Source organism: Hetaerina americana, unplaced genomic scaffold, assembly GCF_022747635.1.
Source record: "Hetaerina americana unplaced genomic scaffold, ioHetAmer1.1.p SCAF_10, whole genome shotgun sequence".
Lineage (NCBI taxonomy): Eukaryota > Metazoa > Arthropoda > Insecta > Odonata > Calopterygidae > Hetaerina > Hetaerina americana.
The window spans coordinates 3,399,952-3,472,040 of NW_027286070.1; positions in this window are offsets into that span (position 1 = coordinate 3,399,952).

The following is a 72,089-nucleotide window of genomic DNA, read 5'->3' on the forward strand; positions in this document are numbered from 1 at the left end:
CGTGGGTCCCTCCACCATTCACTCTCCTCCCTCCGCCGTTAGGTAACACGGGGCAATGACTCTCGTCTTTTTTAAAAAAGAGGAAGATGGCCTCTGCCCGCGAGACGAAAAACAAACGCATTCGGCGCAGTCGAAAAGAGGGAATCCTCATCTTCCCCTGCTCATCTCACCCCACCCCACTCTTCCCCCAGTCCCACATTGAGGGAATCGGGACCCTTGAAGAATCGAGCATCGACCCTTCTCTCCGTCTGACCCCCGTGCGTTGTCTTCAGTTCCTCGACCTGCAATAAATGCCTGCAACGGCGAGGAGGCGAGGGTCATTGTCGGGCGAGGAGAGGGGGAAGGGCATCGGCGAGGTGAACAATGAGAAAGCACGTGGACGAAGACGGAAATACGCAATTTTCGAGAGGTCAGAGGATGAGTGAAAAGGGTCGGGAGCACACTCGGGGCGCATCGGATTCGTCCCCCGCCCTAGCGGAGATCTGACCTCGGTCAAAGACTCACTATCGAACTTATCGTACGATTGGTATCGAACGATATGGCCTCCTCACACTATCGTCGCAATCCGTTCGCTGGAGACAGTCTCTCAGGCTCCCACTTCCCCAACAAAGCCAGAAGACAGGAAAGAACAAAATTTAACAGGGCTCGCTCGATAATCCACCCCTAACGTGGCGATCGGATACTTCCGAACCGCGAGTGTATGGCGGGACTCTCGATGCATGTGCATCGGGAGAAAAGGCTTCCGTCGTTGCCAAATTTCTCGGCCACCCCGAGAACTTCGACCGGGATCGACCAGGAAGAGTGCTCAGTTCCAATGCGGGACGGCAACGCCGGACGCCGAATCATTCGATGCTTCCATTCGAACGAAAATCATCGCGACTTTCACGGGCGTGGGTGGGGGTGGCGAATCGTTCGGGGTTGGGGAACGGGGTCGGGTGGGGGTTGTCACTCACCCTTGCACTCCCGTCTCTTCCAGCAAGGTCCCTCCTTCGGGCAGGAGAGCGCGTGTCTGATGGAGGGCGTGGAAGGAGAGGCGAACGAGCGAGCGAGAACGATGGTCCCTGGCGGCAGAGGAGGAGGCCGCCGCGACGGCAAAAGTTCCGGCGGACACTGCTCACGCACGCTGGGCGCACACACGCACGAGCGACCCCTTTGGGGGGTTGGGGAAGGAGAGGGACCTCTGGGGGCGGGCAGTGTGAGGGTGGAGTGGGAAGGAAGGCAAGGGGAAGGGGAGTGTCGGCCGAGCCAAGAAAAGTTAGCATTTAGAGGTGCGGGAGAGGTCTGGAGGGCTCGAGGGTGGGAGGGGGGAGGCAGGGGGGTAAAGGGAAGAAGGAGGTAGGGGGGGAGGCCCTCGGCCAACGCAGCTTCTATTAATAGCAATTGGCAACGCAACGGCCCCAAATTTCGCTTTTCTACACCGCTGCTCCCTCCCTCCCTCCCTTTTCCCTCTCCCTCGCCGCTATTTTTTTACCGAAAAAAATAAATATATCTCTCCACCCACGCGGGGACACCCTCCCCCCACCCCACACCCCTCACCTACGCCCTTTTGCCCCCGCAGCGACACAAATCTATCCTCCCTCCCTCTCCCCTCCACCCCCCCCCCGGCATCACGAGGCAATTGATCCCCACGCTCACGGCGGCCGCTGAGCGCCAGGACCGTTCCCCTCAACCCCCTCCCCCTCCGAGTGCAAGATTGTCGTTGTATTCGGCAATATCCCCGGGGTGACTGCGTAATAAGTAGCAGTTAAATTCCCTGGTCCAAAGGAATTGATACATTTCCGAAACAAATTTCAATTCAATTTAATATCGCCAGTGCAATATCAATCCAATATAGCCCTACATCGGTCACCGATATAATCGCCCACCATCTGACATCGCACATCTCCCTGGGGTGGAAGTCAGACTACTTTCGCTTCAAACGAACTGCGTTCCCTGAGAGTTTTGGGCGAAAGCCTGCTGGATAGAGTAAAAGAGCTGTCTCTCACGGGGGATGAAGGGACAAAAGAGGGAAAAAGATTCAGAGCAATGGAAGAAGAAGCCATCGACGAATATTACAACTCCATCGCACGTAACCAAATTCTTTTTGAAAGAACAAGGTGTCCAGCCGAGAACAATAATCGTCGTTCGCATTCAATACCCGAATCAAAGGAAGCGGCAAATAGACCCCTACATTTTAATCTGAAAGACGGTTTACAGACTGGAAAGTGTAATTTGGAAGAGTTTTACGACCCCCTTAGAGGTAACCGAAAGTTAGTCGACTGTATTGCATTTTTCTAAATAGTCCAACAATTGAGTGACAGTCGTGGACACCTTGGCCTTTAAGTGTAAAAAAGAGGGGACGTCTAGAGTTGCCTTAGCTCTTTTAAAGACGCTATCAGTAATGGGAGCGCTAACTTGAGTATTTGCTCAAATATCGTACTGCATTCCCAGCTAATTTTGAGAATTTAAATTAAATAAATTTTAATTTCAATTTCCATGTTTCTATTTTTCTTAAGTATCGATTATTTGACATTGATATTTTAGTACCCTGCGAGCTACCGCTAGGGTGTGAATAAATACTAGAATAATTTTGACTCTAAGGCGACCACTTCCAAATATGATCCTTTATCGTTCGTGGAAAAAATGACATCTTAAATCTATCTGTTCTACACTTAACCTCTCAAATTGTATTGACATGATTTCGCCTTCCATAGTACGATGGGGGTAATAACAATACATTTTCAATATCATTGCTAAAGAGACATCCTTCCAATTTATGCAAAATATGTAATCTATGATTTAACCTTCACTCCGTGAGTAATTTCCAGTCTAGCCCTTTTAATATTTTGAATTCACTACGATGTTTATCATAACTAAGGTTGCTCCTCTACGATACACACCATCCAATTCGGCAATCAATCCAACTTCGTGAGGATCCCATATACTTGCAGCATATTCTAAATGAGGCATAACCAGTGACAGATAACATTTCTCTTTGACCTTTTCATCACATTTACCCAGTACTCTTCTAATAAATCCTAATTTTTCTGTTATTTTGTCCACACATTCCCCGTATATGTTTCACCCAGGAGAGGTCGTAAGTAAGGGTAACGTCTAGGTATTTAATTGAGCCTACACATTCCACTTAGGTGTTCTCAATGCAGTAGGTGTTCGAGAGGGAATTGCTCTTTTTCCAAAAATTCATCCGTACGCACTTTTTTAAGTTAAAATCTAATTGCCAAGTGGCGCATCAGCGTTGTAAGATATACTTTCTATGCTTACAAAGGCTTACACTTCAAATATTTGCAGATGATAATACATTAGCTAATAAACACCACACAATTACGAGTATTCATTAAAATCCCAATGATTATGTAATATACATTTGAGAAAATAAATGGTCCCGACATTTTAAATAAATTTGCAGGTACTTTTTAACAGAAGACATTCTTGAGAGTCAAATTAGTGAGCTTATATTTGATAAATCACTTTTGATTCCACTGTCGTATTCGATAATATATCAATTATTTGCCAACTCAGACATTCATTGTTGAGGAAACAAGGAATCCTGTTGTAGCGAGGCTGTGAAGATTATAATTGATACCCATATCGTTGCCCGTTGCTAGGTAAATGTTATGACTTCGATGAGGATGAATATGAAGAAAATTAACAAAAAAATATAACGCATAGTGTGCCTTACCTCATTATAGTAATTGGTGATCTGATAAAGGAAGGCTAAGGAAGGTCCTTATCAGTTTTTACGTCCTGGTTATAAAATGACCATTTCTTATTCTCCAATGTTTGGAGGGGAAAGTGTTGCGAATGTATTCCAGTGGTACGCGTGGCAAGAGGAAGACCGTCGGACGTGCGGATGGCCATCAATACAGTTCAGCCAGCATCTGTACAGGACCTCATAGAAGTGAATGTATTGCAATCTTAATTCGGAGTGAAACATGTGCTGCCATCTGTACGCGAAAATAAGAATTTTTTTTCGAAATATGTGTATTTTCGATTTGAAAAATTTACAAAAAATATGTCTCAATCGGAACTAGAATATTTTAGTGTGGGAATTTTTACCCCACACGAAAATTCTCCAACCGTCAACCCAAGACACTCCTCCCCTCAAATCAAACCGCCCTAATATTACCACCACGTTCTTCCCCGGAACCCACAAAATGAAGCATATAATCCGTGAAATCGTCCAAATTATTAATAACAGTAAGTCCACATCACTTTTCGTCCCATATTGTCCCTCCGTTTCGTTTAAACGCCCGCCGAGCTTGCGGGACATCTTCAAGTCGGCCAAACCACCTCCGAGCCCCCCGGTCTCTTCTACACCCCTGTCCGCACCATGCAACCGCCCACGCTGCAAATTCTGCTATCTTCTAAGGTCCGCCACCTCCCTTACCAATGCCCCACCCGATACCACCTGCACCTCCATAAATATTATATACCCCCTCTCCTGTAAATTCTGCCCTGCCTTCTATGTGGGTGAATACACCACCTCCCTTTCCCTCCGCATGAATAACCACCGCTATTCCACAAAATTTCCCATCTTCCTTAATTATCCCATCCCTACTCACACTGATTCCCATGACCAATCTTTCGATTACCACTTCTCGGTTTCGGTAATTGAAATCCTTCCCAAATCTGCAAGTAGCATAGAGGCGAAAACACGCGAGATGACGCCTATCTGGGTATTCCAGTCATTTAAACTTCCCGGACTAAATCAAGCCTACTTCATCCATCCTATAGCTGCCTACATATCCCCTCCAACCCCCTTGTCAGTTTCCTATTCGACCCTTATCTCTCCTCCCCTCAACCTTCCCCCACACACATCCTCTCCGCTCTTCCCCCGAGAACGGCATTCTGATGAAGGCCATGCCGTCGAAACGTATATGCGAGTGTCCTCTCTTTGTTTCAATTGTATATATATATATATATATATATATATATATATATATATATATATATATATATATATATATATATATAATATATTTATATCGTTTTTACGAGGTCTTCAAAAAATCATTTTTTGTGGTCTTGTTCATCTCTTATTTCGATGAAGTCTTTAAAAGTGAAGTCTAAAAAGTAACTGGGGGGCAGATCTGGCGAATACAGTGGCTGCGGTATCATTGGTGAGTTGTTTTTGGCCAAATATTCGCGCACAAGTAGCTATGTCTGAGCTGAGGTGTTGTCATTGTGCAAAAGCCAATCTTTGTTCTCCCACAAATCCGTGCGTTTGGGGCGGATTGCTTCGCGCAAATTGCGCATAACTTGCAGGTAATATTCCTTATTTACCGTTCTGTCGCAAGAACTCATGATGCACCACGCCCCTGCAATAGAAGAAAACTTTAAGCAAAACTTTCACATTCAACCAAACTTGGCGCGCTTTTTTCGGTCTCGGCTCGTGCTGCAGCTTCCATTGGGATGATTGAGCTTTAGTTTCCACGTCATAACAATAAACCCATGATTCGTAATCAGTTATGACACTCTGGAGCAAATTTGGGTCGTCGCGGACAGATTCATTAGCTATGTTAATGCGTTACTGTTTTTGGTCGAAATTAAACAATTTTGGCACGTATTTTGCGGCAGCCCGTGCCATGCCCAAATCATTGGTCAAAATCGAATGGTAATCTATATATTTAGGTCCTTAGCAACTTCTCTATCGGTGATTCGACGATTGGCCCATACTATTTTCTTCACCTCATCAATGTTTTCATCTGTTGTTGACGTGCTTAGGTGTCTTACTCCCACATATTTTCAGAATGCAGCCAAAGTGCTGGTGTTGGATGCAGGCAGGAATAGCACAAGGATCATGATGCTTCCAGTGGATATTGCCCATTGGATTGGATCTTCAATGTCCCTTCCTACTCAAACCATCACCCCTTTGCTTCACTCCTGGTGGCACATTTACAAATAATTTGAGGCCAAAGAGCCAAGCCCATGCAGGGCATCTACAACCTGGCTGGGAGCCAGAAAGCTCACCCTCCAGGATGCCCTTCCTCCTCTGGCAGGTGTTTGAACACCACTAGCATGAAGTCAACTTGTAGGTCAGCTGGTTAAGCTGCTCATTGACATTTGGCTCATACGATAGATGCATCCCTTGGTGACCCAGGGGCTTGTGTTCAGGGTTCTCTCCACATCCTTTTAGTCACATCTTTTAAGAAGCATGGATACCATGGAAGTATTCTCCAACCTCCTACAGACAGGAGTATCCTTCCACCAATTATAGCACACACTTTCAACCATTACATTTATTAATGGGTGTTGATATACTTTATATAGATTGTGGTTTCCACATCTACAGTGTAACACACAAGCAGTTGTGAAGGCCACTGAAGCAAGAAGAATAGTACCCACTGTTTCTGAGCCTAGGCTCATAGTGGATTGCAAAATTTTTGATTGATTGTTTAAAATTCCATATGCATTTTTACAACCCTCCTTCCCCATAAGTCCGTAACGAAAATTCCTATTTTCTTTAGGTTTCACAGAACCTCTCCAGTTGCAGGCGAGTTGGGTGGGCAAGTGTTGCCATGTTGCAAGATTATTAGCGCCAAGCTGAATTTAACATGACAAACTTGACATCAGAGGTGTCTTAGAGCCTGTATATACTGAGAAGAATTTCCTGTTCCCCCTTGCACCGAAAAATCAGTCACATAAACTCAGTGAAAATCCCAAGACACAGTCAAAACAAGTTTCATCAACAATTATGGCTTTTCCAGGCTTGCAACCACAAAATATTACTACCCATCGATTTAAAGTAGAGCTATAAACAGCATCATCACCATAAATAACCTTTAAACAATCATGAATCTCAGTAGGAGTCAATTTATAAGCTGTTAAAAATTCGATAACAGTATGCTGTTTGACTCGCGTTGACATAGCACTAGAACAAGGCTCCATACTTTGGCTTCTCGAAATACACTGGATGAATACAACACAAAAATAAATATATGATTTGAAACTTAAAAATTGTAATTTGATGTACTTTTTGCCCAATCTTGCAATTTGTTTTTGTTCCCACTCTACAAGCATGCGTGCATTACTTTTCAGCCTATCCTCGTATGTACATACATATGTGGGTCACAGTAGTACAGGGGTAGAGAGTTGAACTTTGGACCAGAGGGCCTGGATTTGATTCCCACGCAAGCCTATCTGGGAACCTGCTGCTCCACTAAAGCTATGTGATTTTTTGGGTACCACATCTTCCTTGAAAACCATAACTTGCGCAGGGAAAGCAACTGACCCCCTACCCTGATGTGTGAATTTCATATGCCATCCAGCTTAGTACCGGGTGAACTCTATCATAACCTACAAAACCGACCTTCAGGTTGATTACTTTGTTTAAGTCTTAAAAATACATGGGTGTGTGTGTGAATCGAGGTGGTCCAGGGGGTAGAGTGTTGGACTACTGACCGGAGGGTCCCGGGTTTGATTCCCAGGCAAGTCTCTGGGCACCTGCAGCTCCACCCAAGCTGTGTGATTTTTTTGGGTACCAGATCTTCCTGGGAAACCATAACCAGAACAGGGAAAGCAACTGACCCCCTACCCTGATGTGTGAATTTCATATGCCATCCAGCTTAGTACTGGGTGAACCCCACCATTACCTACTAAACCGACCTTCGGGTTGATTACTGTGCTTATGGTTTATATATATATATATATATATATATATATATATATATATATATATATATATATATATATATATATATATATATTTATTTATTTATTTATTTATTTATTTATTTATTTATATATATATTTATATATATATATATATATATATATATATATATATAGTTATATATATATTTATATATATATATATTTATTCGCTGTTTGACGGGATTTCATGTGTGTGTGTGTCTATATATATATATATATATATATATATATATATATATATATATATATATATATATATATATATATATATATAAAATTATTATTGGGTAATCTACTGGTTAAGGTAGGTTTTTGGATGGATGCAACCACCAAATAAATATTTTCTGACTCCTAACAAAACATAATCCAGCAACCTAGTCTCCATCAGGTCCCTCTTCATCTCTGAGAACTTCCTACCTCCCTTCATCCCGTCCAACATCCCTATCCTCTTCCTGACCTTTCCTCGTTTGCCTAACATTCACCCCCCTATTACAGTCTTCAACATACCACTGCCAATCAATGCGCCCTTCATCCATTTCTCCTGCCTCCATAGGATTTTTCCCAACAAGCCCCTGTCTTCGCCCACCATACCAAGTGCTTCCTCATTTGTTTTCCATTCGGTCCATTTTGCCTTCTCCATTCTTCTCCAAACCGACATCTCAAAAGCCTTCAATCCAAGTCCATCCTCCTGCTTAAATGACCACGTTTCCACGCCATACATAGCTACACTCCATATTAAAATTTTTACAAGTCTTTTCTTAATACCCTTACTCAACATCCCTGTCATCAACTCCCTCCTCCTTGTGAAAGCCTCTTTGCCTAGCGCAATGCTTCTCCTTACGTCCCTACTACTGTTGGTCCAAAACACTTCCAAGATATGTAAACTGTTCTACCTGCTCTAGTTTTTGCCTTTGTATTTTAATGCTTAGCTTAGCCTTTTCCTTTCTGTAAAATCACATAACCTTTGCTTTATTAATATTGATTCTCATCGCATATCTGTCGCATTGAATTTCCAATTCATTCAGCAATGTTTGCAACCCCTTGGCTGACTGACAGACTAAAGCTTGGTCATCAGCGAGCCTAACTGATTTTACGAATTCCCCGCCCACTTTCATTCCTACCTCCAGTTCTTCCCATGCCTCTTTAATCATTTCCTCTGCATACAGGTTGACCAGCAACGGTGATAATGGGCAACCCTGCCTTACAGCTCTTCCTAACAGTGCCCAACCGGACTGCCTGTTCCTCACCCGCACCGGAGCATTCTGAGACATGTACAGGTTGCGGATTAGCCTCCTGTCCCTCCAATCTATTCCTATTCATATTCCTATATTATATAACACTTTTTTGAAAGTCTCGCGGATGTGAATAATAATGTATACAATTTAGCACTTGTGGACACAGACAAAAACACTGAAACATACAAAAAAAAGAGACTCATAAGTTTTGAATTTTTGTGGTCGCAGCCACCTTCATCAAGGAAGAGAGGGATGGAACTTTATATATATATATATATATATATATATATATATATATATATATATATATATATATATATATATATATATATACTATATATACATATATATATCATGGGCTAAATGGTTTTCTCAGAGTCAGCATACAAATTCACTTTGCCAAGAATACCAGTGGAAATGATCACTCTCTCTGATCTTAATGAATTCCAACAACTAAGAGTCTGACTTTGTACTTTCAGGAGGCAACATAGAATTATTTTTCTAATAAGACACATTGTTATTGACAGATCAATGCTACTGTGGAGCGGTTGTCTAATTTTCTGACATGAACAAGAAAAAGGAACAATAAAAACGTATGCTTTGTGAACCATCAGTTTTCATGCAGGTTTACAAGGATTCAGAGTTCATCTTTCCTTACTTCTTAAAATTTTCTTATTAGTTAATTCACCAAAAAATTCTTCGATCCAGCGTCATTATATCTACCGATCAAAACGCAGCTAATGGTGGCATGTGAATGGAAGGGCAGATCCCATTGATTCCTATCCATGGAGTAGTAATTTGGGATTTATGGATAAACTGGTTACCAAGGCACTCCCCATGGGGTACTCACCAATAGAGGACCACACCACAAGCAGACTGCCATCCCATATGCACTTCAACCGTGGAACTGCACTCAAGATGGTTCCAATCAGTGGAGCTGGACTACCATTAGGCTCTTCTCTCAAGCTAAGACAGATGGGATTATTTTCTAGAAGCCATGATTGTAAGGGGAATTGAAGCAAGGTGTGTTCCCCATATCCAAAGAGCACAACCCTTTGGAGACCACAACCACATTCTGACATTCACTTTCCAACACCCATACCTTCCTCTTGCGATGGTATCCATCCAACTGATGAACTTGTGAACATGTCCATCAAACAACCTAAACCTTTCTCCATTGCTGTAACATGTATTAAGGGCGTATTACAACACTGTGCCCCTGAGGAAATACCCATTGAAGCACATATTTTTTTGCATGATCAACATATAACAATCCCCACATAAACATGCTAATCCCACACCCAATACCACAGCTTTGTCACTTCTAAATCCAGCCTTTGCACTGTGCTCACCTGGAGATCCGACTCTCCCCCGCAGAGGGAGAGAATGGGTATGCCACCCAAAGGTGAGGGGTTGGGATTTTTAAATAGAGGGATCCTATATCTAGTGTTCTTATAAATCCTGTCTTACTCTTTTTTTCTTCAATCTTTCTCTCTTTACTCTCTTAAAATCTCATAAACCTTGTTTCATTAATTCAAAACATAAGACAGTTCGAGGAGTTGGGAAAGTGAATGTATGAATTGAAGTCGGGAAAGGTCCAGTTTCAGGTCTGTGCAGTAGCAAGAAGGATGAAAAAAGTTCTAATATGTCCAAAAAAGAATGTTCATAAAAGCAAAAGAGCAGTGTTCCCTCTCAAGCAGTGTTAAAATTTCCACCAGAAGGTCCAAAACACCCCACTAAATATATCCTCCTTCTCTCCTCTCTTACAACCCAGCAGATGGACCTGAAAATGAAGAGACAGAGGGATCAAGAGGACACCATCAACATCTGAAGGATTAATTTCCATCTATTCTCACTTGTACACTATTATTTGACTCTAAGACACTTAGTTTTGCCATTACTCACTTCATATTTACCATTTTTTAAACTTAGCTTCACACTAAATCACTTGTCACACTTATCCACAGTAAAAATAGCTATGCTTCTTCCTCAGGGGGGTTGGGGGGCATGGCCATCCCAGAGGATACTCCCTTCTTCCTAGACACACTCGGCACTCTGTCATCCTCCTCTTTCTAGATTGGGGTTCATCGTGGTCCACATGCTGGTGCCTCCTCAGCATTCTCTACATCATCTCCTATACTGCAGTCAGGATCTTCTCCACAGCCTCCTCCTCCAGTCTCATCATTGTCCCCTGCAGTCAGGGCCCCTTTAAATCAAACAACCTTGTAGATTAGAACAAAATCATGATGCCCATATGGAAGAAAGATTTTATGCACCATCCAGCAGTATCAAACAAAGAATAAAAACTGCAATGTGCAACTGACTTCCCCATGAGGCCAAAGTAGTTTAAGTGTCAGTTTAAAAAGGACTGCAAAAGGACTTATTAGGACTGATTTTTAAATGAATTTTGTCGCTACATATATTGTGTTTTACTCTTATTTTGTCCTCCAAATATCTGTACCAGAAAGATTCATAAATGAGACTCATATAGGTGATTTTGTACCAATCTTGATGAGATCCATTTCACAAAATGCTGGCTAAACAAACAGTTAACATAATCATTAGTCAACCTGTAGGTAAGGTCACATTCAGCCCACTCAGGAGAATTGCTCATGGGTTGGACAACATGTCTAACTTTTTTCTAATATCTCCGGACAGTGGCATAATTTTAATTCCATTTGTTAGCAAGGTTGCTGGCTACATAGCCAAATATTTTACATGCAGGAGTCATCCAAGTATCAGGTTTCTTATTCCCTTGTGTAGCACCAATATTAGTTGAGTGTGTAGCACCAATATATGTTGAGTCACAGTTGACCCCTCCTAGTGAGTTTGTCTTAGAAACGACCACAAAGGTTTTCATTGCTGCTTTGCCTCAGGCACAAGGCAAAACACACCTACGCCTCGCAAATGTGAAATAATCCATGAGAGTTAATTCAGGTAGTCAGGCTGCACTGTTTGATAGCAGATTTGGAAAGGATGTACTTGTTACATTCTGTGCCTAGCATTGATTCCAATCAAAATATTATGAGTGATCCCAAGAAAAATTCAAGTAATGTTTTAAGTTCTAGTTACAACCCCAGAGTGCAACCTTGATTGCTGCAAGTAATACAGCTGATGTGTGATACAAGCATTTGGAACTTTCAAATGAACAATAATTAAGCAGAAGATTAAGATTCTAAGTGGATAATGATATGGAAAATCTTAATGAAAAAATGAAACATTTGTACGAAAGCAAAAATCATACATCAAGCCAGTGTGGAATACAGTCCTGAACAGAATAGGTTGAACTAGTAAATATTTACAAAAAAGCAGGTTGTATATTAACAATGGCAAAAATCTCTCAAAAAAATCAGGTTACATCATCGAAGGGTGTTAGGATCTAAAGAAATTGATGCACATACCTAAGGTACATGGTTCCAAGTGAGACCCTAAATTAGTATGGAGTATTTTTAATGAATAAATTGATCAAACCAAAAGTTATATTGTCCTGAATTTGGAAACAGCAATGACATACTACAGCTCTTACAAAAGCATACAGCACTGAAGTAGATGACTCTGAAACTGGATGGGCCTGCTTTTCTAAAACCAGTAACTGCAAGAGGAAGGTTTGTTGCCTCTGTCTACGGTAATCCTAAACAATGAACTTGCCTGTCAAGGCTCAAATGTGCTGCTTTCTGCCTGAGGTTGTCTGGCACAACCAGTGGCAAACCTGAGACGTATGCTATTGTGCCTGCCTGCCCTCTTCCCCTCCAACCCTCCTTTCTCCTGGCATGCCCCTCATCCCATCCACGTCATCATGTCCTCTGCACCTGAACGCATGCTTTTGTGATCACTGAACACTATTTAACTCTTTTGAGACAGCCATCAAATGAAAGAGGGTGATAGCTAACACCCTCTTCAAACAACAGCAACGAAGGAGCTACACATTGAAGATGCCAGAGGATATTGCAAGATACCAAATAGACTATACACTAGTAAGGAGGAGATAGAAGAACCAGGTGAAGCAGTGCAAGAGCTATCCTGGTACAGACATAAATAGTGATCACAACCTAGTAATCATGGAGAGCCAACTTTGCTACAAGAAAATTAAGATCATACAAGAGCCAAGGTGGAACTCAAAATTGCTGGTGGAAAAAGACAACAGAGAAAGATTCACCCCGGCTATTGACTGCAAATTAGGTGATGAAGGAGAAAGGAGCACCAAGGAGAGATGGGATGAACTGAAGAAGGCAATCGCAGCAGTTGTAGAAGAGCAACTGTTGAGAAAGAGAGCCAACATGAACACACCATGGATCACGACACAGATATGGGAAATAATTGAAGAAAGAAGAAAATTCAAGAGAGCCAGGAATGATGGTGAGGAAAGGCTCTACTGCACAGCAGTACTAGTGTGTAATCAGCAGGAAATAATGCCCAGCCAAGGAGTGGCCTAATTAGTGAGACAAGCAATAGGCCTGGAGGCACAAGAAAATGGGTTGCTGATGATCTTGGCTCCTCAATACTGGAGTTCCATTGCTGACTTCAATTCAATACACCCTAGCATTACCAGACCCAAGGCAGGGGTGGCAATGTTTGCGAGCTCTCTGGTGTCTGTGTGTGGAAGATGAGGAGGCAGGGCCTTAAACCTACGCCCAAAAGCATGCACTCATAATTGCAATAATGCACATCTAAGACCATTTTCAAGTTAATAATACATTTCCAAATATGGCCAGAATATGGTTCCAGATGAACCATTTCAAAGGTATGTAAGAGAAATAAAGAGAGAGATTTCATTTAAATCCATGACTGAAAGAGAATACAAACAACAGTAACTATCCTAAAGAAACTGCAGGAGATGCCGCAACAGTAACTTTTAACGGAGTCATCCGCTAATGTGCATTTCAATGCAACAATTTCAGAGTGTAAAAATCATTCGCCTTGACTGGGATTCGAACCCAGATCCCTCAATATCCGGTCGAGTGCTTTAGCCACTTAAGCTACCGAGGCGTCCTCTTAAACTCTGAAATTTTGGGGGTTTTAAAGGTTGTATGTACAGTATTTCATCACAACATCTTGTTCCTTTAAAAGCCCCAAAATTTCAGAGTTTAAGAGGACGCCTCGGTAGCTTAAGTGGCTAAAGCACTCGACCGGATATTGAGGGATCTGGGTTCGAATCCCAGTCAAGGCGAAGGATTTTTACACTCTGATATTGTTGCAGTAAATATCCTTATGTTTCATTCTATAAGATTAATAACTTGTTTCTAATTCCAGTATAAGAGAGAGTCAATAGATTTAACCAGTAGCAAATCCAGTGAATAGAATTCACTCCACAAATTTATGTTTTGTCGATGTATAGATTGTTTCCTTTAAATTTATATGCATAAATGGAGTTTTGGGTGAAAATTTGGATGGTAAAACGAAAGAGGATGATTTTTCAGAAAAGAAATCCTAGCCATAACCTGCGACATATTCTTTTACCGTGCATCACTGAAAATGAAAAACAAATGTTGTGGAGACAACTTTCCATTACATGAGCTTTTCAAAGGAAAAATAATGTGAAAACAACCACATGAATAAACCTGAATCATATTATTTGATGATTTAGTCACTCATTTCATGGACAGATTATCCTTCATGGGGGATTCAGTCATTACAAAAGAGAACAAAATGTATTCACTACAGAAAGGAATCACCAGAGTGTTTAAGTGGGAGGACACCTTAAGATAGACCTACCAGTGGCCGTGGTTCATTCCACTGCTGGCGGCACTGCTCTCTCCCAATGATGTTATTTGTGGCGGTGCCCACATGTCCATTGAATCCGGCATCAAGCTATAGGCTGGGAACACCATTTCTAGAAAGAATATCCCAAATGTATCAAATTGCATCCCATAAATACTACAACTCCATCTTTCACTTCAAAATTTTTCCGGGCACAGCAATGATGGTAATGCACACTGCAATGGCAAGAGAACAGTTTGAAACTAAATAGTTTCCACTGCTACTTGATTGAGAGTCCAAGTGAGTCAGTTGCCCATTCATCAAAGCCAATACAATTGTTTAAATGGAAATCTTTGTGCAAAGATGATCACTAGTAAACTTCATTCATTTACCTGTCTTCTATCGTGTGCAAAGTGCCAGTATAACACTTTCATGTTTCATTTGAATGATGCTTAGACATGAAACCTTTACTCATATAAAAAATCGAAACCTTCTTTTAACAATTTTTTAACAGTCAGATACATAATCTAAACAGACAGCAAAACATTTTACATGAGCAAAAATATGATACACTTCAATGTTTGCATGAACTATCTGGATTTGGAATAATTTAAGTCTTTATTTAAGTACAAATTTTTCAAATAAAAATTAATTATTAATGGCATATCAAATGCTCAGTGTATACATGACAATATTAAATGTTTCATACATAATTAAGATTGTTGCAGTCAGTACTGTAGAACTAATGTGGGGAACATTCCATCCATGACCCTCGCATAAATGTCGCCAAGGAAAAAGCCACTAGAAGACAGCCATAAGAGAATAAAATTACACTGTGGACGTTGCTTCGATGTTACGGACACACACACTTACACAGATCTGAGAATAAATTTGAGAACTTAATTACAGCATGGTAATTTTTAAAAGGAAGAATACAAGGCTTCATATCCCAACGATATGGGATCACGTGAATGATTCTCCCTCCAATTCGTTTGCTTGATTACCGTTCGACGGAACATAAACGGATTGTGACTACTTCGAAATAAAAGAATATAAAAACGTCGTCATTACAGCTTTTCACCATTTAATTGGCGACAACAATGGAAACTTCAGAGGCGTCTTGACAAGCACACAGACCGATCTGAGCGACTATATCAAATAATTCGGTATGGATAGCATTCTTTTCGAAATTAAGTCGGTCGGCAAGATAATAATCCAAACTGAAGCAATATAGCGGGGGTTGAATTGTGTGCGCCGATTGCAGCGCTGCCCTTCCCCAACGACTTTTCTCGGAACCCGATCTGCGACGTGTTCTTAGCCTCGCGCACCACCGCACGACCGGGCCTCGAACTAAACGGTTCCCAGGGGTGCCGACGACGCCACGGGGGGCAGCAGCGTCGTCGTCGGCGGGAAGATGAGAAGAGAGGGAGGAAAGAGGAGGGGGAAGAGGGTTCCCGTCCATCCCTCGCGTTCGTTCGGAAGGGTGGCGGGTGGCCGTGTTAGTGTGTCCGCGGGTGTTCGTCCGACGGTCGGCGTGTGTGTCGAGGAGACTTCGAACGAACGGCCGTCGCGCGCGGGTGTTATGAAAGCCGGGAAGTGATCGCCATCGGAATTGTGCCTTCGGAGAGAGTGGCGCCCAGTGAGTGCTATATCTAAATCAACCCCGTGTCGTGAGTCGTCGGTGAGTCGATGTGATTTTTATTTTTTGATAATTTTAACTCGATCGCGCGGTATCGCCCCCGGTATTCACGAAAGATGACAACCTTGCAGAAATCTGCAGCGTGAACTGCGGATAGGACACCGGTTCACACCGCGAATTCTGCGAGCACATAATTTTTCGTTGAGGTCCATACTTGTCGGAAAGTTGATTTGGCTGATAAACACAGTTTGGCACAAGCGCGCCGTGATAAGTACAGCGATCGTGGAACAACGATATTTGTTCAATTTATTTCAATTAATAAATTACGCACATTTAAGAAGCATGAAGCGATATGGTTGCGAATGCGAAGGATGAATATATTGGGAGAAGCAGCGGTGCGGATGGCAAAAAAAGCCGTGGATGTCTGAAAACGAGGAAATCTACTCCGAGGATACCTGACGGACGTTCTGCTGTGTTCTGATCAAAAGCAAAACACTCACCCCAAGAAAAACATAAGGTTTGGATCGAAACAGAAATGAAAGAGTTATATGCTCTCATTCCTCATTAAAAGTGCGTGCATTCTGAATAATACTAAGTGTGTATGTAGATGTCAGCCGTTTCCTTTCGAAACGGAGAGTACGAAACTTAATTTTTTTAATTCGAAATAATAATAAAGATTGTTATTATTTTGTACTCTACCGGTTAAGGTGGGTTTTGGATGGAGACAGAATGTACAACGACCCAGCGATAAGTTTTTATTTGCTTCTCCTAGCCAAGTACTACCCAATATCCTACTCTAGAACAAGCCCACGTCATCTCTGTACACTTCCTTCTTCCCTTCCTCCCGTCCAACATCCCTATCCTATTATTCCTGCCCATTCCTTGTTTGCCTAACATTCTCCCCTAAATCACAGTCTATAACATCCCATTGCCAATCAATATGCTTTGCATCCATTTTTCCTGCCACCTTATGATTTCTCCCAACAATCCCCTCCCATCCCCTCTTACCATGCATTTAACTCATACCCATTTGTTTTCCTTTCCATCCACTTCACCTTCTCCACACCCACATTTCAAAAACTTCCAATCTACGCCTATCATCCTGCTTCAATGACCATGCTTCCGTACATAACCAAGCTCCATGTCAAAGTTTTAACGAGCCGTTTCTTTAACATCCTTTATCAACGTCCCCGTCATCGATTCCCTCCTCTTTACGAAAGCTTCTTTGCAAAACGCAATTCTTCTTCGTTATGTCCCATACTACTAATGCTGCGACTTTTTATTAGTTTCGTTTACATTTAATCTCATCCCACACCTGTCGCTTTTATTTTCCAATGCGCCCAGCAATTCTTGCGTTCTTGCTGATGATCCTGAGATCCAGTTAAGCTGGGTAGGAAATCAAACTTATTGGTCTGTAGTACTTACATATGGCTGCCTCTTTCCTTTTTGGATTGAGAACTAACATTAATCTGACGATATCCTCCTGCCAAATTCCTCCCTCGTAAATTCTACGAATTAGTCCATGAAAAATCTTCCTCGCAGCTATTCTAAAACCTTTGAGTAGTTCTGCGGGAATATTGTCTACCCCCATGGCCTTATTTGATTTCATTTTCCGTAATTCCCTTTCTATCTCGCTATCAAGTATCCGTGCACCTTAGCTATCGATCATCATCTACGTCGTATTCTATTTCAATGTCCCTAAGTCTAATGTCTTTATCATGGAGTTATTCTATTGGTAATATCCTCCATCTCTCTTGAATCTTCCCCGATTCACTTAATATTTTTCCTGACTTATCTTAAATTGTTTGCACGGATTTTCCCTTCTGATTTTTTGATATATTCTTCACCTTCATCATGTGAAAAAAATTTCATTTACCCAATTAATAAATTAATACGGTTCAAAATATGCGTGACAACAGGCACGTAATTTTTCTCACACAGAATGTGAAGCGGCTCATGGCAGTTAGAATTAAACTTAAAAATGTGCGTAGAGATGAATTTTTGGAAAGAGAGCAACTCCCTCCCGAACGCCTACTGTATCGGGAACACCGAAATGGAATGTGTAGACACGATTAAATACTAATGCGTTCTCCTCACTCACGACCTCTCCTGGGTGAAACATTTACGGGGAATATGTGCACAGGTGAACAAAAAAATAGGATTTATTAGACGACTACTGGGTGAATGTGATGAAAAGGTCAAAGGGTAATGTCATATTTCATTGGTTAGACCTCATTTAGAACATGCTGCTAGTATATGGGATCCTCATGAAGTTGGATTAATTGCCGAATTGGATCGCGTGCAGCGTAGGAGCAGGAGCCAGATTTTTAAAACGTTGTCATGACCAACTGAGTAGCGTATCAAAAATATTACAGGAGCTATAAAGGGAATCACTCACGGAGCGAAGGTTAAATTGGATTAAGTCTCTTACATTAATTGGAAGGTCATGCCTTTAGCAATGATGTTGAAAATGTATTATTACCCCCATTACGGTAGGCGAGATCATTTCAGTAAAATTGGAGAGATTAAGTTCAGAACAGATAGATTTAAGATGAAAGATTTAAAAGGAATTTGCATTTGGTTGGTAGGTAACTGATTACTCTAATTGGTGATGACATGGGGAATATAAAATTAAGCGATGGTACCCTTGTCCAAATTAAAATCAGGTGTTGTTGTAAATGAGATTCATATCGAGGAAATACAGGCGGGCGAAAATAAAACACATAAATATGAGGTTTATGAGAACAACTTAATTATTTTTAAGTATAGTATTACAATTCATGTTATGAAATTCTTACATTGGGCAGGTATTTATTCGGAAAGCGTAGATTGTTATTTCGCATATTATACCACTTAATGATGTGGGAGGACTATTATTATTATTATTATTGTGTATTCTAACGTTTTGTGTAGGTTTTGGATAGACACTCACAGGACACCAATCGATACATCGTATCCTAGCATCTCCTATCTACACACACACAACCTGACATCCGACACGACATTAAGTTCCAACTTTCTACTCCATTTCCGCATACTTCCTCCGTAATGTTTTTGAAGGAAGTGTGCAGAATATACCCTTCATTCTGTCCAACATGCCTATCCTGTTCCTACCCCGTCCTTGCTTGCCTTATATCTTCACTTCTATTTCACAGTCTTCAATATCCCATCGCCGATCAAACTGCTCTGAATCCACTCTTTCTACCTTCTTTGTGTTTCTCCCAACAACCCTCTCTCCTCCTCCAACAAGCTTAGCACTTCTTCATATGATTTCTTTATCGTTTATTTCACCATTTCATCCTTTTCCATGCACCCAGTTTATCTTAATTAAGCCTTTAATCCATGCAAACTTCCATTACACTGTTTCCGCGCTCCATGCCAAATTTTTCTCTAGTCCTTTCTTAACATCCCCACTCAACGTCCTTGTCATAAACTCCTCATTGTGAAAGCTTCTACGCCGGACGCAATTCTTGTTCCTGTCTCTACTACTTGGACCATCTTGGACGGACGTTTTAAGGTGCGCATACTCTTTCTCCTATAATAGTTTTTCCCCTCCTATTTGAATATTTAATATAGCTTAACCCTTTCTGGAAAATCGAATAACCTTCTTGTTGTTTACATTGATTCTCATCCGACGGTTGCTGGGATCCTAGTCTTTCCCTCTACAGGAAATTCTGTTTCATATGTTCTGAAAGTTTTGTTCCCCCATGCTGTTTTATTTTACAAGCAAAGGCTGTCAGCATTACAGTAAATATACATAATAACTATTATCATTGGTGATACGTAGAGGTTAGAATGCTGGGTAAGCCCGGAACAGAAAGGAAGATATAGGCGTTTTGTCGGGAATGAAGGTTGCTAACGAATTATGAACAAGAAGGAAGAAGGCAGTGACGGCGGGTAAATAGGAGTTTATTTTGGTAGGAACGGCCCGGAATTCAGAGGCAGAAAATGTTTTGGGATTATCCAAAACTTCCTACGACGATGAAATTGAAATTATGTCGGGAAATGCGGAGGATAAAATTCAAAGGCTTGGCATCGTAAGCATCTTTGAAGAGCAACTAATGCCAGGGTGACTAAAATTTTACTTGGCACAAAATATTGCTATTATGGCATTCGTCCCGGCACATACATATAATTCGAGTCACTTCTATCCAACACAGCTGTGAACCTTTATAAAAATTGCCTTGTTCAAGCAACTATGCTTTGCAAACGCTTGATGATGATAGTTAATTCGGTTTCTTCTTGTTCGCCGTTGCAAATGATATTAAATGGATCTGACGAGAATTGAAAAATAAAATAAACCGTTGCGAACGTAGAATTGAATCGCTTAATATAGTTTTTATGACGCTGAAAAAAAGATTATGCCTTTGCCAGGTTGTTTTTTTTTGTGATTTTCATCGCTCTCAGATCTTGAGGGCACAATGCAACGATTTGAGTAAGAACCTCCCATGTGATGCTGCTGTAACAAAATGCTGTGTAATATAACTAATCAGTCAAAAAGATTTATATTCTTGAGTTAATGTTATAAATAACGTTAATGTCCAAATTCAAAGAACCGCGGGAGATGCCGCGATAATAACTTTTACCTGGGTCGTCCGCTAATATGAATTAAAATGCAGAACTATCAAAGAGTAAAAATCATTCTCCTTGATCCCGGTCAAGGCGAATGATTTTTACACTGTGGAATTCCTGCGGTGTTAGTGTCTGTTATAACCGTCCGATCGCCGATGAAAATGGACACTTGCACCTAATCCTATCATCTCTCCAATGTTTCTGGGTTTCACATTTTAAATCTGCGCTATTGTATTTGTTTCTTTCCCGTGATAATCATGTTTAACAGATTGCATATACATCTACATCTACATAATACCCTGCAAGCCGCCGCAAGGGCGTGTGGCGGGGGGTGTTAGGTCATCATACGATGAAAGGGATTCCACCATTTCTGTTATTTTATTGTTTATTACTCCTGTCTTATTTTATTGCGATGATTTTTATAAGAACCTATCCCTCTAGGATTGATATAACGTGTTCAATAACTCAACATATACACCCATAATTGCTCTTCTCTATAGGTAAACATTATAATAACGTATTCTTTCTCACGCTTTCTGTTAAATGTGAGTCAGCTGGAGAATTCTTCTCCAATCCATTATTTTCTGGATTAAAGTCGCGGTTTATTCACCAAAGAAATTCCCGGAAAATCGTTTAACATGAACAATGTCAACGTAAGCCAATGGCCACAAGAACCTGGTGCACCTACGTATACTATCGCGACAAAGGCGAAATTCTCTTTAAATGTACGGTGGTAATACATCATTTTTATCTTTGAACCAGGAAATATTATCAGTTCTCCGATACATTTTAAATCGCGCTACCCTAGCAAATTAGTCATATTACCTTGTTGATTGATCAAAATTTTCGCGGTCCATGATAAAAAGATTCTCGAGTTTCCGTGATTGCTGGAATTACACCAGCGATACTTCTCCTCCGCATAATGTCGCCGGGAGTGCGAATGTCGCCAGGGACGAGATGTCTACGCTCCAATGGAGTCCTCAAGCAGGGCAGGAGGTGCGTTGCTGCAATTCCAATCCTGGCGAGGGAAACCCGCGATAACTTTTAACATTACCTCATTGTGCCGGCACGTGCTTCGTTCGCTCGGGGCAGATTAAGAATAATTGTTTTAGCTCAGCAATCGGATGACTGTTTTAGAGCAACCTCGACTAAATTGGTGGCCATCGGACGTTTTTATTTTCAAAAAGATACCGAAAGAGATACCAGCACGGGCTTAATATAAGCCCGTGAACCTTGCAAGCCAGAAATTACGATAAATAGTACATTCTGGGGGTGCCATATAATTTAAATAATTAGTTTGCACATGCCTTGATATTAAAAGTGTTGAAAACCGCTTCCATTGACATCCTTACCAATCGCAGTCATTTGTAAACGTCTCGTGTTCCTCTTCTCCCGTTTGCACACGTCAATGACGACGCGTCACTCCGCGAACGGGTAGGTCGCCTTGACGCTCATTCCAATGGCTGATGCGATTATCTCCTCGAAGTTAAGGCTATGCGATATTTCGATATATCGATTACGACTGAACTGTATACAACTCTATATTCAGTATAGACTCTGTACGTATGTGACCTATCGCATTGCGATATTGTGCAATATGCGGCATATCGCTTAGCAATATCATATTGCTGGCATTATATATTATTTATATATTATATAATTTTGCGAAATAAAGCGATATTGTATGAGAAGCGTTGTCATGCAATGTCAAAGAATATGCGACATTATGCGAAATTCTGTAATTTCATGAATTTAAATCGCAAAGTGAATAAATATATCGACTTTTTTGCGATGCATAATTTACGTAGCATTGCGATATTCAAACACCGTACAGCCCAACTAGAAAATTTTGGCATGCGGGTCTTGAAGAATACTCGTAACCATACCCATCCTTCCGCGCGCGTCCACAGCTGCCGACTGCCGCGCCTCCCCACCCCACACCCCCCCATTCCGGATCGGAATGATTGGCTCGAGGGAGACGACCCACGCCCCTTGGAGACCGATAATTGACCTAATTGGTTCAATTTCAAGAAACTGCGGAAAGAATCGCAACACTAAATTGAGCGGAGCCACCGTCTGCCGGCGGCCAGGCTAACTCCTCGTGAACTGTTGCAGTTTGCAGGACAGGCATCTCGGTGCTCTAACTGACTTAATGCCCTCAGGCGGAAATTTTGGGTACCCGGTTCGAATATCAGTCTAGGAAAATCATTTCTACACTATGAAATACTGTGTCAAGGCTAATTTATTTTACAGTAACGTTTCATCGTTTATTTTATTTGAAAAACGCAAAATTAGACACGCTACAATTTGACGCCTGACAATCCTGTCAGAAGAATTCTGTACTGAACAGAATAAGTTAGGTTGGTATCAACGCAAAGATTAAGGCATTAGCAAGAGAAGACTTCAACTTTGGTGACAGACCCGCAGTTTGGCAACAGAAAAATGGCATCCGAGACGATCATGTGCGTGGCGGGGTGCTTTCATTGCTGCTAACACACGGACGACAGAATGTTCGTGGGTAGGTTTGTACGGAAAAACTCTGTATGACCTCTTCAGCATAACCTGCCACAAGAAAAGGCCATAGCGGCGGCTTCTGCTGGGAAATTTATGGTCATATAATATGGAGTCAATTAGGGAATGGTGTAACGCAACGTTTCCCAAAGTGTGGCCCTAGTAGCTATTGCACCGGCCCTTGGGGAAAAAAATGTCGTCCCCAGAAAATGTTAAAATGACGCCAACGTATTGCTTGTATATATACAGCTGTGCAAGTGAAATGGACTCTTGTGCATGTTTAATTCACCAGTTCCACCAATTATGCCTTGTTTTGCATGGGGCAAAATTAACGCGTCACATTCTCCCTTGGCTGAATCACGTTGCTTTCGAAGGGTTACTACGCATCGAGATAAAGTTCTGTGCCAGTAAAAAATAAGGCATAGTAGTTTTATAAGCATTTAGTAGTTTTTGGAATAATCGCTTTATATGTGCCAGGTATTTTGTACCAGGATGAAAACTAAGCGCCTTTTCCCTCGCTTAAATTCTGCTCAGAGAATCGCCAGAAACCGCAAGTGTGAGGAGGTCATTCATTTATTCACTCCGCTCGCTCTTAGTAGTCTGGTTTCCGGAGCAAAAAAAGAAGAAAAGTTAAGCTCCGACGCAACTTGGACGCAGTCGTCCGCCGACTACCCAACTTATCTCTCTTGGCGATTTCAACGCCCAAATCTTCTGATGGGGAAGTTCTAGGGGCCAATGTAACTGGAGGGGACGGATTTAATCCAAATGTGATGAAGGTTCTAAATTATTTTCTCTGAATAATAAGGGAATGAGTCCAGTCAATGCTTTCACTGGTGGACTATTCCGCCATTGACCTTACTATTTTTTCGAGCAACCTGGCCGCAATATTTAGCCAATCAGTGCTAAATGCCTCATATATGAGCGTTCACTTCCCCCCCATTTCACTCGTGAAGGAAGGAGGTTCCAACAATCACTCCATCCACCTGAAGACTGAAATGCTCGCAAAGCCGATTGGCATGATTTCAAATACCATTTCAATTTTAAACATCATACGACACCGTCAACGCTACTCTGGCGTATCTTTAAAAAAGTACCCACCGTAACAATCCGGCAGCCCTTCCAAGGATGAGAGCAAGATCTCACCGAATAATTAAGGAAGCAAAAAAGTGCCACAATGACATGCGTGAAAAGTGCAATTACCCCAGCACTGTAGTGTGTCCAAGATAAGGGAGAAAATGAAAAGAATAACGGATTATCGCGGATTTCGTTTTGTACCAATTCTCATGTAATATAATCTCCATCTGACATATGCGAGATATTTGGCGAACGCATTGCCCAACTTTATAGCAGAGCGAACAACGACCCAAGCTTTGTAGTTGGGAAACATCGTGCCGAAACGATACGCATCGATTTTGTTGAAGGAGCCAACACTGATACCTTCCTGCAATGAAAACCTCTCTTTGAGGGATTTACACGCATCCACCGGAGCTGCCAGGGACACCAGGGTAGGAGGGGACCGGGCCTCTGGCGCCTTCCTGAAGAATCTTCCGCATTCAATCTTGGTGAATGTGCTGCGAACGATTAACCAAATATGGCCCGAAGGTTATGGTCATGCCTATTATCCTGACGCTTGGCAAGACTCGCGCTCGTTCCTCTGCTCAAGCGGGGAAATAGTATAACTGACCCCCGTCACTATCGTACAATCTCCCTGACGAGTAAACTTACGCTACGCAAGACGATGAAAAGGTTGTTGTCCAACTACTTATTTAAATTATCGAAGACTTGTCTCATCCCTACATCTACATCATACCCCGCAAGCCACCTCAAGGGCGTGTGGCGGGGGCTTTAGGTCACCACCCGTAACAAGGAACAATACCTCATGCAAAATCAATACATACTACTACACCCCAGCGGCTTATAGTATACACTCATGCAAAAATCCCTTCCCTCGTCTCCCTAAGTTTTAATATTTTTCAAGCCTCGGCTTTTCGATTCGTTGCAGTGACGCCGAAAGCCGACGAAGCCACTCGGAATTCACGTTTTATGATTTTAAGAGATGTGTATTTATATTTAAAGATGGTTTTGATTTTCCGAAAATTATACTCCAGGTTCACGCAATGGAAAATCCTCAATCCGGACTGCCATCTTCAGTTGTCTCATTTAACAAAGCCATCCATAAGTGCAGCGGGTACCAGCAAAGGTTTCGCGAGTTGCTGAGACGGCACCGAAATGTTAGAGCAGTCTACACGGATGTTTTAAATCGGCTGGTGGAACGGCGCGTGATGTAATGTCCTTTCATCACAGGAATATTCGAGTAAATCTGCATTCACTCTATAGAATTTTCTCGCCTGAAGTCTTCCCGATTAAACTCGCCCTAAACAAAATCTACAGCAATAACGGATGCCGTCTCATCTGCATGGATACCATTAATGCATTACAGTACAATCTTAAATATTTTCTCTTAAACCTTAGATTCCAGAACATTCAGTCAACTCTCTTAAACTTAGAAAGTCGTAATTATAAAATACTATTATTAAAGATATTATTACTACGAATTCCAGGCTACGCTGGAATAGCATAAAATCAGAGGCCGAAAAAGCGGCAAAAGAAATAGAACTGACTAAGTGCCATTTGCAGTCGCATTCTGTTGCATCCCAAGATCTAAGAATAAGCTCAAGAGTATATTGATTGCTGAGCGGAGGCATTCACTGAACGACAATAAAATAAATTTGAGATGTAAAACCCGAAGTATCGCCTAGGACGATGTCTTCCATCAGGAGATACCGGGTAGAGGAGGTCATGGGCTTGAGGATATCATTCGCCTGAGTATAGGGCACTGCAACCTCACTCACGCAAATCTCGTCACGGAAGAGTAAGTCGAACCGAGCTGTGAGGTCTGCGATTCCCTTCAGATTGTTCGCCACCTTCTGACAATATTAATAAAAATACGGGACTGTACGCTAATCTCTAAACATTAGGGGATAACTAAACATAATCCATGCTGATAACCCAGAAGCTACCACAGCAGTGAAGTACCTTACATTTTGGCGTAGCGTGGCGGTGGGTTTGGCTAGACCCACCATCTTGGTATCAAAACGTCCTAAACCCTCAGTACGTATCCTGATGCGGTAGTGTGCAGACTGTGGTTCTTCTACTTGGCTCACTGCGAACTGTTAAAATGTGCCCCGCAATAAAAAATCCCGCGAATCGTGAGGTGCGATCTGTAATTAGGTTTTTAATGGAAAAAAACACAAGACAATTGAAATTCATGGGCAACTTTGTGAAACGTACGGAGACGGAATAATGAGTGAAGGTGGGGTGAGGCTGTGGTACATTCAGTTTTAAAATGGCCGCACCAATGTCCACGACGAGGCCCACAGTGTTCGGCCTAGCCTCGTGGCAAATGAACTGATAGTGGAAATCAACGAAATAATTCGTGAAAATCACCGATTTATACATAGTACATCCAGGGTATTTTTGTTTTTAAAGGAAGCCGCCCTTTTCTGACTCGTCTAATACTTTTGTCCGTAGATTTAGCTGTAATGTATAAACGCACATTATACATCATTACAGGTATTATCATATTCCTCATTTTTTCATTTTATCTTTTTTCTTAATACGGACCCGCTAATGGCCTTGGTCACCTAAAAAGTAAATTACTGCTTCAATGAGCATTCCCCTCTTTTACCCTCTAAATAGCGAAAGTTACCAAATTCTTTTACCCTAACCCTTGGAAACGACTTCTTAAAATGAGTGATGAATTGCATTTTTTTGTAACGGTATCCTCCATTTGTGATGGATATTAATTTCACTCAAGTTTCCAAGGTACCAACATATTATTATACAAAGATATTTTTAAATTTCAGGAATAGTTAAGTAACAATTCAAAAACTTCGTTTGTGGAAAGAGCGAATTGTGAATTAAAATTTTAAGAATTTTTATACTTTATCTGAATGAGTAGAGAATAATTCCGCTGAAAATAACTCACATCCGCTTTCTGTAACTATAAAAGAACATCTCTTTGTATTCATACCAAGTTCAAATGGATTTTATATTCAAATTGACTGGAGTAAAATGTGGATCATGAGTCCATGCAATGTTAGCACGGAACATGGAGAAATGAGGTACGAGTGTAGGGTATGTCCTGTAACTGTATGAAACGGAAAAGTAGATCCGTTAGTTGAACTTTCTTGCGGTACTGCATTGAAATACAATCTCGATAACCACTGCTGGATTAATTTATAGCCGAGTTTCTGAAATGAATATTTTATATTTTTATATGAGAAAGCAAGCGGATTCTTAATGACTTTAATTTCAACATTTAGGCGTAAATCTGCATTCCCTACTTTGGTTTTCTCGTAAAGAAAATGTAAAAAAAATCGATTCGCCATGAGCCAGTTTTGAGGATAAAAGTGATTTATTTTCATCCTGATATGCAATTACTGGAATGTATCTACAAACAAAAAGCATCTTTCACATTAATATTTTCTCTTTTCCTTTATCATTAAATTTTAATATTGATTTGCTAATATCTAATATTGTAAAAAGGCATAACGGGTGAATTATAATAAGCGTTAAACATTGAATTTTTACTTTTTAGTGTATTAAATTGTTTTATAAATAGCAATTGCAATGTATTTCATTCTTTAATTATTTTGAATTCAATAAAATATACATTTATATTATATATAATATATATTTTCAATGTCAATCCGAATATGCAAATTTGCGAATTCCATTCGCGAATGCTGTTTTGGGAAATTTCAAATTTCTGTACTAAGGTAGGGTGTAAACATCTTATGTGCACAAAAGAAAGATGATTCGCGTTAGTATTATTGAAAACAATATGGAAGGCATAAATTTAATATGGACAATGGTTCGGAAACCTAGTCTTTAAGGGAAAGATATTTAGCGTATGTAGCAGGCTTTTGAGATGTGGATGGAATGGGGAGGAAATAAGGCGGATAGAAAGGAAAACTAGGCAAAAGACCGCCACTTTATAAGTTGAATGAGGGAGGAAAATAAAAATGGAGGAGGCGGTGGATGAAACTGGAAGGTTATGTAACGCTGGAAAAGCGAGGGGACAGAAGGGAGAATGTTAGGTAAACGGGGGTTAACGAAGGAAGAGAAAGATAGGCTCATTAGACCTCTTGAGGGCAGGTAAGAAATACGAAGAGCTGAAGATGAAAATAATGTCTGAGAAATAAGAGATTGGCCTTATAGTTAGCACTTAGAAGTCTGCGCAGTTTGGCGGAAATTGCTTCTAGGTTGTCCAGAACTTCCCTCTAATCGGCGAACTTCCAAAAGCAACGAAATTAATATGAAATTAAAATGTTATCAGAACCTTGGGGAGAAGAAACTGCAAAACCTGAGCATTTGAGTATCTTTAAGAAGCAATCAGGGCAAGTAATATCTACAGGTGCATTTTACTCGTCAGAAATTACTACTTTTTATATCAATCCAGCCTGCGGAAAAATAAGGGCACCAGTTTCAGGATTCTGATGACTATATTAAGAACAGATGAAATTAAATTATGAAATGAAATTTTGAATATTTATATTCTACGACTAACCCAAAATTGTGCAGCTCGCAACTTTAACTGCCACCTGTGCTGATTATTCATTAAATGACTAAAAACGCAGTTTATTAATATTATCAATCCCTGTCAAAATACACGAGTAGGAAGAGAGAGGGAGCAACGGAATGGATTTAACTATTCTCACATATGAGGCCGTATGGCAGGGGATGTTAACCCGTGCGACCCTTCAATTCTGTGATTGAGGATATGCTAAGTATTTGCTGAAGCCGTGGTAGACGACCATGAGATCTTCCCATCGATATTATTGTGGTACGAACCCTTGTTTTTGCTGTGACTGCGATCGTGACAAGAGAGAAGAAAGGAAATCTGTGAGTGTTGGGTTCTACAAGCGTAGATTTCATCTAATTGATCACAAACAAATTGTACACTTCCTCCTTCACATAACTGCTTGTCGACGTGTACACCTGGATTATCACTAGATTGACCCCTCTACTCTTATTTCTACTAATAATAATTGTCATTCGCCTGTGCCTCGTTCACCACCCTTCTTCCCAGTTTTATGTCCCTCCGCTATGTGCTACTCCCCACTTTCTCTCCAGGTCACTCCTCACAGGCTTAAAACATGTCTACTTTTCCTCTGGACTGTTCTCGCTTCATGTTCCCCAGTTTTCCTGCCCTCAGCTTCGATCTTACATCACAATTCCCTATTCTCACTGTGGCGTTCCTATTCTGCCTATTCTTTCCTGTTAAGATACGTATATAGGGGCGTTTAGTCTCTGCCCATCGAATTCCTACATTAAGAGGAGACTACGAAATAACATTAATAAATATACCTGATCTTTCTCATATTCTTGATATACTAAGAACCTTATTTATGCATATCACGTTTCAGTTATTTGTCCCGTTCTCCCTCATGTCCTCAGGGTCCTTAGAGATTGAACTTATTTTATTATTCTAATTTTCGAGTTTTAAGGGGACCACACTGACGCAACATATTACAATCGTGATCTGAGCTTTTTTTATTGAGCCGCGATTTTTTTACGAAATTTGGTTGTAATTTATGAAAAAAGAAAACCTCTACCTACTGCTTTAAGTATTCACCTTGTTTGTCAACGAGATCTGGGGATATATGTGGCAGTATTCATAAATGTGACCCGAAAATTAAATCGAAAACTACTCTATTCTCTTGAACGACCACGCAAAATTAACCCAAAATAATTGATTGAAGACTCGGTAAAGGATACCTTTTGGGGTTATTTATTAGTTAATGATCATAAGCTGTAGTAATATTAGCATAGATTGTTTTGATAACTCAAGGGTCGCTCGAGGTCCCAGGCACGATTCTAGAATAGGCTAGTGAAATCATCGGTCGCTAAGGAGTTTCAGAATATGGCTTCAGGATCTGGTATCAAACAAGAATCCCAAAAAGTGAGCTCAAATTTCGATTCCAAACTCGAAACTTGTTAGTTACTTTTTAGGAACAAATTTGAACGCTCGCGTTCGTACTTTTCCGAAAATCAGTGGTGCCATATTGAAAATTTTGCAGCGTAAAAATTGATATTATGGAAAAAGATAACTTCAAACTTTGCAAGAACCATACTGCTACAGACGAGTTATCTAATTATAAAACGGCATGGAAGACATTAATCTCTCTTTTAAGGGTTAAGCACGAGATGGTTCACGGTCGAGAAGACAGATAACGGGGTACTCCGTTCAAAAACGCCATAATGAGCAGGCTGTGTGCCGTTGATTCGCTTGAAGTATGCGTGGCAGTGAGGAGAAGACCCAAGGAACTTGTCAATTAACGCGCGGAAACTCGGAAAGAAGCCACGCCTGACAATCAACACTTCCTTCCCGGCGTGACGGAACCAGGCCTATCGCACGGAATTGCGAATTCTGAAGAGGAAAGTGAGCAAAGGAGTGAGGAAAATTTAAGAGTTACGCTCCAGATGGTGTTTTATCGCGGTCACGCTAAGAGCCTTCACGAGTAAACACGGAAGAAATCAAATAATAGTAATCAACCCGGAGGTGGATTTTTATGCTCGAGGTTCAAACCTCACCTCGTATTTATTGGGCTTGAAAGTGTGCGCAATTCACACTTAAAAAGAGGTATAAAGGGCCTGTTTCTTATTCCTTGCGCCACTTATCGGGTTTCGTAAAATATCGCGCAGCTTGAGTGAAGCGCAAGGTGAAGAGGTCAACCGGAATAGATCCCAAGCCCTTCGGTCTGCAACCGAGCGAATTCCAAAAAACTCTATCCATCATTATATTGATAGGCTTCGACGGGATTTTTAAGCATTGTTGGCTAGCTCGACTATTCTCCAATTTATCAATCTTCCGATCCATTTGTGCATTTTCTTAAATATTCACAGACAATGTTTGAATCAATGATCACCTAACACCTCCTGCCACACGTTCTACGTGGAGGCTTGCAGAGTTCAATGTAGATGTACTACTAGGAAATTTGTATCAGGTTCTCCTTCGGATGCCTGAAACTACATAAATTCGATATTAATGCATTTCGTCCACATAAAACCTTCCATTCAGAAGTAATTTTCACTCAAAAGTAGATTTTGGACTGGATTATTTCTGTTGCAACTGTAATGCATTAAACATATCGTAGAATTAACCTTTTTTTCCCTGAATTACATTCCATCTTCAGTTCTTCATTCTTCCTACCTGCCTCCACACGAGCTGAAAACCAACTTCCAACATCCTTCTTCTTCCCCGCTTACCCGACATTTTAGAATACACTTTTGTTAATTTGTTTTCTATACCGTGATACATAAGAAACCGTCAATCTACGGTCATCTTCTTTTTTCCAAGACCAAATATAAGTTTTTGGTTCACGCAACACTAAGAGTTATAAGAACAATCAATTTCATTCCAGAATAAGCCGCTCACACTATCTTTGGAGTTTGGACCAGTCTGCTGAAAAAAATTAGGAGATTAAACTCCAAGACTGACAGGTTCAGTTGGTCTTTCTTCCTTCGCACGCAAGTCGCGAACGCAACAAAACGAAGCTAAACAACCAATAATGTCCGATCGAAGAAAGCAATTGCAGTCTGACGTTCACTTCGAAAACACAGGACCCACATTTTAATCTTACTACACGTGTGTATAATCAATAAATCGGACTGTGAGAGTAGGTGAAAATAGTTTTTTTATATATTCATTTCCACTAAAATGAAGGTAGGGGACTGTCCCCATCATAAGAATACTATGTAACCAGGAAGGGAAATATCTCTGGACGTACTTTTTGGGTAGAGTCTTAAGCTAAAGGTCCTCGGAAGTGGCATATTTATTTTATTTCGTAATCTACCATGTAAGATGTATTTTCGATGAAAACAGACTGAAAACGTCTACATTTCTCAGCCACGTCCAAAAAGCAACCTGGCACACCAAAACTAAAGAAACATATTCTTCAATCCTGCATACATTCAATTCCCCTTCATTCCGTCTAATGTCCCTCACCGTTTCCTCCCTCTTCCCCTCTTGCCTAACCAACTCCCCTCTATCACTGTTTCAGCATCGCCCATCAAAATACGTACTCCGCATCCATCTTTCCTACCCCCTTTGGATTTATCCAAACAATCCCTCTCATTCCCAACATAGGTAGAAATTCTTCGTTTAGTTTTCCTTTCTGTCCATTTTATCCTTTCAATTCTTCTCCACATCCACATCTCAAAATCTTTCATCTCCGCCCATTATCTAGATTCAACGACTAAGTTTCCGAGTCGTACAAAACCACTCCCCATGTTTTCACTAGCCTTTTCTCAACCCTATTACTGAACGTCCCTTTCGTAAACTCCCTCCTCACCTTGTGAGAGCTACTTTGTGTAACAAATTTTTTCCACTCCCTACAATGCTAAGTTACGTAAACTGTTCCACTTGCTCTAGTTTTTGCCCTCCTAGCTTAAACTTTTGATTGACCTAGCCGTCCTATTTCTCGAAAACCTCATAATATTTGTTTTTTTTGCCTTGTTTCTCATCCCATACCCATCACACGGATTTTATAAAACGCTAAGCAATAATTGTAACTCCTCGAACGACTGGAAAACCAAAGCTTTATCATCCGCAAATTTAACTCTGTTTATGAAATCTCCACCGACTTTCACTTCTACCTCCAACCCTTCCCATGCCTCCATTCCAACTACCTCCGCATGTATATTTAAAAGAAAAAACGGCAGTGGGCGTCCCTTTCTCCCGCCCCTTCTTACCGACTCTCCATTCGCCACTCGCAACCGAGCAGTCTGAAATAGGTATGCATGTACAGTTTTCGGATAAGGCGCCTATCCCTCCAACCGACTCCAACTGTCTGTAATACATTAAATTAATCTTACCCTATTGTCTCTATCAATTACCTTCTATAAATCTAAGAAACAAACAGTTTCGTCTTGATTTTATTAAATTTTCCTTTCTATTAGCGATATCATTAATTCCTTGAAATCAAATGAGCCATCAATGGACGAAATCTCCATTTTTATCATTTTTGTTAAAGCGGCACCGTTCTTTAAAATACAGGAGCGGAGGTGGATCCTTAGGGCAAGGAAAACAAGTTATTTGTGGCAAGATCACGAATCCTAGGTACCGTTACTTAGGAACCGGTTCATAGGGCAAGATGATCCCACTTGATTCTCGGTTCCTACGTACCAAACCGGGGTGCAGTAAAAGCTTTCTCATTTAACTATCGCAAATATACATACCTGAAACAAAGACTTGAGAACGGGGTGGGAACCCAGAAAAAAAAACAGAAAAACAAACTACGAGAAAAAACAAAAAACTATAAAAATAAATTTTTTTTCACTAGTGTCTTGAACTTTGAAAAAAATAGAATTTTGAGTTTGCCGATTATTTCCCACTTACAACGATATACTTTCGGTCTCTGTAAATTCACTGAACTATTATTATTTATGCGATAAAGAGAGAAGTGCAGCTGTTCTATTTTTGGCCGGACGTGAATGGCAAGTGTATTTTGTTGTTCACATGATTTGTGTTATTCCATCACTAAATAAAATTATTGAAAAATTAAACAAAAATCAACATAGACACCACCAGTGGTCTTGTACGTACGTGTTGGTTTACAATTCTTTTGCCTTCATTTCTCTTTGATTTCCCGAAATATTCTTCCAGTCTGTTTAGCGTGCAGCAGGCAAGTATAACTCACGACCCCTTCAATTGTTTCCCCTCTCCGCTTGGGAATATCGCGTTGGTTGGGGCGGGTAGAGTGAGAGGCGAGGCGTGTGCGTGCGTGGGCACTCGGTGCGTGCGTGCGTGCGCTCCCTCGAATCGCGACGCCACGTGCGTCAATTTCAGGATCAAGGGCGAGGCGGGGAGGGGGGGGCAGTCTCCAACCGAACCCCGCCCCCCTTACTTCCCCTGTCTTCTTTCGCCCTCTCTCCCACCAGACTCCCCAACCCTCCTGTCCTCTCTTCCACGAAACCCCCACCGGCCAACCCCCTCTCTCCATCGTGAAGAGGGGTGGCGGGGTGGCGAAAGGTGGCCGGCGGTGGTGGATGTCCTTGTCTGAACCAACGGGGGATGGAGGGGGTGGGAGGGAGAAGATTGTCTGAGGCGCGGGAAGGAGATTGGCATTGTCCGCGTCATCATCAAGTGCAAATATGGATAGCGATTGTGATGTAGAAATCTGCAGAGGCACTTGACACACACACGCGGGTAATAGATAGATAGATAGATAAACGTCTTTATTCGGGCGAAATTGAGACCATAAACATATTTCTGTTGGATTGCAAAGATAATAACAGAAAAGGGATATGACACGCCATTCATCTTCTTATAACCCTAATATTTTGATCATTCAGGTCTAAAAAAATTTCGTGATAGGTAACCTGTTCCATCTGCTCTATTTCACGAGCTCCTTATTTTACTTTTTAATTTATATTTCCTCTTTCTTTTAAATGACATAATCTTTGCTTCGTTTACATTGATTTTCATCCCATATCTATCGAACTGACTTTCCAATGCACTCAGCAATGCTTGCGATCCCTTGGTTGACTTACTAACTATAAAGCTTGATCAACCGCAAACCTAACTGATTTTATGAGTTTTCCGCCAGATTTCATTTCAATCCCCAGTTTCTTTAACCGTTTCCTCGGCATATACGATGGTGAATCAAATATATTCCTTGAAAGTGCACTAACATTTCAAAATGGCGCCCCACATAGCCCCAGAGTTTGATGAGTGTCCACAATTAAAAGTATGAGGCCAAAAAGCCACAATTGTGTGAACACGGCAGCTGCATTTGCAACATGCATCACAGAGGAATAGCATGCTCTCATTTGTTTATTGAATAGTTAGTAAGAGTGCAATAAATGAAGTTCATTAAATGGTTCACCAATTAATGAAAGTTGGCGATTCATCTCCGTCACTCCGACAAGTTTACATGTGAGCTAGGCAGTTTCTAAGCAGTATTTATACTCTAGTGAGAGACTCCCCCAGACCCGGTCAGGCACACCAAGTAGTATCGACACCCCTGTCCTTAGTAGCAGTGAAGACAATGAAATTTTTAAGAGTTATCGTAAACTTTCAAAGTGCTGGAATATGTCTATTTAACATCATGCAGAGTAGAAATGAAAGTAATATAACTGAGAATCTTGTTTATTCAATAAATTACGAGGTAAAAATAAATGTTTCAAGATTTTAATTTGACTCTCCCTAGTATGTTGAACAACACTGGTGATCCTGCCTTAAGCTTCGTCCTAAAATTGACCATCCGGATTTTCCATCCTCCCACTCGCACCGGAGCGGTCTGAGACATGTATCGTACAGGTTACCGAGAGGTCACCTATACCTCCAATCAAATCCAATTTTCTGCTGTTTGTTAATTCTATCTAATTCACTCTATCAAGCCTCTTTTCGATATCTACGAGATAGAGAAATGTATCCTCATTGTATTCTATGTTCCTCTCTATTAGTGACCTCATTACCTCTATGGCATCACGGGTGCCACTCCCCTTTCTGAACCAAAACTGATCATACCCTCGGTTATTATTTTCCTTCCTCTTCATCCTCTTATTTATAATATTGAATATCTCTTTAGATGCATGTGAAATCAAACTTATTTTTCTATCATTCTCGCATATGGCTGTTTTTGGGATGGGAACTGACACTGATCTGACGAAATTATCCGGCCAAATTCCTCCCTCGTTAATTCCATGAATTAGTCATGAAAAATCTTTCTCAAACCTTTGCTTAAGCCTTTTGATTGTCCGGTGGGAATGTTTTCAAGCCCCATGGTCTTATTTAATTTCATTCCCATTGATGCCCTTTCTATCTCGCTATCAAGTAAGCCTGGACTTCAGCTATCCTCATCTACTTCATACTCTCTTTCGATGCCTAATCCCGCTTTCTAATTCCTTTACTACACAGTAGTTCCTCTATATACTCCTTCCATCTCTCTTGTTTCTTTCCTGGTTCAATTTATAATTTTCCTGGCTTTATATTTGATTGTTTGTACGGATTTTCCCTTATTATTTCCTCACAGTACTTACACCTTCCTATGCCTTGTGTTGTATCCCAATCCCTACTCGAGGTGCTTTGTGGAGAGTACTTTGAGTGAGTACACCATCCGTCGGAAGGGACGTTAAGCTGCGGAAACCTGCCAGGGCGGTGGCCCGCGAAAGGCCAGGAGGAAGAGGAAGGGGAGGTCGTGGACCGGAACATGTACCACTACCTCCCTATTCTCCGCAGATCAGGGACAAATATATCTTTTTTTTAATCTTCGGGCATTTTCCATGCGGTGTTTAAACGTCACTACGCCAGTTTTGGTGATTAAACCAAGTGTTGGTGACTATTATCCCGTGTCTCCTGCAGAACTCAATTTCTTTCTCCCTGCGGTCATTCCTCTTCTCTAAACCGCAATCCCCACCTCATTACCATCTCTTCCTTCGCCTAATGTCGCATTCCAATCCCCCATGATTATCAAATGTTCCCCTCTAGGAACATCCGCGATTATGTCCTTTAAATGATCGTATGCCCCATCGACTTCTTCCTCCTTATGATTTCTTGGTGGCATGTACATGTACCTATACTAACGATAGTAACTATACTTTCATCTAACCTCTCGTGCCTTCTGTGTTGCTGCTGTCGGTTTTGCTTTGTAAGGATTTCGTGAAAAGACTACCGCTGACGCCTTCCCTCTCCTGCTGCCAGGCACGACACACGGCCGATTGGGCCGAGCCCCATGGTTGCCAGGACTCATACTTAGACCTATGTCTATAAAAGTTGCATTGCATAATTAATTTAGGTGGTTTCCCGCTGCATTCCTCAATCGTGTATTCAACGTGACACCATCACTCAATGGCCTCCCGCCTGGGGTCAGACGCCTTTGCAGCCGCCTCACTGAGGAGCCGACGCTGCGCGGACTACCTCATGTCTGGCTCCTAACCTTTCATTGGTAGAAATTTTAGGGGAGGCAGCCGACAGCTAAGGTCATTTTCACCATTAGGGATGGAGGAGGAAGGATGGAAAGAAACCCGGCGTCGGCATTAGCCTACTCTTGTCGAAAGGCGACAAGTGGTCCACAGTTTAACGTCCCATCCGACGGAAGTCGTACTCACTCAAAGTGCTCTCCACAAAGCACCTCAAGTAGGGATCGTATACCACTGAAAAATATCTGCCGTCTTCAGGATTCGAAGCCGGGCCCTCTGAGTGAGAAGCCAGAACGTTAGTCACCGCATCATCCGGATCCCCATCCTTCGACCTAACTAGCATGGATGACCCTATTGTGAGCAAAAATCATTGCTCCCGCCAGCACAGCTCAAGGGGTCCTCAGAACCACCAAGCCATTTTTATTTTCGTTTTTTCTTGCGTTCCTTGGAACGGACGAAAAAAGCATGGCTTAATCGTAGAGGTGCTTATTATAAAATTGGACACTAGCCTAACCCTTGTCTTTCCAAACTGGCTAATGAAGCAAGTTCGACGAAACGTTAAAATACGCATCCACAAGTGAATCCTTCTTTACGTGTGTAGGCTATTATTATACATATATATTAAGCCAGCTCATATTTTAGCATATTTTTCATCGCCCAGCTCTCCAGTGTTTTTACGCAAGTGAAGAATTCGCTCGACTCCGAAGGTAAAAATGTAAACTTAAAACCTGAATCATAATCACATCGGAAATTTTAAAATCGAAAATCACCAAGAAATCGATTTTTTATTACCTACGACCTGTCGCGACAATCATTGAAACAGATAAAAGTTTTCAAGAGGCTCAGCCATGGTGTTTTTCACATTCTTCTAAGTGCGACCTCCTCCTGTCGGCGCGAGACCCTCGTGTGTGTGTTTGTGTGTATGCGAATTCGTGTGTGTGTGTATGTGTGCATATGCTCATTGGTTTGGGTGCGTGGGAAGAATAACACGGGCAGGGGGAGGAGTGGCTTTGCTGGCTGCGTGGGCGTTGGTTGGAGGGGGGGGGGGGGTGGAGGTCTCCCAATCGATACCCGACATAAGCCGACCCCCCCCCATGGGTGCCGAAGACTTGTTTGCAGAGAGAGTATAAGGTGGGCGGGGAGGTTGGTGGGGGAGACGTGGGGGAGAAGGGGTGGCGATGGGTGGCCTGCGAAAGCGAAGCCTTGGGCGGAGAGGGGGCAAGAGGGTTGCGCGAATCATTTGAGGGGAAGAGGGAGGGAGGGAGAGGGGTGCTGTCGGGGAGCCGTCCTTTGCGGACCCCAGGGGGGCGGCGGGGGGGGTGATGCAGGAGGGGTGGCGGTTCTGCCGGCCGGCCGGCTGGCTGTGGGGCGGCAGTTGCCGGGGCAACGGCGGCGCCTCCCGGTCCGTCTCCCACCCTCCCCCCTCCCCGAGCCCACGTGCGCGCGCCCATGGCGCTCTCCGCAAATGACGTCATAAATGGTACGGAGGGTGTGATTGGGGGAGGGGAGGGCGGTGGCGTCCACCGAGGCGAGAGAGATTTGGAATTCCACGACATCACGGTAGTGAAAGTGTTTAAATATAAAAACAAAAGCTATGGAGTTACGATATGAAACGAAGTGGTTTTACAATGGTTGTAAAAACGTTTTTTAACTATGACTCTTTTACTAGCTATACAACCCGACCAAACCAATGTGAACAGGTGTGCGCTGAATGCTATTTACTCTTATGACCGTCGCTAGATGTAGGTGTCACTTTCAAAATTAATCACGTGAAATTAATGTGTAATATGTTTCTCATATATATCGAGGGATACACGCAAGAAGAGAGCGTGTTCACTAGTCATCAATTTATTGCGTGAGATTCTCGAAGTATTCTCTCTCCATTATTATCCTATTACATTGAATTCATCGAAGGTTAACGCTCTAACAGCTTTCAAAACCAATGTATTCCAGGGATGGTGTTTCGTTTCTCGTTTTAAGTTTTAGTTTCGTTAGCGTGGGTAAACTCGGCTCATCATATATTTCTATTTTTTATGGAAACGATATCCTCTCATGAAAAAGCAATTCTTTTACTCAAAATGACAAAAACGTATGGTTAGATTTTGTCTGCGTTTTCGGCGCGTCCGATTTGTCGTCGTCGCCGCGAGAGCCAATGAGAACGCCGATCGCCGACGCGGGGATCTTTCCGTCCCGGGCTCCGCCGCAAATACGAAAGAAGCGTTGCGCATGCGTGGGATCGTCGCGCCCCGGATGGGAGGCGGAGTGTGTTGGACGACGCTTGGGAAACGCATCGCTTAATCGGATGCGTGGAAACGCACCTTTGTACGTGCAAACATTTCTGCTGAATAGGCTCCCTCTCACAACGGTGTAATTTCCGCGAAAACCGCGTCTGGATGCACGTGACGGCGCTGTCGTTCAAAGCGCAGATTCGACTCAGTCACCTCGGGCCGGTGGCCTTCCTCGTTCGTCCTTCCGCCAACGGAAATTCTCGGAATGGCATCAACATTGTTCATAAATTTTTACGTAAACCCTTAATTGATGGTATTTTGCTGATATCAGCGCTCAAAAGGAAGCACATTGCATTAATTTAGCAGAATGCGTATGACTGATATTCGGGTAATAACTTCAAATGCCGGGACAAACATACCGAGTACAAACAACCAGCCCGTCACAGATAGGAAGACCAAAACGAGAAAGGAAACCATTTTCGTTGTATAAAAAATAATTAAATCAAGTGGATCACAAAAACAGCTTTATAAAGTGAATTAACAGTGATTGGAATCTATTGTATATGTTGATGATAGACAAGTTAGCCTTATCATGGCAAAAATTGTGATAAATATTTAACGCAATGAGAAACACTTCTAATTCAACTCACAGAATTATTGTAAAAATCACGATAATATTAGACCAAGATAAAACGGAAGAAAGGAAATCACCCTGCAAATAATCATTCTATGTTGAACATCGTAGACTTTTAATCAAAGCAGGCGGAACAATTTCCATTTCGGGAAGTCTTTTGGGCGAAAATGGGAAAAATAGTAAAAACGTTGCGAAAATAATTACCGTACGGTGAAAATGTTGTTTAAAAGATGAAGAGCTGATGATAAATGAGATCATGTTATAATTGCAAGACATAAACAAAAGACTGTTGGGTAAAATGAGCAAAAAATAATTTGAAGCTACGGATTGGTAAAGTGATGAGCATTCCAATCGACCGGGATTAGTCAGCATATTCCATGATTGTTTTAAGGATCCTGATTTTGCACTTAAGGTACGTCTACTTAAGTCGTGGTCCGAAGTTATGAGTTCTCGCGCTCAGCAAATCTCCTATCGATCGTCCGCGCGCGGCCCCCTTCACGGGCGATCACTCCCCGTCCGCCGATAATTGGGACGATCAAGTGTCGGCCTAACTGCTTGCTTGCACTCATTAATCTCTTCCCAACTCCCTTCACGGAGAGACGGTTTTCCTTGGCTACTGAGAGCGACGCCGCCACCGACCGGGGGCGCTCATCACGCCGAAAACACAAGCAAAGCTGAAGGAGAGAGCGGGGAGAATTTGTTTTTATAATCTATCTCTAGGATAAAAAAGTTCAATCGAGACATTAAGGACTACGTCGTTTTTTCTTTACTTCACTAAAAAGAGAAGTTGAAAAAATTTACCGTGATATACCTTAATAATTTGAGTGATAACATAGGGGCTGTATTAACAAATGAAATAATTATTTTATGCGAAAATAATGAGGTAATAACTTAAATGTGAATTCTACTAGCCCAAAATCGTCATACTGAAATAACGAGGAAGGGGGAAAATATTTTAAAAGTGTATATTAAGGTGCGTAATATTAATGACCATCATAAAAATTGATGACTGAGACGTTGAGGAAGGGTGTTGAGAAAGGCTCGTTAAAACTTTGATATGAAGCGTAGTTATGTGCGGCGCTGAAATCTGGTCAATGAAGCAGGATGATAGGCGTAGATTGGAGGCTTTTGAAACGTGGGTTTGGAGAAGGATGGAGAAGGTGAAGTGGGCACAAAGGAAAGCAAATGAGGAAGTGCTGGGTATGGTGGGAGAAGAGAGGGGATTGCTGGGAGAAATCATAAATCATACAGGAAAACTGGATTGAAAGCATATTGAATGGCAATGGGATGGTGAAGACTGTTATAGAGGGAGAATTTTTGGGAAAACGAGGAAGAAGCAGGAATAGGAAGTGGTGTTGGACGGAATAAAGGGAGAAAGGAAGTATATGGAGATGAAGAAGGACTTGTTGCAGATTAGGATGAGCAGTTGTGTTGTGTTTGGAGAGACAAGATATTTATTTGATAGTTGTGTCCATCCAAAAACCACCTTAACAGGTAGAATACCTATTATTATCGATAATCTACCGGTTAAGGTAGGTTTTTGATGGATATAAGCTGCTAAACGGTCAGCGATAATTCCCTCGCATCTTTTAACCTTGATGTTTAAAGAAATTTCACTACTGCGGCTTACCTATAACTTTTTATCACTCAAATAATGTAACAAACCAAATGAGAAGAAAAACAAAAAATGAAGATATGCATTCTGTCGACATGGCAGCAATCCATCGAATTACACTTTCTCCATACGTGTCTCTCACCCGTGCATTTAATTCACAATTCTTTTTGGCGAAACCGAAGCCTATCGGAATTTTCCCGTGATACATTTATTATTGCACGACTTAGGTTCCATAAAACATCGTCTGGTTGATCCCTCTGTGATGAAGTTCCGAAAATTTCAACCGTGCAATTAATATACATTTGGACATTTGCATTCCCTTAAGTTAATCGCGAAAGGGGCAAGTATATTCTGATCTTGCAAACCCTGTTTTAGTGAGATCGTATTTGTACGCTAGAGGAAGACAGTGACGGATCTGTCCGTATGTCCCTTCCAGCCACGATCCTTGGCACGATTATATATATATATATATATATATATATATATATATATATATATATATATATATAATATATAATTTAAATGGAGAAGCGAGATAGCGCTAGCGAACAAAAGCACTGAGAAACATGTACAAATGAAACTCACACGTATACACGTATTCCAAATTTTCGGTTGCCAAACCACCTTCCTCTGGGGAAATGAGGAACTAATACAATAAATAATATATATATATAAATATGTATATAGAGAAAATATATATATTTCGAAAAAATATATATATACTCGTATGCATGGGCCATATTTTTTAAAACTTTAATTTGAATGTGTTTCATGTTTTTTTCTCTCTGTTCCTGTTACGTGTCCTGTCTTCATGTCGTATTTTTTGTCACAGAATTAATGCTTTTATCAATTCCACTTTATAAATACATTCATACAATTCATACAAACGAGCATCTTGTATGACATCTCTGTCAAAATGTGACTAGAAGTGATTTCAAACGCGATTCTTTTCCGCCATGTCCTCATTATTTTGAGTGCTCTAGCCACCGCTGTTCCCTCATAATCCCCATAGATCGCGTTTAATTCACCCGCCTACCCCCTTTTGAACTGGTTTCCACTAAACTTGTCATCCCGAAACACCGCGCCTTGTTCGATTCGTCTTCGCGGGAAAACGGCCCCCTGAGCGACCACCGAACTCCTCATGCCCCGCGGCCCGGCACGTGGCGCTGACATTCATTTTACCATGGATGTCCTCTGTAACTGACACACTTTAAATAAGGGCCTTCAAATGCGAACGTATCTAATCAAATCCTCATGCATAATGTACGATAGAAGTGAGTTCGCTCGGGTTTCCCTGGCGGCGAAATTCCCGAGCCGACGAAAAAATCGGCGCAGAGGCGCCCTTCACCCAATAAAGAGCGAGGCGATGAATGAGGGACTCTGTGCGCTCTGCCGGGAGACCACCGCCTCTGCCCCCACACCTCTTATACTTACGTACATATCCTCTCTTCTCTTTTCACCCATTCCACAACCAAGTGTGAGCTTGAGTGCCGCTTCGCCTCAAGCGGAGGGATAAATATATGTACATACTCGACGTCTGCTTGACGCTGCCATGTTCACCGCGCTTTTCTTCTGATCGCGAATTTCCAAGGGAGGAAGGAACATTTTAATCTTTCCGTGCGAGAGTCTAACTGCTCCTATTTTATCATTCGAGATATCTCATTCACCGCCCAAACGTGGTGTGCTAATTACCAGGGCTGTCAAGGAAGTAATTTAAATTTCGGCCTAGCGTGGCGATGGGTAGGGCTAGACCCACCATCTTGAAGTCTAAACGTTCTAAACACTCAGTACGTAATCCTGCTGTGGTAGTGTCCTGAATGTGGTTCTCCTACTTTTCTCACTGCGGACTGTTAAAATTTGCGTTGCAATAGAAAATCCCGCGAGTTTGGAAGTGCGATCTGTGATTAGGTTTTTACTGGCAAAAAACCACAAGCCGATTAAAATTAATGGGCAACTTTGTGTGCGGAGACGGAATAATGAATGAAGGCGGAGTGAGGCAGTGGCGCATTCAGTTTAGAAATGGCCGCACCAATACTCACGACGAGGCCCGAAGTGGTAAGCCTTGCCTTGCGACAGATAAACTGACGGATGGCCAGTTATTGGACATCATGGATTTTGTCCATTCAATCTTAAACTAACAACACCATTGATGTACAACACTGTCACTCATCACTTAGTCGGTGCACAGTACAAATTTCCCGATGAATATCAGCAGCTTTGAAGTTTATTGCCAGTTTAAATCTTATCACTAAACGGATTTTACATTTGGAGGGATTGATAATTGTATTGTTTATTTTGACTCGCTACATTGAACAAAGTACTTGCGGCGCGGCCTTCCAAACACTGCAGCTCGAGGCGTACTGCTCTGGTGTGGGTATCAATACAAAAATATTCTACTCTCCCCCACTACCTCGCTCGCTATATGCCAACGTAAGTTACTTTCTGAACAGTGCTCGTATTATTATTTGGTGCATTTTATAACCAGGTTCGCATGGACACAGGAACTGAACACCGCTCGAATTTTAAACCTCACCTAATAAGACACCCTAGCACCCTGTTACACAACAGTAAACTATTCTTGAATTCCGAATACATTCTATCCCCATTCATTCCGTCCAACCTGTCCACTGTCTTTCTCTCCCCTACCTTATTTGCCTAACGCTCTCCCCTCTATCATGATCTTCACAATTCAACCACGAATCAAAATGATCTGGACACAGAGCAGTTGAATTGATGATTGAATCAACCTTCCTCTCTCTCCCCCAACCATGCCTCAGCAAACAAGTTTCCGCACCCTACAAAATGACACTCCAAATCAAGGCTTTTCCTTAGGTGCACTATCAGATTAATTATCTAAAATTACCACAAATCCTAACGGCGTCGACAAACACTTTGGTTAGATGTAGTGAAAATATATTTGCTTTCTTTAGAATTCGTGGGTGCTTTTGAATTGCACCTATAGCACCGGACCGTCATTCCTTAATTGCATCAGGTGTTTCGTGTTTAGCCCTTTATGTGCCCACAAACGCGAAAGAAAACATTCGACCATATTACTAAGCCCTTGATAATCACTTCATGTCAATATCCAAAACTTTCTTGGAATACTTGAATAAAAATGTTCATGGAAGTTGGTGAGTATGACAAAATTTTGAACATTTTAGGGTGAGACTTTGGCTGGTGCAACCTGAAACTTTTATTTTTGGTGACTTCCTCATTTTATGACTAAAAAATATAATTAATTATATTTCGTATTTTATTTGACAGAAATACTCGGAGCGCACTTTTCTCCTTGGCGACATGCCAATCCATGGAAAGGCCATGACGTGACACGCCGAGAAGGAAGAATCATAATTACAAAATAAAAAATAGAAAGATTGTTTAAAATTGTATAGTTTTAAAATTATTAAAACGAATTCCTAATTTATTAAAATACTCTTTGCCCATAGAACAAAACAGGTGCTTCAGGAACTGAAGGTACTTCAACACAATATTCTATACCTCTGCAGTGCTGAGTTATTTTTTTACTGTTTGCCTGTGTTTACGCCTTGAATCGCGCATAAAAAATTGATTTTTTAAATTTAGTTCGCTCCGTGGCTATCCATGTGTGAGCGGGGCGCTTGTGTGCAACTGCGTCATTTGTCCTGACTCCGAAGGCTGGAACTCACTACTAGATACTAAAGAACGACAGTGAGTGATTAGCTGAGGGGATAACAACTGAGTGAAGCTGAGAGAAAGGCTCGGGCGACGACTCAAGTTGTCCTTCTCATTCTTGTAACCTAGACGTGCACGACTTTAGGAAAGATATGGACTTAGTAAACCAAAAATTGGGCAGAATCCAGCCACACGCTGAAATAAACACCGGTCGCAATACGTCCGCACTTCATTAGAGGCACCTGCGAAGATTCGTTGGTGAAAAGGAGGAGGCGACATGGAGAAGGAGTCTTTCCCATTGCCCTTCAGACGCCCTAAAGAAAAGACACCTTAAGGTTAGGCAGGGAGGAGTGTTCCTCTCATTCAAAGTTGCATACAGAAGTTGGACTTATTATAGATCCGCCACAATAAGACCTTCAACATACAAGTTGGTTACCGGCTTCTCATTGGATCAATCAGATTTTTGCAATAGGACCGAAACAACCTAATACTACACGCCTGTATTACAATGTTGGAATATCGATGGAGAGTTCAGTAATTTTTTTCATATTAAAATTGTGGGAGTGGACATAGATGGAGAAGGTGAAGTGGACAGAAAGGAAAACAAAAGAGGTGCTAGGCATGGTGAAAGGGGAGGAGAAATAATGAGGAGGCAGGAAAAATAGATACAGAGCGTTTTTAATTGTGACTGATTGTTGAAGAGAGTGATTGAGAAGAGAGCATTGAGCAGTTGAGGAAGGGGCAGGACTAGGATAGGGATACTGGACGGAGTGAAGGGAGGAAGTATCTATACGGAGATGAAGAGGGGCTCGTGGTGTTGGATGTTGGGTTGTGCAAAGATTTGACCAGTCACGTCATAACATCTCACCCAGCTTCCCTGTCATCAATTGCACACTCCTTATGAGAACTTAGGGTATCCCCATCTACATTTCCTTCCTATGTCTAATCTTGCTGTTCTATATCTTGGCAACATAAATTCTTTCGCCCTTCCTTTATGATTTTTCCGTATCCTCGCACTAAGTCTTCATTCACGCTTCTTTCGCCCTCTTAGGTTTCCTGCCTCAGTAATAATTCTAACACTTTGTACTTTCTTCAAACCAGTTCCTTATTTTACATTCTCCAATTCTATGTTTACATTTCCTTCTCTCGTCTATTTTTCTAATCACCTCGTCCGTAGCGTATGGTTTCCTTCTCCTTTCCCATTAACTTTTCTTATAGTTTTGTTTGGGGTTTTTGACATGTTATCATTTTTCCTCCACTATACACGTCTCCCTGTCCTTCTGTTAGTTAGTGAAGGTTACTGAACCTTATTCTCTGTTTTATACTTTTGAATCTGATGCTACACTTTATTAGTACTAAATTATTTCCCGAGTCCGCATCTGCTCCAGCTAAGCTGTGCGAACTGATTACGCCGTTCCTAAATCTGTGCCTAACCATTATATACATAGTCTAACCGATATCTTTCCTAATTATCGGGTATTTGCCATTATATACCCACATCTATTGTGATCTCAGAGTACACCGGAATGTCGTGCTCGGGCAGCCCCATGGCGTCGCACCTGTTGAAGACTGCAACTTGCGGTTGACCCGTCAGAACACCGACGAATGACGTTCCAACCGGTGGCCTTCCTCCACCCCACGGCGGTCGCACTTTTACCCGCCCGCACACTTGACTTTTCTGTAGGAATATTTGAGTATCTAGTAGCAATCTGTCAACTGTTGTTAATTTATACAATAACCAACACAACTAACAACATTCTCTAACCTTTCAGCAAATTCGGAAACTGTAACAAAGCTTGATAATCGGCCCTAATGCCTGAGCCGCTGTTACCTTTTTCCGGTTCAATATTCCGAGATAAAAAGTCTATGAATACCTCAAAATGAGACGATTTTCTTTGAAAAAAGCCGATGTCTTTGGAGATAATGATAAGATGATAAACAATGAAGCCCTAAGATGATAAACAATGAAGATAAAGTCATTTTTGATGAAGGATCTCAGGTTTTCCGGGCGTATGGTATTCAAGAAGTTCTCCCGGGTTTCCCACCGGGTATGGTTGCAGTGCTAAAGAAAATAAAGAATGCACGGGAACGCACCCGATTGGCAGTAGCGGAACACACTAACGCTTCCGACCAATCAGGGCACACCTGAGCGTTGGTGGAGTGTATAAATACCAGGCCTTTTTTATGCTCTGACCCCGAAGAGGAGTTTATCCTAAAACGGGGTTTCCGTATTGTTATGTTATGTTTCAATCATATATTTTATGCATTTCTTGTACGCTGTTTCTATACGGAAATAAAGACCTATAAAACTAAAACTATGCTCTGAACTTCACCCTGAAGACGATGGCAGAGTCAGCCTTCGAAGCGTCGGTGTACTGCAACCTGACCCGGTGGGAAACCCGAGAGAACTTCTTGAAAGTCATTTTTGTATTTTTTTGTATTTTGTAAAACATTTTTCGTGGAATTAAATATTTTTTATCTTTCTTTTGGATAAAATTGCTAAATATTGGGCCCAAACTATTGAAAGGATATAAATTTCTTACGAATAACGAAATACAAGGTTTAATAAAAAGTATCGGCAGCAATTTTTTCCTTACGTGTGCGTGAAGTGCTGTATTCACACCATCGGTTAAGTGTGCGCATGATTGTACTGGCATTGATAAGATGACAGTGCACACCATTATCACTGAAAATTTGACGATGCGAAAGATCTACACTTAAGTCGTCCCGAAGCCCTTGAAGGACGATCAAGGGCAGAGTCTAGTGTCTGCTTGCGAAGACCTTCTGCAACGTCATCGCGACGATTCCTCAACGCCGTTGCAGTCCTGACTTGGCACTAGCAGACTATTCCCCATTCCCAAAAGTGAAATCCTCCCACAAAAGATACCACTATGGGACCCTATGGGCCAACTAAAAAGCTCGCACGCATATCCTTAAGGAGCTTCCGGAATCCGCCTAACAAGAAGCCTTCCGAGTCGTGGAAAAGCCGCTGACAAAAGTGTGTCGTCGCTCAAGGGATGTACTTAGGAGAATTTTGCCATGTAAAAATTTTTGAAAATAATACATTTTTCCGAAACTTTTTCCGATACTTTGTATACAAACAATATATTTACGAAATTTAGGAAGAAATATTGTCAAAATGGCTATACCTCACGTTGACTCCTACAGAGCGTGTCATAGGAATAAATAAAAATAATGGATTAATATTACTATTAAAAGCTACTAAAATTAAAAAAATAACTAAATTATAACAAGTATAACTAATTTTACTTTTGGTGTGAATGAAGCCATCGCTGTTTTCGCATACTCCAGCAATCCATAGTTTTTATTCCAAACACCTATCATATCATGATACTTTTCAATAATGTGAATCCTCAATATACGGATAGCTGCTTCTGTAATCCCTCCTCCCGGTCCATTAATGACTGGTCCGCGGGGATAATTGCTTCTACATTGCGGGAGACAAGCCGCCCAAGGCCTCAATATCAGGAGGTCAAAAGGCAACGACACGCGTTCGGACGTGACACAAATAATGATTACTTTCTTTCCCGAAGTTCCCTCCAACTCCAGGAAGGGTGTAGACCTTAAGAGAGGTACGAATTCACCTCGGAATAAGAATGCACGTCGAAACAAAGCATGTTCCCTTGAGTTCCTTAGATTCCTATCAATTTTTTTTCTCCTGGGTGAAATATTTACAGGAAATATGTGGACAAGCTAGCAAAAAATTAGGATTTATTTGAAGAGTGTTGGGGACTTGTGATGAAATATGTTAAAGAGCAATGCTAATCTTTCACTGGTTGGTCCTAATTTAGAATATGCTGATAGTATGTGGGATCCTCATGTAATTGAATGGATAGCCGAGTGGATCGAGTACAGCGTAGAGGAGCTATATTTGTAAAACGTGGTTATTATAAACTTAGTAGCGCATCCAAAATATTAGAGGAGTTGGCTGGGAATCACCCACGGAGCTATGGTTAAATTACAGATTAAATTCATGAATTGGAAGGATGACTCTTTAGTAATGATGTTGAAAATGTGTTATTACCCCCATCGTACCACGGGAGGCGAGATTTTGTAAATAAAATCGGAGAGATGAGGAGTAGAACAGATAGATTGAAGATGCCATTCTTTTCCCACGAAAAAGGATCAGAATGACGTCCGATCGCGCTAGGGGGTAAAAGTATTCGGGTTGAAATTAGTCTGGTGTATATTCACCCTCTGCCACACACCCTAGCAGTAGCTTGCAGGGTACTAAAAATAAAAAAAATAAAAATTGAAAATCTGCGGTACAGGAACGATGTCCCGTTTCGTGGAAGACTTCCGCTAACTTGTTCTCGCATATGGTTCGTATGAATTTATGAAGTTTGTTTCCAAATTATGATTTTACTGCTTGTAACGGATGCATTCGGAAAAAATTCCCCCACCCCCTGATGTCCGGTTTTTCAAACGCATCAATGAACTTCCAATTCATTGTTTTTTTATCACGCAAAGCCGTCCCTTACAAATAATCTCTCGCGATGAGGTAACAAATGAAATGTGGCGAGGAGTCGGTGAGATTTGGGGTGGAAGTGCGAAGAATGAAGAAATTTTGGTGGGGGTGTGTGTTTTCGGGTATGGTGACATCCTTGAATGTGGAAGATGGGAAGCATCTAGAGATGAAGGTCGTCGAGTGTGACATCTCTGGGCGAAATGTAAATTAACAGTATTTTTGACGTAATGGCGTAAATCATTTGAAATTGAAAACAGACACAGGTCCCTAAGGCAAGGCAATGACTTACCGGTACCTCTTTATTGGTATCTAAATCAAGAATCCTTGCTTTCCCTACCATCTTACGGATGTATCGGTAGGTATCGGCTCCTAATGGTACCGGTACCAACCCTTGGTTTTGAGATACCAGGGTTAGTTGGCACGAAAAAACCCATGTTGCCCATCCGTATCTGAACTCCAGATATCCGAAAGCGAACGTTAAGACGAAGTTAAGGGTTTGCAGGGTCAAGCCCGATGAACACGAGAGGAAAGGTCCGGACCAGGGTGCGAGGGAGGCTGATTTTGAAATACGCGGGCGCTTCGGATGTGAAGGTTTCAGGGAAGATTATTTAAAAATAGCGATATTTATTTTACGTATATTTTTGAGTTTTATAGCACACCAGGGAAAACACTAGCGAACGGCGACACTGAATATGTATGATCTGGACACAACAATTTAATACGAACACACGTAAAAAAGACATTGAGTGACGTTTCGGCTGCGTGTCCGCCTTCATCAGTTCGGACTTTTTCTGACGAAGGCGAACCGACCAACGAAACGGTTTAAGTTCTGTTGCATTCTGCTGGTAAAACAACGTATGAACGTAAATATATAAATTGGTAGGCGAGAGCACGGCAACCTTTACTACTCTTCCATCCGAGCAAGTTACCAACGAATGCTATGCACTCCTCGGAGGAAGACTCCACTGCGCTATTTACGTGCACGCATGACAAAAACCATCGGGAGGGACATTCGGAGCCCGAACGTACGTTGCAGCCGCTTCCTTTAGCAGTGCAAACTTGGGGCTCAAAAGCAATCGCCGAGAAATGGCAAGGCATCTCGTCTTTCACTGAAATAAAGAAAAGCGACGACTCCTTCGACGGAAGAGAACGGCGGAGCAAACACTCGGGCCCGTTGACGATTCGCGATCCCCTGAACAACCGTCTTCAGGAAACGGAACGGGCATCGTCCAATAAAAAGAGGGCGAGCGCTTCCGAGTGGCGTTACCAAACTCAGGCACAAACACGCACGCACAAACACACTCGTATGATAGACACCCAGACGGGAGAGGGGGGATAGGGTGAAGGGGGGAGGCGGGGTGGTTTGGGGGGTCAGACCTTGATCCTTCGCACCAGCCCCTCCCCTCGCAGGCGGCCTCCCTCCCCTATCCGTCCCAACTCGCCCCACCCCACGGGTCCGAAAGTTGCACGTGGAGCCCGCTTTTGTGTGAGAGGTGCGGGGGGTGAGGGGGCCGCACGCACGCACGCGGACGCGGACGCACACACGTCTGCGCGTCTACCCCTTCCCTTCCCCACACCCATCCCCCTCACGAACGCTGCCATGGCAACCCTTTCTCCCGCCCACCCCTGCCCCTCCCCATCTGGCGGGGGTGGCGGGCGTCATTGCCTTTTTTTTCGTGGGTGGGGGGGTGGAGGGAAGGCTGCTTAAAAACTCGCCAATCTATGAATTACAGTACCGAGCGGATGGTCTGCATGAGTCCATTCATTTCATGGAGTTTGATTCGGGGCGCGCAAACGTGCGGAGGCGGCCTTCGGGGAGTCGTTGGCCGCATCGGAACCGCCACTCACGCCCCTAGCACCCAACTCCCCTCTCGGCGGCAAACACTCTCGAATAGCACTCCCATTTCTTCGCAATTCATCCGCACAAATACCCCGTGATTCACTACGAAAGGCGTGTGGCAGTGGGGGGAAGAACCAAGATGGAAAAGGGGTGCGGAGGAAAGAGGGTGCTTCAGAAGTGAGGAAAGGGGTGAAAACATCCACTTCTCCGAAAAGGACGCGTTCGGTAGTTCCCTGAGGGAGAAGCCACATCAATGTGCACGCATACTATTGTAAATGTTTACATCAATCTTAGTTCTAATCACGTTGTAATTTTCAAAGTACGTAACAAAAGTTTACAATCGTCGCTAAAGTATATTGAAAATAACATTTTTATCTTTTTGCCGATGTTAAATATATTGAAAAGCCACGGTGAATTACCAAAATGGGGAATGCTTGCATTCCATCCACCTATATTCTATCTATTCTATTCTAGAACAATATTGAACGTGTCTGTTCATGTTTCACAAGGTGTTCCTTGTTCCCGTTAATGTTTTAAAAATAGCACTCATTTTTAATTTATATTTTTGCACTGATCCTTTGAAATTATCGACGATTGAATGGATTCTGGTCAAGTTGATGATTGTAGGAACCGACGTTGCTGAAATGGAAATGAAGAATGTGAATTTACTTTTAAAATTGGGTTCAACGCGACGCGTGAATTACACTCGGGGAATATTGATTTTTATTCGGCAACACGGAAGGATCCTGCCGTCTCTTTGCCTGGAAATGACCAGATGCCCCACAACACATATTCCCACACCTACACTATATGTGGCACTCCGAAATCCAGTGCTGGAATGTGTGATTGATCTCACCGCACGGCTCGTGGTTCCACACCTGGCGCACAAAATCAAAATTAAGTGTGCTGCTAAAATGTTGGCAACAAATGGAAATGTTAAATAATTCTCAATGTGCGTTATATCCCTCGAAGTCGTCTCTAAGGTGTATTGCGCGGATTGCGGACAGAAATCATTTACAGGTTTGCACATAGCACGTACACCGTGTAAACAAATATCAAATTACATTTGGACATATTCATGAACACTTGTGCCCTTGCGAAACGTATTGCCGCCAAGGGGAACGATACCCTATCCGTCATTGTTACGTGCGTTTACCGGGGTTAACAACGTGTTCCCTAATGGTGCAATGTCACCCACCCCGCTGAGTACACGTTCTCTTAAAAGTAGCGTCGCCGAGGTGTTCTCGGGGGACATCCAATGTGGGTAAGGAAGGGTCTTTAAGGAAAGACTCCGGCCGCGTATTAGTTACGATCCGATGCTTCACGTCTCGGTCGCCGCTTTGTCCAAATGCTTCGAAGGAGGCCGCGCGGATTTACCCTCCATGAGCGAGCCTTCTTCCGCTTGCGGAGTGATGCGGTGGACTTGAGAGTACGTGCATAAGTGTCGGTGGGGAGGGAAGAGGGGGGTTTCCGCTTGAGTTGTCAGACCCCCGACATGCCCTCGCCGTCAGCCGAAGCGGTGCTAATGTGCCACACGCGAACTCATCGCCATTATCGCACGTGGTCCAAATTATCGTAATGTTGACTAGTCGACCTGTGAGATTTTATTCTTCATGCGTTGAAATCAGTCATAACTAGTACTGTCTTTCCTTTTGTCACCAAACTTTCACTAACATTCCCCAGGGATGAAGTCAGTAAATTGAATCATCCCAGGAATACGAAGTGAAGTACATGTTATAATTCACAATTAAAATGCAGTCTATTTATGTTTAGGATCGATTTTTTATCATAATGAGGGGAATATTAATAAATGTGGAAACTTCCAAGTTTCAACCTGAATCCCTCGAAGGGAGATATATTGCCGCGCTGTGAACTTATATTTACGCTGCTTTAAGAATTGATTTTTTTCAAAATGGTTAAACGAATGGAACACAAAATGCATTTTTGAAAACTAAAAATATTGGATGAAGTTTTTTTACAGAAATCCTACGATTAAGATGTGTCCTTAGAGTCTGTTGGTTAACGGGTTGGAACGATATCTTACTTTCTGGGAAGTATGGAGCCTAAAATGTTCAAGCTTAAAATGGAAGCATACGCAAACGGGTCTAACGGAAATAATACACGCACATAGGACGGCGATAGGCCTGAATGGAGACCCTGAAGTGTTGTATGCAGGCAGGCAGTACGACGAGGAAGCCCAGATCATATACCTTAACATATTGCTCCTCACGAATAATTTTACTGGAGAGACAATGTTAATAACTATCTGTAAAAACTAGTGTAAACGTAAAATGTAGTCATAACTCTGTTTTTTTCACAGATCAACAGTCATCATGGAAAATAACGAGGTTCCACTCAAACCTTTATCAAAAAATGTATATAAGGAATTTGAGAATCAATTTTACATAATAACTCATTCAAATAAACATTCACCGCAATTAAACATAATGGCACCCGCAAATATCAGGAAGATGAGACAAAGCTTATTCTAAAAAAAACTTATGATCCTATGCTTCGGTTGCACTGAAAAAAGGAAATGATCCTCGCGGCGATCATTCTTAACCTAGAAGGAGTCACGTTTAAAACACTAGAAGGGATTGAAATTTGAAAAACCATCAAAATTGTCGACTGCCGTCACTTTAACAAAAATATTACCCCTGCATACACATTGCAGCCACCGCTAGGGTGTGTGGCTGGGAGTGACTCCTCTTCGACCATGCAACATCAAAATAGTAGTTTATTTGAATGATAGTTATCAATAAATTTGCCAAAAAATAAAATAATCAAAATCATATGTACATCTTACATGCAATATATGAGTGCAAATATTTCTCTACGCATGCGACACGAGTAGGTAGTGAGTAGAGTTATAATACATTATGGTTAAATAAAATATTGGCAACATATTATTCTATCAACCATTAAAAAATATATAATTTATTTCCTTAGCGCCTTCGTTCGCCATTAATCAGATCCCCATGCCGATAGAGGAATAATGGCATGTTTGATTGTGTCGGTTCTAGAATTGATCTCTCAAATCTTATTTTAATGATATTTTTTCTTCCGTGTTAAGATGTAGCTCGTGGTGTATTTTCTAACCCCATCGCAAAAGAGATTCATCCCCTGCTACACGCCCCCGCAGCGTAATTCTCTCGCGCCTAGAGCGAGGGTGACGCGTCCGGGCTTCGTCAGCCGGGTGTCCTCGCGGCGGGCCTTCGCCGTATCAAATGGCTGCTGGCGGACGGGAGGGTGGGTGGGTGGGCGGGGAAAGGGTGGGGGGTGCGGGAAGGGGAGTGGGGGGGAGGGAAGGAGGTTGTCCCCTCGGGGGTCGTTGCACCCGCAGAAGCAGAGCGACACCGAGGGGTTGTGGGGGAGGAGGAGAAGCGGGGGCGAAGGCGGACACCACGCTCCGCAAAATCCCGCCGACGGTCCCAACGGCCAAATCACGTAGGCACCCCACCACGAAGTGTGCCCCTTTGGGCTCCTGCGAGGAACAACAGGGCTCATTCTTTATTCTCGGGCGAAATAAATGCTCCACTTTACGCGCCGCTAACCCTTCCTTTCTAACTATAAGTTGCCAAATGTGCTGTTCGAAAAAACATGGAAGGAAATGAGAGTTACTACAAGTATGAACACGTATGGGTTGGCGACGATTTCGATAAACGCGGTTAAGCAATAATATTGTCCTTATTCCGAGACCTAGTTAGAAAATAACTTTTAAATGGAGAATAGGCATAAGGCAGACTCAAGGACGACTCAAAAAGTGTTTGTGTGCGCATATAGGAAGGAGTGTCAACGCGTAGACATTTTGTCGGATTGCCCCGCAGAGACCCTGACACTAAGGTATCCCTTGGACGAATAGTAAATACGCATATATTGATGCTCTGGACGCTAAGTTACCAAGGAAGTTGTCATTACCACTGGCATCCGATGGGGTTTTGTACACCCCCTCCACCTTCCCCGCTAACATTGTGTTCGTTCTTATATGAATCATTTTCACTATATCTGCTGAAATATGAGTCAGGCAGAATATTAGTTGAACCAGGGAAGATTCTTGAGGGTTGGATCATAACATTAAAGTAACTATATGGAAAAGATACTATATAAGACCAAAAAACTTAGACATGGTTGATCAAATTTTGGTACAAGAAGGGGAGAGGCACGCTTGAAGCGATATAATCGCAATGAGCTCACTAATAGCGAAGAATACAGAATTAAATAACGACGCATTTACCTGTTTGCGTTTAGGTATTTGATAGAGTGAATTAGGTGGAATTATTGAATGTTTTGCAGAAAATTGGAGTGAACTGGAGGGATAGGAGACTCATCCGCAGCCTTTACACGTCTCAGACTAATCATGTGCGAGTGGGAGTCTCAGACTACTCATGTGCAGTCCGGATGGGCATTGTGAGGAAGAGGTGTAAGACAGGGTTGTCCATTACTATAGGTGCTGTTTAATATATATGGTAATGTATGCATGACAGAGATAAAATGAACAGAAAGGAGTATAAACGAGGAAGTGCTGGGCATGATTGGGGGAAAAGAGGATTGTTGGGGAGAAACCCAAAGTGGGCAGCTAAGCTGGATGTGGACCATTTCGACTGGCGATGGCATGTTGAAGACTGTGATGGGGAGAGAACTTAGGGTAAACTAGGGAGGGGTAAGAATAGGGGATACTGTAAGGAATGAAGGGAGGAAAGAAGCATGCGAAGGGTCTTAATGTAGTGTCGGGGCCAGGTTTTGTTTTGTTTTGTTAAGAAATGAAATGTATCGTTGTGCCATTGAATAGGCTTCACCCATCCGAACGATCTGCCCTGAACGATAGAACATAAATGGTAACTATTCTTCATATATACATATATATATATATATATATATATATATATATATATATATATATATATATATATAATGGGCTGACACAATATAACACAAATAGAATAGAATATCAACATTTAAAAGGAGACTCACACGGTAAATTGTGCGAGCTTTCGACCATCTCAGAGGCCTTCTTCAAGTGAGACTCTTATATATATAGTATATATATATATATATATATATATATATATATATATATATATATATATATATATTCAACTTTTAATTCATAACTTTTTAACTTCACTTCAATATTACCATTATAAACTTTTACACATTTCACAACAGTCGCCAATAGAAGTCATTTATGCGTCAAAACATTCTGTACTGTAGTTATAGGTTTGCCATATTTCTTAGCGAAAGTTTTGTCCGAATGCCACGACATGCCTGGTGAAGTGTTCCGCGTCAATTAGACCAGCATACTATTTTATTGTTATCATTATAAATAATCTGCCGATGAATGGCTGTGTTTAGAACCTGTTGCACATCAACTTATAACTTCTTGAGCCCGAACATCTGAGAAATCTGGCACACACTATTTTCTCCTACAGGTACTCTGATTTGTTCCACATCCTCTTTAGTATGCCCCCTCCAAAATTCTTCTTCCCATTCCTCCTCCGCTCACTCTCACGTTCGCCGCCTCCTCCAAATCCCCCCCCCCAACCTGTTGATCCCTCCCTCGACGAAGTCCTCCCGGTAAGCGTTGGGTGTTACTTTTGCTAGCGTCCCATAATCTTCCAGCTGGCTTCGAAACTCTTGCCACATCCACGATCGCAGGCTCACACGCGTCTTCAATGGTACAAGTACAAAGGCGAGCGCAAATTGTGACCCCCGTATCGTCAGCAAGAAAGCTGATATAGCGAATCCCAAGGGCGCGGCACTGCGATCAATTGTGGTTCCATTGTGTAACGTGTATCACGATACTTCACACACAACGCCCATCTAAGAGTATGTGAGAGCCGCTCTGAGAAGTTGTGGGAGAAAGTTGAGAAAGCGAACCCGTCTTGGAAAAGGTTTTCGAAAACAAATCAGAAGAATTTAATTTTCAATTTACCTAGAATTAAGCTTCAGATTTAACAAGGAGATAGTTTAGAATTTAAATTTCCACTCTCCTTTTAACGCGACGAATGTAACAGCTAGTACACAGATGAAAAAATGGCAATCGACCAGTAACCTTTTAGTTACAGTGCTAGAGAAAAAATACGGAATGTTTTAATGACAGATTTATTTTGCCAGTCAAGCAGTATAAATAATATAAGAGCAAAGTCTGAATGCTATCGCCAATTAACATGAAAGGCCACGAATTAGTTTGCATTTTTCAATGCCACGATTTTTCATTTATTTCATTCAACGTGGCGGGAACGAAGTAACATTTGAAAACTACATCTACAAGCAAAACTTAATACGTTATGACTGCATCAAGTTTAATTTTTGAAGCGTATGTCGCCGACGGCCTGGTGAACGGCGATATCTACGCCTTGAATGGCTGCGTAGTGTACGGCAACTCAAAACCGGATGCGCCAAAATGTATCTCGAGTGGACACCTCGATTTCGGGCATCCGCTATTGCTAAACTCCGAATCAAGCATTTTATTGATCATGCTTACCCCAAACGAATAGTGCAAAAATATCACTGAGTCATCGACAGTTAAACAAATATAATTCAGACTGAAAATGTCTGACTTACGCTTCCGACTGCATTAACGTGATGGCTTAACGACAGACCGTCTTCTCATCAACTGTTTTGAAAAAAAGATGCCCTTGCCCAAAAATTAATATTATCAACATTAGATTTCAGGACACCTAAGATTTTTTTAACTTAGGTTGCCGGCATTGTAACGTGTGCTTAAGTCACCTTTGATGACGCACCTTTGGTCTTCATTGAGTCGCGGAAGATAAATCTCCAATGTATCACTTTCCATTTAATTATATATTCAATTAATAACACAGCATAAAATGTAAAATTAATTTTTTTAGAAATTTAATACCTTAAAAAATTCCCATAAATAATTTACATTTGTGTACATAGATACAAATGTCCGTCGAAGTAGCATGGACTACTAAATTTACGTCAATTGCCACTTTCTGTAGGAAATATAAACATAAGTTTAACACACTGGTATTGCCAAAGAGAGGAATTAGATTACATTGAGGGGACTACATTAACCCTTAATTGGAACAATTATTTTCATGTCTTATGAACATAATATTCCGAAGTGCACGTCCCCCCCCTCCCCCATGTTGAAACCCTTTGGCCTCGGGGTGAGGAGAGGGATTAAGTGTGGCGCTAAACACGAGGTTTTAAATGAGGCCAATTAATTCGCGAGAATGAGAGGTTGTATTTAAAATATCCTCAGGCTAGAAAGAAACAATGTCGTCTCGGAAAAAAATACGAGCCAATTACCACTGTATTTTCAAATTAAAGGCCATATCATCTGCACACAACAATTTCCGGTAACTTCTACCTTCCAACCACAAAAATCTGATTAAAGGTGTCATCCAATCTTCTAATTAAGGCAAATTAATTTTACTGACATGAAGGGTAGAAATTGAGCAGTCAGGCAACCAATTTCTTCCAACATATTGGATGCGTAATAAACTACAATTTAATTGAAGTCATCAAAATTTTAAGAAATTTTTATTATTGACTTTATTTCTGTGGCACTTCGCTTCCACTCTTCTGTTCATTAACATCTTTATGAGACTGCAGTACCTCGGAATATTTCTGCATAACATTAGCCTTTTTCATTCCGAAAGGTAAGTAATAACCCCGCAATTATCGTATCAAACTCCGAAGCTCTAACACCCCCGGACAAAGTGTGCATGGCAAACCGCAGGGAACGTCAAGGATGTAAACGTAAAATATATCCAATAAACGCGTTATCCAAAAATGATTCCTTCTTATAGAGAAACGACTCTGCCATATTGAGCATTTTCGCTTTAAATAAAACCAGTATCAAAATTTTTTTCATTCAGAAATAGGTTTCAGCTGCCGGGATTTTCAGTGTTCGTAATAATAAGCAGCATTTAGAATGACTTATTTATTTCTATTACGGCCTCAGTAGGAAAGTCATCACGAGTGAGGTAGGTGCCTATTGAACTGATTAGGTTAACAACCATTTAAATATTAATAAAGGTGATAAATTTAAGAATAGGACTCATTCACGAAGGAACTTTTAAGCCATGAATAAACCCGCAAAATTCCCATAAGAAATAAATTAGGAGAAAATTAAAGAGCCTTTGGTACTTGCCAATGCCGTCTCCCACTCTGGTGTATGCTTGACAATGACCATCCTGAATCTTAACTACACTTGCACGAACGCAAAGAGACGGAGAATTGACCGAGAAGTTGCCTACTCTGTGGAAAAACTCAATAAGTATTCAGAATTTTACTTATTTTTTCAAGTTAACTGATGAAAATAAACATTAATTAGCAGGGAAATCATTAGGATAACCATTATAAAAATACCCATATAGGCAGACATAATTTTTTGACTGTCATTACAATTTAATTATTACTATAAATGGTAATGAGTTAGTTAGACTTCCAATTCATTGATGGGGCATCAAAAAAACGGTCGATGAAACCGCGTCTTTTAGAACCAGGCTTATAATTCAATTAAAATGAAATAATGATTAGCCATTATTGTTAGTGCTCACGCGATGTTGCTGGAGGACGATATCAAAAAGCACATGTCGCACAGGCTTATCTCATGGGGTTTTTCTAGATTTTAAGTAAGCCTTCGACAAAGTACTTCATTATAAGCTACTCAAAAAGCTAGAAGCATATGACATAAATAAAAACCTCCTGGGAAAAGCTTCTTAAATGATCGAGTACAAAGAGTAGTCATAGATGGAGTTAGCCAAAATACAGTTGAAGTCAGTTAAGGTGTTCCCAAGAGAAGTGTTATCGGACCTCTTTTATTCCTACTTTATGTTAGCGACATTGACTCCGTAATCACTAGTAAGATACGTTTATTTACCGGCTATGCAGTGGTTTACAGAGATATCCGTAATCCTGAGGACACAGCAGCTTTATCAGATGAGTTTATTGCTATACAACGGCGGTACGACACTTGGCAAGTAGAATTAAACTTAAAAAAGTGAGTCATTATTAATATTTGGAAAAAGTGAAATTCCCTCCCGAATACCTACTGCATCGGGAACATAGAAATGGAATGTGTATACTCGATTAAATACTTAGGCGTTACGATCTCTCCTAAGTGGAACACATACGGGGAATACGTGGACAAGCTAACAAAAAATTAGGATTTATGAGAAGAGCATTAGATAAATGTGATGAAAAGGTCAAAGAGAAATGTTATCTTTTGCTGGTTGAGCCTCATTTGGATCCTCGCGACGTTGGATTGATTGCCGAATTGGATCGCATGCATGGTAGAGGAGTTAGATTTGTGAACCGTTGTTATGATAAACTTGGTAGCGTATTCAAAATATTAGAGAAGCTAGGCTGGAAATCACCCACGGATTAAAGTTTGCATTACAGTTTGAAGCTCTTGCACACATTAGAAGGATGTCTATTTAGCAGAAGTGATGAAAATGTACATGTTAATACCCCTATCGCACTACGATTGGGGAGATCATGTCAATAAAATTAGAGAGCTTAAGGGAGGAAGAGATAGATTTAAGATGTCATTTTTCCCTCAAACTATAAGGGATTAGAATAACATCGTCCGACCGCGGTAGGGGTACAAATATTCGGGTCAAAATTAGTCTGGTGTATATTCACCCCCTGCCGCACACCCTAGCGGTGGCTTGCGGGGTACTAAGAAATACAAATACAAAATTTCACACCCCTATGTCGGAGAATTCGATGCATGACGGCGCCCGCATTTCCCCGCACTCTGCTCACTGTCACGATATCAGAAGCACGAGGCAAAGTAATCGGGCTGCTCGATGACTTAACCATTCTCAAATCGTGATGATCAAACCACAGATTTTCCCTCGGAAGTCCGCTGTTCCGCGCCCACCCACCCATTCAATACTCAGGCGGAGTCCACGACGCCGGGTGGCGAAGCGAATGCAGATGCGTATCGTGAAATCGCCAAAGTGCCGTGGACGAACAGGATCATGAATTCCCCCGAGGGCGTGGCGATGGGGATCGGGCAGTGGCGTGGGAGGAGGAGTGGGAGGCAGGCAACATTCACTCCCGGAGGCTGAAGGGCGCCAGCCATACGCACACACACAGGCTCACAATGGGAGTATTCAGTTTCAGCCTCCGGGCAGCGGACTCTCCACTCTTGGTGGGCATGGAAATTGCCACCAATTGCGAAGCGCCCACTGTTGGCAAAGAGAACGAGACTCTAGCAGGTGCTCCAAATTTTTACTATCCTTGACGTTAGAAAGGCCGCCTTTTCATATTATAAAATGCTCGTCGGAATATTATTTGAGTTTCAACGACCACTACATGCTTTCGAGACGACCTGCGAAGAATTACATATCAATAAGAGAGCTATAGGATAATGGTTACAGAATAGATGGTCTAGTCAAAGGAATTAAATTCAGGGAGCTTCCATGATAGTTATTCTACTTCCAACTGGTCGACTGAAAACCACCGCTAGATAGATATTCGTGAGAGTGATTCAACACCGGGAACGCAAAATCAAATACAACGTTTTTTAAATTTTTAGTTCCAATAAACATGTAAAATAATTTTTTTTAATTAGATATTGATTACTATAGGTACACGGGCTATGGTATTTATGTCTGGTATACGTTTCTAGGTATTAGAGAGGAGCTTTCAGTAACAAGAGAGACAATAAAATAAAGGTTAGAAGAGATAATGGCAACTTACTGGTCCACTTGGAATGATTAAAATACCACAACTCCCTATTGTGGCCTGCAAAGCGTTATTCTGATTCCTAATCGTACGTGCGAAAAAAGACATCTATAATTTGTCGGTTCTATACTTATTATCTCAAATTTGACATCAGTTGGTCATTACTTTATTACAAAAAGTCTTTAAAAAGGACTTAGGAAAATTGAAATCAAATATACCTGTATAGATAACATATAGAACATTACCGTGGTGGTTATAGGAAAATAGAAAAGGAAAACGTGACAAAGGGGATTTCATGGGCTTATTCCCTAATTATCGTACTCTTTTCATATTGTTTGCTCATTGCGCTTTGTCAGTCCTTTTATTGCTTTGATTTTAATATTTCATTAAATAACTATTAGTTTTCCGTAACAGTAATGAGGTCATTAACAGGGAGCATAGAGCACAATTAGTATGTAATTGGCTGTTTCGTAGATTTAGAGAAGGCATCCTATAGAGTTAGTTGGGAAGAATTGACGAATGCATTGCGGGAAATAGAAGTAGATGGCAAGGATAGGTGTCTTGTCCGCAACTTAAACAGTTCTCTTAAATACTCAGGTTTGTTTTTGGCGGATGGCAGGTTGGGATGGGCAGTTTTAGGAAGAGAAGGAAAATCTGGTTGCCCATTATCATGAGCACTTTTCAGCGTATAAGTGGAGGAAATGGTTAAAGAAGCATGGGAAGAACCCGGAGATACAAAAGACAGGTGGTGTGGAATCCATGAAATCAGTTTGGTTTGGAAATGATCAAACTTTAGCTAATCAGTCAGCGAAGGAGTTACAACTATTGCTGTGCACAATGTAAAGTCAGTGCGATAGGTATAAAGTAGGAATAAGGTAAACAATATAATGATTATGAGGTTTTTTAGCAAGATAAAAGCAAAGTCTCATGATTGTAAAGGTGATAACTGGAGCCGGTGGATCAGTTTACCTATCTCAAATAAATTTTAGTCAAAGAGACCGAAGTTGTACGGGTGCAAGAAAAATTAAGTCGTTAGGCAAGAAGTTAGCCAAAGATTGGAGCTTTTGAAATGAGAAAAGATGGGAAAGATCAAGGAATCGAAAGAGTAAAATGAATAGAAAGGAAAATAAACGAATAAGTTGGTAGTTATGATGGGGGAGGAGAGAGGACGTTTGGGAGAAGTCAAAAGGAGGCAGGAAAGATCGATGCAGAGCGTTTGGCGAAGGCGATGAGTTGTTGAAGAATGTGGTAGAGGGGAGAACGTGGGCAAACGAGGAAGGGGCAGGAATATGATGTTGGGCATGTTGAACGGAATGAAAGGGAGGAAGGGAGTATGTTTGCAGTATTGAAAAGAGGATTACTGTAGTTTCAGGTTGTCTCTCGTAAGGAGAGACAAGGGAATGTACCGTTGACAATTTTTTTAGCCTGTTTATCCAAACCTACCTTAACCGGTATGAGAGCAAACGTAACAATATCTGAGCTTAAACTAAAAGTAGTCGTCGATGGGTTGAGTTCATTAGAGGCAGATGTTGATTCTGCAGTGTCGCAGGGAATTATTAAGGGTACCTAATATTTTTACCATACATGATCGGCCTGAGGTTCCTCGTCAGCAGCAACCTTAGATTATTTGCAGAATACACTTTGGTTTGCTGAGAAATCATGACACCGCCAGATTGCGGACTACGATTTGGACCATATAATGGAGAAGTGAAAGGAGTGGTGGTTAGAATTTCATATCAGAAAATTTACAGCCCTGAGGTGTTGGTATAAAAGAAAACATAAACAAGACGTGAATTATAAACTAGATGGGACCGAATGAAAAATCTCAGATCTGGTCAAAATCATGGTTGTTACACCGACTTCAAAACTTTTCATCAGGTACACACGTCAGAGGAATATGTGGATGAGCCTTCTTAAAGAAGTTAGGTTTCGTTAGCCGAGCAATTGGAAAATGTAACGAGAAAGTAAGAGAGTGAAGTTACTTCGCTTTAGTGAGGCCACATTTGGAATACGAGTATTTAACAATTAATTTGGACCCATTAAAGAAAACAAAATTAATTGAGAACTAAGATAAGTTTCAGATAATATCCGTGCTGATTGTACCTGCTCTCTCCTCTTAAGATGCAAGCAATCATTACAGTCTCGAACTCAAACTCCCGAGTGTACATATTAGTCGAAAGATTAAACTTAAATGACTTAGTCAAACACACTAATTACTCCATAGTATATATAGATATGTAGGTGCATGAGTGTTTTTGAGCATAATATTGCAAAAATTCAAATGCATGTTTGGAGTAATGTCCGCATGCGTAGAAAAGTACTTAACATTTAAACATCCACACACATGTAACTGTAGTCAACATTAATTTATATTTGAAATAGCTTTCAATTTATTGGTAATAATTCAACAAATATTAACTTCGATGTTGCATTCCAGGCAGGAAATCGCCCCTTGCTACTACGCACACTAGTAATGGCTTACAGGATACAATTTGGATGTGGATTTGTATTGGTATTGAAACCACAACGATAAGTTGAGGGCAGCTGACTGCCATATGGACAGGATTCCTTCTATCACCCTCGCACAGCTCGTAGTCACTCTTAGTGGAATGCATCACGTACAAATATCAAGTACGATTAATTACTTATCACTTTAATGTATGTTAACATAACACCCCCTGCCACACTCCTCCGTGGCGAATTTCCGGGAAACAATATAGTTGTGTAATCCCTCACCGACCCCCCCTTCATCTCTCTCGCTTTCACCTTGAGAGGTGGCGTTATGCCGAGTTTCACTCCGCCCCCCTCCCGCCGCACGTCCTTGGTGCGGCTTTCAGGTTATTGTTAGATGTAGATGTACTTTGGTCCATCACTGGAGTATATTTAAACGAAGCATGACCGCAACGTGACAGTGGCGCCAATATGTGTCGAGGGGGTGCGCTGGTTTCCCCACTCGACCGCCTCCCGCCGAAGGGGCGCGGCGATCGCTGCCCCATCCCCCGCATCTCAAACCGACGAACCACAAATAATAATGAAATACCGCCCTGTTTACCGAATGCCTTTCAAGCTTTCCGATTCCTAAAAATAACGTATATCCAGGCAGAGCTATGAGAAATGCTTGTGGTGAGAGATATCGAGAGCGGCGCGGCATGAATGAAAATTGGTCTCTGAGGGTGGAACAAGTCGTCCGATTGCAATCATCCCTTACGTTATCTTATTCGCACGAACAACGAATGCATTGGGAGGTGAAGTGGGATAATGATAAGGGAAGGCGTGTTTTGAAGCCAGGCGTAAAAAATGAAGAGCTAACGAAGTAAGTGGTTCAGAGCTTGGTAGTTTATTTACTTATCTACCCTGCAAAGCCACCGCCAGGGTGTGTGGCAGGGGGTGAATACACACCAGAATAATTTTTACCCGAATATTTATACCCCCTACCGCGGTCGGGCAATGTTATTCTGATCCCTTATCGTTCATGGTAAAAAATTACACCTTAAATCTATCTGTTCTACACTTAATCTCTCTAATTTTACTGACATCATCTCTCCTACCGTAGTACGATAGGGGTAATAATCCATTTTCAGCATCACTGATAAAGAGACCTCCTTCCAATTAATGTAAGAGCTTCAATCTGTAATTTAACATTCGCTCCGTGAGTGATTCCCAGCTAATATTTTGGATACGTTACTATGTTTACCATAACAACGTTTCACGAATGTAGTCTTACAAATTTACTCTTCTACGCTGCACGCGATCCAATTCGGCAATTAATCCAATGTCGTGAGGATCCCATATACTTGCAGCATATTCTAAATGAGGCCTAACTAGTGACAGATCACATTTATAAAGTTGTTGGGAACCGTCCAAAACCTAATTCCTATAGTTAGATTACCATTGATGATGCATGTCTCCAAATAACTCTGATTCGTGGTTTTAGTCCCGACGGACACCATTTTACCTCTTCTCAAATGACAAGTATTATTAATGAAGCTATCCCTCGCCTGTTAAAAGTTTGATCAGGTAACTATGGCCAAAACGAAGAATTTAACAAGTTATTATTTCTTATTCGAACACCTTTATCTCTTGAGTTCACATTTAAATGACCGCGACGGTGTGTGAAAGACACGTAAGAGTTTGCCACTAAAATCTTATAGATTATATGCCAAAGCGTCGAAGTAATTTGCGTGACCAATAGGTTGATATGCACTGAAGTATCTAAGTTGACCCTAGTGCAGATACAGGTGCAGATAATGTTCCTGGCGCAATAAGAGTTACTACGTAAGATAATGGCTAAAATCTTGGCGGCCTGAAATGGCTTTAATCGGTCGTCCTGATTAGCTTCGATGGCTACTCTTACTTATTATGGTTCGCAAAAAAGTTACCATGTGATCAAATCGGTCTGTTCTACAGTCTATCATTTTCTGGCACCATTATCAATATCCTCACTCCAGTAATGTACTAGGATTTTAGTGTATTTTTTAAAAAACTAAAGAAAATATATTTAATTGAAAAATACGATGTGTAATTATTCTTAAGAGTTGGACCACGAGTGATACCCGCCTTAGATTTGCTGATAATCCCATCTCACCTCCAAAATTTATCTTAGAGTTGACGTGGCATATTATTTAAAATCTAACACCTCTTCAATGCCCTCCTCATTACAAGAAATTAAACCTTCTTGGAGAGGCTTTCGGAGGAGATATAGGGAGAGGAAACTTTTAATACGTTGCTCACTTGCTATTTCGGGTCGATCGACTCCGTTCCGAGGGTCTGCGCCTCTTCATGACGAAGCCATAAATTCGCATTTTTAGGGAAAATTCCAAATTGCCAAGTTTCACACAGGTCACATGACATGTCATTTGCCAACGCAAAGCCATCTTCTCCTCGATTGCGAATATTTCAGCACATGCGCCACTCCGTCGTCGTGCGTTTGTTTATTCGCGAGCACCCTTGGTGTTTCATGTATACCTGGTATTTCCAGGGAGCCACTATTTAAAGAGCCCGTCTTATAAAAGAAGCCATTCTTGTGAAAGCCTACATCTGTCGGGAGCAGACGAAATGGCGGGCGTGTGGCCCCCACCATTCCGCCCCACATGCCTGCCATCAAGACTGATGTTTCGCACGCCTTCTATTGGCGTATTTAGCAATAATGTGCCACTGAACAGGTCATTTTTATACCATTAAGTCCCTCATGAAACCTCAATAACATTGATTTCAATCATATTTTTATTGTATTGAACACAATTGCATCACGGCCACTACATAAATAACCTTAAGATAAATAAGCAAAAATAGCTTCGAGTTAGGCAACCATTTTGATGGTATTAGCACTAATAAGCCTAATAACGTGATAAAATATAAATATCTCGAGTAGTTAAGGAATAACATAGAAATAAATGAAGAGAAAATTTTCTGGAGAACCATTTACATATAAAACACCCTCTTGTCTCAGGGAAGAATTGTAATACATTGGTCGGTAATGTTCCAGTCGAATGACGTTTTTGTTAATGAAGGTAAATTTCTCCTAGCTGATGCAATGATATTCAAAGCTTAAATTGCACACGTCACCAACCGTGCACTTATACATTATGTCGTGGAACTAAACTCTATCGTCATCGGAACATGAGATTCAGAGAAAGTGTAGCACAGCCCATGGGGTAGAGAGCGATCGCCTACTGACCCAAGGGTCCCGGCTTCAACTCCCGGGTGGTGTCTTTGGACAGCCCCACCACAGATCAAAGCGGTGGTGAGTTCTAATGTTTACCAACACCTCCTGAGGAACAGGTGTCGGAACTATCTCCCCTTGCTACCCGTTTGAACCTTTGAATGCCTTAGGCCTTGGTTCGCGATGCCCTCACCCGTCAGAATCGACCTTCGGGGTAACTCCCATGTTGTTTTTGTGAAATTCGGGCATCAAACACCGATGTCGTTTCTGAGAAAACCATTGAAAACCCACGCTCCCTCGCAAAGAATTTCCGCTGCGAGGGAAACTTTATTTTTTAGGGACATAAAGCCTTCCGTTTGGGATTTCCGTGTTTGCGGTAAAATAGTTGCCAAACCGTCGACAGAAAAAGGGAATCATCTGTCAACGTGAAAATAGATTTCGCACACGTGCGTGCTTCTCCGCGCCGGAAGGACGAACTCTTCCCCCTCCACTGTCTCCTCCCCACTTCCCCATCCAGCGGTCCCCCTTCACCGCTGCCCGGCGCCTATCCCGTGCGAGGCGCCTGCCCCTCAGCCGGGAGGTAAGTCGTTGCATCGCCGCCAAACCACGTCCCACTGCCCATGCCTAGCGGAGGCGTGCGTCCGAAAGCGGGGGCGGAGGCAAGGTGATCCCCCCCGCTTCCAAAACAACCATCCCGTTTCCTAGGTCCGCGATAGCATGGTCGGAATCCTTGGACGCCGTCCACATGTGACATCACGCTTGTTCGCCCCACCGTGAAGGCCCGTGACGAAACGTGGGGTTTGGAGGGGAGAGGCAGGGGCGGGATCGCCAGTGACGTCACCGTACGTGCGACTTATTCAATTCCAATCACCGACGATATCTCCCGCGTCCAGTTGCCTGGCTCTGAGACGGTGGAGACCTTTCCGAGATCGGTTTGATCTCGGATTTCAATCGGACAAAGAGCAGAGGGGCTGGATACGTTTTAGGATGTTGCTAGCCTATCGCGGGTTGGGTTGTAGTTGAAATTAGATTTTGCAGTCCATGTAGAGCTGTTTGTAAGACATTCCTTTCGTTTGAATTTGGATAATTTATTAGTCCCTAACCTTGATTTGAGAAATGGTTGAGGTTGATACTTCATGGAAATCCATTTGCAAGGCACGAATAAAGAATCAAAGACTTATCGTTTCCACAGGAAATGATTTATTATTTTCTAACCACTACTAGACAAAAATAAATTCTTTCCTGTGGAAATGCAAAGTCTTTGGTTCTTTCTTTGTCCTTCAGTCCCTAACCTACTGGTGACAGCTAATTTGTATTGTGTGTTTGCACAGTGTGGAATCGCCTTCTACCACACAGACTTTTGGTGTCTTCCAAGGTACCATGTAGCTATTCTTAGTCTGATGAAGTCAAGTTTAATTTAATCTCGCGCGAATATTATTCTTATAGATTCGTAACCTGCAATACACCTCGAGGGCCTAGGGATATTTCCACGGTAGACACGCAAAATCAAAGTTCTTCCTAAAAGTTGGTTGGTTGGTAGAGCTGACTTCGTGCGTATCACCATACGGATTTTGAAATACACACCATAGCAGGTTAAAATGGGAGATATTTACCATCTCCATGCAGCATGTAGATTCCCTAGAAGATCAAGTGTAACTCATTGGGGGGAATTAAAAAAAAACAGGCTCGTAATAAAAAAACAAACGATGCCCCAGGTAGGAAAGAGTTGTTGAAGCTACTCGCTGAAAACAATCCACTTTATTCAAAAACCGGTATTTTAAAAGCTGATAGAAGAATGTTCAATGTCTCGCGACTGGAGGCAACTTCACATAACCCACCCACCCACGTCCTCTACAAAGAGGACGATGGGGAGGATACAAGAAACTTCAGAACGATTTCATTCAAGTTTATATCCTGCAAAGTTATAAAACTTAATACCATTTGCAATACGTTAATGGCCTTTCTCGACAGTTGGCAATCTGCCTGAACCCTCTCGGGTTAAGGGAAATAAGATCATGCGAAACACAATCGTGTATGTCTATTCATGAAATCCTGAAATCGGTACAGGACGGAAAAGGTGCAGTACACCTGAGTTATCTTACGACCCAGAGGGAATTATTATGGCACCATATTTTGATTGGTAGACTCGAACACCGAAATGAAAACAAAATCGGATCCGAATATATTAACTTTTTGACTTATATTTATTGATTTAGTCAAACGTGACATGTATCCCAACATACAGGTATATAGAGAGACATGCATGCGGCCGAGTTTTTTTATAGATGAGCTAAGTTACATTGAAGTGAATGTATAAATTAAAAATTCTGCCTGCACGGCTTGGTGCCCTAATAACCCCCGCCACACGCCTTCGCCAGCGCTCGTGGAGAATTATTTAGCCGAAGAATCATACAATTAGGGCGATCTGGGGAGGTGGGGGATATCCAGATCTACATGGAGTCATAATGGGGCCCTAACATCCGTGGTCGAAGGCTTCACCAGCTGGACCCCCTCCAAGAATATGTGAATAACGAAATGAGATTAGTTTACAAATACTCGTACATAGTACGAACTTAACTCGCTTCGAGCACGTAGATAACCTCAATCCCACAAATTCCGTGCGCAACGCGACATTGAGGTGATGAAAGGGAGGGAAGTCCATTCTAGTTACGGGACTACTTGCCGAAGGTGTCAGGGGGGGGTCTGCACCGTCATTCCCGACGCCCAGTCCCAACACGCCCAGTCCCCGGCAAAACCGAGGCGACGGCGGGCGGACGGCCCTCCGCCACGTGTGGGCACCGCTTTCTGCCCTTTCGACGACGAGACGCGTGCCCACAGAGATTTATTCCTGTATATATGCACGCGCGGGATTAGTATGACCGCGTGCGTCAACGGGCGGGAAGTGACTTATGGCCGGCAGCGAAGGAGAGGCTTACGGTGATTGCAGAGGTGGGATAGAAAAGCCCTTCGGATCTAAATAGTTGGGTCCGCTTTCGAATGCGTACGGTTTACACCGAAATTTGGCAGGTACTTTTATAAAAGAGCCAAATGAGTCTTGGAGCTGGAAAAGGACGCAACCATTCCTCGACACTATTTATTTTTAATGTATAGTATGAGGGTGCAAATACGAAAGCACCAAGAAGGGAAATGGGCGGAATTGAGGCCAGTGGAGAACAAAAAAGGCATGCCACAATACAAAATGGGCAGAGAATTCCGTGGACCCATTTGAAGACAATGGACAGAGTACTTCAGAGGTGTGGCATGAAAGTAAAAAAATGATATGTTAGTACCCTGCAAGCCACCTTTAGGGTGTGTGGCAGAGGGTGATTACACACCAGACTAATTTTGACCCGAACTATTGACTATTTTGACTATTCGTACCCCTACCACGCACGGACAATGTTATTCTGATCCCTTATCGTTCGAGGAAAAAAATATCATCTTAAATCTATCTGTTGTACATTCAATCTCTCTGATTTTACTGACATGATCTCTCCTACTGTAGTACGATGGCGGTAATAATACATTTTCAACATAACTGCTTAAGAGACTCCCTTCCAATTTATGCAAGACCTTCAACCTGTAATCTAACCTTCGCTTCGCGAATGATTCCCAGCCTAGCTGCTCTAATATTATGGTTACACTACTCAGTTTATCATAACAACATTTTACAAATCTAGCTCCTCTACGCTGCTTGCGATCCAATTTGGCAATCAATCGAACTAACAGAGGCCTAACCAACGATAGATAACATTTCTCTTTGACCTATTCATGAAATTTACCTAGTACTCTTCCAATGAATCCTAATTTTTTGTTAGCTTTTCCATATATTCCCCGTATGTGTTTCACCCAGGGGAGTTCGCAAGTGAGGTAACGCCTAAGTATTTAATTGAGTCAACAACATGAAGCAGACTACAATCATAGTGTGCAGAAGGGAAAATATTCTTATGGATATAGAAAAAATTCTTTCCAAACACCAAGAAGAGGCATAAATAATATCGAATGGACGAATATTGATGGCTATTTGCGGATTTGGATTACCAGTATAAAATGAGCAAGA